Source organism: Papaver somniferum, chromosome 2 (assembly GCF_003573695.1).
Source record: "Papaver somniferum cultivar HN1 chromosome 2, ASM357369v1, whole genome shotgun sequence".
NCBI lineage: Eukaryota > Viridiplantae > Streptophyta > Magnoliopsida > Ranunculales > Papaveraceae > Papaver > Papaver somniferum.
This window is the reverse complement of record NC_039359.1, coordinates 191,930,638-192,002,568: the sequence shown is the minus strand read 5'-3', so window position 1 is coordinate 192,002,568 and position 71,931 is coordinate 191,930,638. Positions and strand designations below refer to the sequence as shown.

The following is a 71,931-nucleotide window of genomic DNA, read 5'->3' as shown; positions in this document are numbered from 1 at the left end:
AAGTTGCAATGGGTATAGCTGGTGGTGCTGGAAGCTGCAGTAAATGGATGAGAAATTAGTTTCCTCTGTAGGTGTCGCTGCTGCAGGACTAGATGTGCCGATGAACAACGAAGTAGTGGTAATAATGCATAGGGAGCTGAGGTTGAACAGGTGGAGGCAGTTGAATTTGATGTTGTTGTCTCAGTTTGTGAAGCTATAATGATGATTGAGTTGAAGTGTCAGTTTCAAGATTGAACTGGGAGAATGGTGGAGTTGATGTTGGTCTGAGTAGGAGGCAGTGATGCTAAGATATTGCAGGTGGTTAGGTGATGCTGCTATGACAGATGAACCGATGCAGATAAGAAGAGGAGCTGGGTTGAGTTTCAGGCATCAGTTGAGAATGAGGTGGAGGTTATGGAGCTGTGAATGATTAATTGAAGATGAGATTTATGATAGTTGCCGATATAGGGAAGGAAACAATAGAGAATGGAGTTCATAAAGTACACATAACTAGTTTCAGAATTGCAACAGAAGCACCAGCTGGTTATGTTGCAGTGATGACATGAGTGAAAATGGTGATGTTGTTGCCATGTTGACTGGACGAGAAGCCGTATCAGATGTGGCCTGGAGCTGTTGGTACATAGATGACAATGGAATGGTGGAATTGAGCAGAGTATATATGTATGTTAAGGGCGATGCAGAGAAGGAGCTGTGTGATGCCTGAGTTGTAGCTGGAATTTGCACTGTCAGTTCCACAAAGTTGACAGGCATGGCAAGTAATGGACCTAATGGGCTGGACTGGAGTTGTGGGCCGAGTTAACACAAGAATGTGGTTGAGTTGTGACCGGTCGAAGCAATTAACAGAAATACACGAAGTATAAAAGGGTCTCACATCTGTCGTCTCTTTTATCTTTGATCTTATCTTTATCTTCTACTTCTGCCTAGGGTTTAGAAACATGAGTTTTCTCTTTATTCTTGTGATGAACTCCTCTGCCATGAGTACTTAATTTTATTATTGGTTAAAGAATCAGTTGGAATTCCAAACATGATTTTTATGCAATGAATTAGTTTTGTATCCATACTTTGTTGCTTATGATTCACCATTAATATTTTTATATGATTTGAATGCATGTTTCGTCGAGTCGCGAATCGGTTGAATTAGTTTTCATCTCTATTGCTAGATTAAGATTATTATACGTAAAAGTGATAATTTCTGATTGCAAGTAGCATAATTGTGAGTATTGCTTGTAGTGATGCATCCTAGTAGTCACAAGTGGATCATAACCTCTGTTAAATCGGATTAGTGCTTTTACACGTTCGATTGATTTGATTAGTCTTATTCTATATAACTCAATGCTTTTAGGGAGTTATACTTAATTGTGCTTTTACACTTTAGGTTGCTTTCTACGAAGAATTCACATATGCATCTTTTAATGTGGTTGTGATGAAATCAGAGAATTAGCGGGATATACTTGCGATCAAGATATCTTAGGATTTTTATTAAAGTTGAGATTAAATATCAATTCTAATTATTGTTGAAAAGCATGTTTTTGGATGAAAACGATATCCTTGACCAATACTTTCACATATTTGAATTGTATGCTTTATTTCTTTGTTTTGATTTTATTTTATTTTAGTATATAAAAATCAGAAAACCTCCCATTGTTATTTATAGGAAACCGAAACAACTTGACAACCTAGTCCTCTCTGTGGGAACGATCCTTTCTTGCCCTTGCTATATTATATATTTTGATTAGTAAGAAAGTGTAATTTATTTTTGACGCATACGACAGCGATCAGTGAGTGTGGACGATGTCGTCTGGTATACTCTCAGTCCCGAGTCTTACTTTGACCAGATCCTTCCTATCCTCTCAACTGTCTTGTCAGAGCATTTAATACTCTCGTACTCAACAGGCATCTCTTCCATCACATTCGATATTTACCTTTACACGTATTGGCTTCACGGACTCTTTTGGTGTCTCTTTTCTCGCGCCCAGCTTGGAAAGAATGATTCGGTACTTCATACTTCACCTGCTATTGACGCAACGTTGCCCAAGATTGCTCCACCTGGATCTGTGGATTATTCACACCTACATTTATGCCCCTTCTTTCGCTCGTGTATTCAACACGAGGGGAAGAAACCGCTTCGCCTCCCACGTCCCTGGACATGCCGTGTTTTAAGCCATGTTGTTTGATCAGATTTTTAATTGTTGTTGTAGTAATATAAGATTCGAACTCTAAGATTTGTGAAGACTAAACTTAAAGGTTTAACGACAATAATAAAAGAGAGCTACTGGGACTAGGATTCCACCAAATTCATATCATAAGGCTCAATTATTCATTCTCAACAATTATCGCTCAATAAAAATAACATCAACTCTTATTTTGCCAAAGTAGATTCTCAAAATATTACTTATAAATCGTAGCATGGGACATCAAACATTTAAGCAAGCATGACCCATCAAATAAAACAATAACTAATTAATTCAAATCATAATTCTATTTTAATTAGTGCAAAAGTCATACAGAAAATAAAATAAATTTACCCATGTATGAAATTCGGATTCCTCCGTCGACCCAGTGTAGGGGTCTATCTCATCATGTTGTACACACTCTTAAAAGATTATTTTATTGCTCGAAAAGTGTTCACAATGGTGAAAATGAAGAAAAATTAAACACAACTATTTTTCTCTTCCAAAACTCCTCCCTCTCCGGATACCTGTTTGGTCTTATTAGCACTCTATTTATACACAACAACCCATTACTCAAACCTCTTTTCAAAATATTCTTCCATAACTCCACCAGATCTTCTCTTTAATGAAAGATATCTCAAGAATAATTTATTTCTCCATTTATCACACATCTTCCTCTATTTGCTAGAATAAAATCCTGGGGATATTATCTTTTTTTATTTATAAATAAAACCACAGATTTTCTTTCTCCTTTTCAATAAAAACAAACTCATCAATATATTATCTCTTTTAACTTCAAGATATGAAAACTTCCTGTATAATAGGCAAGAAGATATCTTTTCCTTCAATCTTTGAGATCACCCATAAATTATGTGAATCTGTTTCAAATTAAGAAGAAGAGGGTGCCTCTATACATTTGTTGGGTGGCCGTATCAGTTCCTCTGGTTGCCTTTAACACTTTTTCGAGCTATTTTTCCAAAAGAGCTTATTTCCTTGAAAAGACTTAAAACAAGATTATTAGTGATTAAATTAGTCATAGCATGGGTGAAAATGCGTCACACTTGCGTGCTCATCAAATTCCCCCACACTTACATTTTGCTAGTCCTCGAGCAAAACAGAAAATTGACCCGCTACACAGCTTGTCATATAATAAGATAGAGAGAAAGAGACCCGCTACACAGCTGGTCATATCAACTTTTTTTTAGACTCGCTAAACAACTGGTCATAACATGCAAGAAAAAAGAAAAAGACCCGCTACACAGTTGGTCATAACCCTAACAATCATAATAATTTTTTATTTTTTTTAGACCCGCTAAACAGCTGATCATAATTATTTATTTATTTTTTTAGACCCGCTACACAGCTGGTCATATAATAAGATAAAGATAAAGATACTCGCTACACAGCTGGTCATGATTTGCAAGGAATTTCCTGAAAAAATAAAGTAAAAAGTTAACCTCTCCCCCACACTTAAACATTACATTGTCCTCAATGTAATTGAGTCATCCAACGCAAATATTAAGATGGAAAATGCAAAAAGTAAACCAAAATAAAAATAAAATAAATATACCTACTGGAATGTACAGAAATGGATCCCCAAAGATTAACAGCCTGAAAATTTGGGGATCAACCCAAAATACAACATTTACAAATGACGGCTTCACACTTATGTTATCACGATGCGGAGACACTGAGACTATAAAAAACAGAGACTTACCTCCAAACCAAGTTTTTGCAACACAAGGAAGTGTGTAAAGAACATAATATGGGGATATTATTGGGACTGGGAAATTTTCAATTGGCTCTTGCACGATATCAGGAATAGGCAAGTCCTCTGGGTACTTAAGTGCAAAGTAATCCAACAACACTTTAGGAGCACACAATTCTAACCCTAAATTAGGCAACTTTTGGAAGTCTAGGGGTCTAGAAACAACCTCTAAGTTGGGTGAATTATCTTGTGGGATGGATTCATCTATGGAATTAGGAAAATCATCCACACAATCATCCACAGGGTCATCTATATGTTCAGTTTGGAACAGAGAGTCACTACAAGATTCATCATCATCAGCATATAATCTTTGACATTCAAGAACTCTCAATCTTTGTTCCAAACTAGCCGGTGTGTGTTTGTAATACTTCTCATATATTGTTAAAGGTGATTTTTCACTTACCACATATGGAGTAGAAACTCCATATTGTTGCCTACGCTTATATTCAGCAAGCGTCATCTCAGATGAGGTTTCCTGATAATTTGACTTTCTACGCTTATATTCCGCCAGCGTCATATTAGGTGACATCTCCTCGGAAGAAGTCATCATCCTCAAAAAGTCCCTGAAAAGAAATACAAAAACAAACACATAAAAAGGAAAAAAGAAAATCTAAAATGAAATGAAAATACTGTACAAAATAAAAATAAACCTAAAAATTAATCTAAAAAAAAATCTGCGTCGGCGGCGCCAAAATGATCAGATTTTTAGTTGTTGTTGTAGTAATATAAGATTCGAACTCTAAGATTTGTGAAGACTAAATTAAAGGTTTAACGAAAATAATAAAAGAGAGCTACTGGGACTAGGATTCCACTGAATTCATATCATAAGGCTCAATTATTCATTCTCAACAATTATCGCTCAATAAAAATAACATCGACTCTTATTTTGCCAAAGTAGATTCTCAAAATATTAGTTATAAATCGTAAGCATGGGACATCAAACATTTAAGCAAGCATGACCCATCAAATAAAATAATAACTAATTAATTCAAATCATAATTCCATTTTAATTAGTGCAAAAGTCATGTAGAAAATAAAATAAATTTACCCATGTATGAAATTGGGATTCCTCCGTCGACCCAGTGTAGGGGTCTAGCTCATCATGTTGTAGACACTCTTAAAAGATTATTTTATTGCTCGAAAAGTGTTTACAATGGTGAAAATGAAGAAAAATTAAACGCAACTATTTTTCTCTTCCAAAACTCCCCCCTCTCCGGATACCTGTTTGGTCCTATTAACACCCTATTTATACACAACAACCCATTACTTAAACATCTTTTCAAAATATTCTTCCATAACTCCACCAGATCTTCTCTTTAATGAAAGATATCTCAGGAATAATCTCTTTCTCCATTTATCACACATCTTCCTCTATTTGCTGGAAAAAAATCATGGGGATATTATCTTTTTTTTATTTATAAATAAAACCACATATTTTCTTTCTCCTTTTCAATAAAAACAAACTCATCAATATATTATCTCTTTTAACTTCAAGATATGAAAACTTCCTGTATAATAGGCAAGAAGATATCTTTTTCTTAAATATTTGAGATCTCCCATAAATTATGTGAATTTGTTTCAAATGAAGAAGAAGAGGGTGCCTCTATCCATTTGTTGGGTGCCGTATCAGTTCCTCTGGTTGCCTTTAACACTTTTTCGAGTTATTTTTCCAAAAGAGCTTATTTCCTTGAAAATACTTAAAACAAGATTATTAGTGATTAAATTAGTCATAGAATGGGTGAAAATGCGTCACACTTGCATGCTCATCACTGTTCCCCATTACTTACGCCTTTATGACCCGTTACCTCTTTCTCCGGTTGCAACTGTTGGGACTATAAGTTCGACGGATAAACCCTTGATCTCTCATTTACTTCTTTCAGAAAATAACATTCTCTTTCCTTGGTTTTTTCCTTCAACTGCTGCTCGAATAACCTTCTGTCTTCCCTTGTCTTTTCTTTTTATTTTCACGAACCCTACTCATCCTTTGATCATATCATTGCTTGTTTCTTGCTGTTGCTGTGATTCTCGCCATTTGTTGCTTTCTTTCACACACTTTATTCCAGGTATCCTTTCCAGTTCTTCAATGGCTTCTTCGACTCCTTCCATGACTGAGAAGAGGTGCGTGAGTTATATTTTTTCTGATGATGATGGTGTTCTTCTTGATTCCTTATTTATTGTTTACATCCCTTCACATCATTATCATCTTGCTCTTAAATTTATCTTTTCTGATGGTTCTCCTTCATTTTCATGTAGGAATGACAAGAGAGTTGCTAAAGATCTGACAGACGAACAGTTCATCAAACAGTTGAAGGATGATTTTGATCTTCATGGTTATGATGTCCGGCTATTGTCGAGCCAGGAAGGTGTTCTAAAGAAGGAGGAAGTTATGAAATTTCCTCACTCGGCCGAGGCGACCGTTATTACCAAGGGTCAATTGGAGCTCGGGCTGCGTTTTCCTTTATATGATCCTAGCCGCCCCTTTATGTACGACGTTCTTTCCCAAATTCGCCCGTCCCGTGCCTTAGCTCAATGGAATGGTAATACTTTTCGCATCATGGCTGAATGGGAAAGGCGAGGGCGAGGAGAGTGTAACTCTACTGCTTGGTCGACCTATGATCCTTCTCAGGCGGGCGACTATACCCCTGCCAGCTTTGTTGCCAATTATCGGAGTGGAACTTCCACTAATGGTGACCTTGCTGGTTTTGCTGCTAGTCCTCATCGCCATAAGACTCTTCCTGAGGGTGTTAAGAAGCTGTTGTTGGACGAGGATCCTGAGGGAGGGTCGACTTCTAACAAGCACGCTCGTCATACTAGTGATGCTGCCTGGGATCGGGACCCTCTCGCTATTTACGGTCCTCTTTTAAGTGGCAAATTTCCACCTCCGGCCGAGCCCTATCCATTCTGGGTGGTTAGTGTTGATCTGGTAGGTTTTTTGATTGGTTGATCTAGTTAGTCGGCCCGGGTGACCAGTAAGATAGTTTTTTTAACTTGTTTTCATTTTACATCCCAAGTCCCAGAGTAACCAGCCTAAGGCTCCCAACATTCTAAAGAGGGATAGAGGTTGATAGACGCATTTATGTGTCTAATATAGCCCAATTATATATAGTGTTAGTACCCATTTTTGTACTTATTATGGTGTTTTATTTATTTGTAGGTGTTTTGGAAAAATAAGGTTTTGCGGCGAAAGTGGCTAAAAATGTGGCGTTTGGACCTCCGTAGACAGTATGACGGAAGCGCCCCAGAAACGTTCCGGAAATCCCCCAGAAATACCCCGGAGGAACCCCGAAAAAGTGTCGAAAACATCCCGGAGAAAGCGATTTTAGCACCCGCGTTTTGGATAAGGGCCACCCCAGGGCACCCAAGTCAGATGCTAAAGGCACCCCTACTCTGGATAGGGGCGCCCCCTTTCTTCTTCACATTTCAAACTTAGAATTTTGGCGGAAAAAAATGAAGTTTCACTGGCAGATTTAGAGTTCGATTCTTTGGGAATTTTAGGGAGAGTAAAACGCTGGAAACCATTGGGCTGGATTTCTCATGACTAAACAGGCCTATTACAATCTATTGGACGCAAACAATTGGGCTGGAATGCCGGAAAAATTGAATCGAAGTTCAAAAGGACACGTGCGCTGCTGATTGAGTTCAAAGATTTTGTGAGGAATTTCTGGGAGATTTTCACGCTAACTATACTTGCACTTGGTGTTCTTCAAGTCATTGGAGAGTTTTGTGGCAAGGGAATAGCTTAGTAGACGCGTAAAAAGAAGAAAGAGAGGAAATATACGTAACTTGCTGTGGAGAGAAAAGGAGAATTTTGGGGAAGATTTAGTGGACCTGTTTAAGTATATATAGATTGTTTCGAGTCATATAGGGGATATCAAGAGTTTGGGGAAGGTTTGGGACGCATAGGAGCGAAGAAGAAGGATTAACAGCAATTCCCACATGCTGCTGCTGCTGCCATTAGAGGACCTTGAAGAACACGAAGAACAGACTGCACATAGCAGTCTTATTTTCCGCAGCGTCAACAGCAGCAGCGGAGTGTCGTTGTTTTACTGCAGTTCCCTGGTATCGTTTCTTTCTGGACGTATTTTGTGGGTCACAGAACCACTGTTTTATAACTTTTGACTCTTTTGATCACACTTTGATCTTTGAATTAATATTTTGAGTGTATGATTAATATGAATAGCTAAACCCCAATACTGGGATGATGGAAGAAACCATTCTTTATGCATGAGTAATTTTTATTTAATTCTTTTATGACTATTTGCACTATTATGAATGGAATTATGATTTTTATTGATTATTTATGATTTTGTCTGATGATGTATGCTTAATCCATGAGATTCTTGATGCATCATGCTTATGATTTACATATAATACTTTACAAAATCTATTTTTGGCAAAGTAAGAGTCGATATTTGTTATCAATATAAGCTTTAATTGTCTAGAATTAATAATTGAATCGCATGAGTATAAGAATTGGTGACATCCTGAGTCCCAGTATCTCTTGATCTTGTGAAAAATGTTTGTATATATTTTTATGTTTTTAATCTTTACAAGTCCGAGCAACGAACTCTTATTTACCTCAATCGAAATACTATAACAGAGGTCCTAGCACATGAGTCGAGGAGGAGACAAGGAAGATAACAAATATACTGCTCTATCCACAGTACATGTACTTCCCCCTATTTGTTGCCTTGAATGGATCTGACAATGACTCATGTGCATAAGTCGAAAGATGATAAGGGAGATGTTGGGAGCACTTTGGAGACTGGTGGTGAGGATCCCGATGATCGGATTCCTTTATCTCATTTCCCGAGGAAGTCGCCTCAGAAATCTTCTGATATTTCATCTACTATTGTAGGTGGTAAGCCTGTTGGAAAGGGTAAAGAGTCTAAGGGTGATGGCTCTGCCCCGAGGAAGGACATGCCCCAGCAACCTGTTGTATCTTCGGCCAGCAAATGCGTTATCATTGCTGATGATGTTGTTCTTGTGATGTCTGATGATGATGACGAGGATCTTTTTGGGGAGGAAGATGATTCCAGTAGCTTGGGCGAAGAAGAGGAGCCGAAGCAGGTGGAGGAGCCTGCTGATGGAAAGAATGTTGTTCACGGGGGTGGGTCACTGGAAAATCTGCCTCATGTCTCCCCTTCCCCGAGCTCGGGTGCAAACACCTTCTTCACCTTTTCGGGCCCAGCGTGTAATTCCCTGGGGGATCTTACTTCTCCCGACTTTGGCTCCCTAACCGACGAGGATATGATCAACGTCGTGTCCCTGTATTCTGCCGGTTTGAAGGACACCTTCAACCAGATGCTGAGTTATCTTTCTTAGCTGCCTACTTGTTATGTGGGATAAGTGTTGATGTCGTGGAATCTAATATCCTCAGTCTGCAAATAGAAAGTTGTTGGAGGATGCTCTTCGGCGAAGGGAGTTAGCGAAACTGGAAGGTCTTCGTGTCCAATTGCAGCAAGAGCAAGAACGAACCCGATGATTGGAGAGGCAGCTGGCCGAGACCCAAGGTATTTACTCATAACCTGAGTATCTATGATTGATTCTGTAGTGCTAATATCCTGAGTTTAGTATTATCTTCCTAGCCGAGATGTCTAGTATAGATGTCGATGCTGCTTCGTAATATCGCCTGTTAAAGAGAAAGTTAGACATTGAGCTGAACCATGTTGATAACCTCCGCCAAAGAATTGTCAATAAGGATGATAATATGGATCGTCAAGAGGCCGAGATTGAGCAGCTTCGAGACGAACTACTTCGACACCAGAAATTTGAGTATGTGCCCGATGAGATGGACAATCTTCGGGCGGCCTCTCTCGAGTTCAAGGAATTTCCGCCGACAAAACATTGTTAGCCGATAACTTAGAAAGTCAGTGTGATAAGTTGAGACTTCAAATTAGAGATTTGCACGTTGATCGCAAGCTGATTTTGAAGGGAAAAAATGTTGCTAAGGGGTCTAATCAAGAGTTAAGAGAGAGTCTTCGCCGATTTGATCAGGTATCCCAAGAGTTGGAGTGGGTTCAAGCTCAGTTATCGGGTCTGCAGTTGGCACATGGTCGGCAGAAAGCTAGTTGGAGCAACCATAAGAAATATTGCCCCACCAATGAATTCAATGAGAAGCGCTATAATGAGTTAACTTCGAAGGTTTGAGCCCTTGAGTGTAGTTTACTTAAATACGAGGAAACCGTTAAAGTAGTTTTACCCTTGCTTGAAGGTGTTTTTTGCTTATGTTGTATTATTCTCGTACTTATTTCGATGTCATGATGTTGTTTCCTTGTCACTATTCGCCTGTTTATATCTGTATTTAAGCAAGGAAAGGTGAAGTCTTTGGAGGAAGAGACTGCTCGATTGAAGACGAGGGAGACCATGTTGCTCGGACAGGTGGCTACTGCTGAAGCGGCGTCGACTCAACTGACTCTTCAACTTGTTGCCGAGAAAGAGAATTTCAGAACCGAGCTTGTTACAAAGGTCAAGGAAGGTGTTAAGGTAGTTGTCGATAAGAAGCGGGTCGATGCTGCTGCTAATAAGGCAAGCTCGGGGTCGATTCCGCCCAAAGAATAGCCAGATCTTTTGTAGTGCTGCGCCACTAGTGTGCCCTTCACTTTGGGCTGTAATTCGCTTGAACACCTTTATTTTTTCAAACATCTATCTTATGGGGTGTTGCGTCTCCAATCGGTTGTTTTATCATTTCTTGACATTTTCACCTGTGTTACTTCGACCGTACCTTGTTATTTGTTTATGGTGGATTCATTATTCCCTGCATCAAAATGTTTAATTAGTTAGTGAAAATTCCATTTCTGTCGAACACACTCAACTTGGAGGGTCATCGGGCCCAATACCGTGTCCTGATTGAGGTATCTCATCACTGTCAATTTGATCTAGTGGTAAGGTATTCGGTCATTCCTAAGTTGTATTGGCTCATCCCCATGGAGTTATCGGTTAACTAGCCTGGGCAAGTGATTTCGGCCACTTGCGATGGGAGAAATGTTTTATGCTCGATTGTCGGGTACTCATGCCCCGACAATCAGTCACTGGTTTCCAACCACCAGGACCCTTAGACTACCTCGGTACTTGCACACACTGTCACTGACCCGAGTTCGAATACCCCGTCGAGTGTAATACACCTCGGCACTTGAACACTGCCATCGCTCCGAGTACGAATGTCCATTCGAGTTTAAGTCACCTCGGCACTTGCACACTGTCGTCCCCCCGAGTACAAATGACCATTAGACGCAATTGTCATATTCCCTACCCCACATGGATTTTTAAGGAAATAGATGACAGAGTATCATACCTGCTCGTACACCTCTCATGGGTGATATAACTTCAAGTGTCAAGCGTTCCAAGGCCGAGGTTCTGGTGTTCCATTCGGTTTCAATATCTTATATGATCCTTCTCCCACTTTCTCCACTATAGTGTATGGTCCACCCCATCTTGCCGCAAACTTTCCTCCTTTTTTGTCACGTTCATAACTGGGTAGTTCCTTTAATACTAACTGTCCTGGATGGAACTCCCTAGGTCGGACTCGTTTTTTGTATTCACGCTGTAGTCGCCTTTGGTAGTTTTCCATTTTTTGGATAACCATTTCTCTAGTTTCTTCCAAGTCATCGAGCTTGGCCAGAATTAGATCTGCCGAAATATTCCGTCTCCATGCCTCAGTCCTTGTGGTAGGTATCATCGCTTCAGTAGGAAGGATGGCCTCGGTTCCATATGTTAACATAAAGGGAGACAAGTCGGTTGCTTCCCTTCGGGTAGTTTTGTAGGCCCATAGAACATTATAGAGCTCCTCGCACAATTCGTCGTATACTCCCCATCCAACTTGTTTTTTAGGTTGTCTACTATTATTTTGTTCGTGATCTCGTCTTGCCCATTACTTTATGGGTAAATGGGCGTTGCCTTGCTCTTTTGAATGTTATAGGTGTTGAATAGTAGGTCGATGTTCTTGCCTTGTAGTTGTTTTCCATTGTCCGTGATGATTGCTGCCGGCACGCCGAAACGACAGATGATGTGTTCCCAAATGAAACGAAAAACATCCTTGTTCCCAATGTGCCTTAGTGGTGCAGCTTCCACACACTTGGTGAAATAATCAGTATCCACGATCAAATACTTTCTTTGTCCCGACTAGACATGCAATGGTCCCACTTTATCGATCCCTCACTTGGCGAAAGGCCAATGGATAATTGCTGAGTTTAAGGTCTGTAGGTGTGTGTATCTTCTTGCCAAAATTTTGGCACTCGTCGCAAATTAACGCCATATGTTTTGCGTCGTCGTTCATGTAGGGACAAAAGTATCCCGTAGTCTTGGCTCAGGCTGCCCGACTTCGGCCCGAGCTGTGATTGCCCGCGACGCCATAATGCAGATCATTCAAGATCGAGTTCCCTTCCTCTTTGCTTAAACACCTCAATAGCGGCCCCAAGTAGGATTTTCTATATAAGACGTTGTATCGTAATTCGTATGTTGCGTCTTTGCTTTTAATTTTGTTGATCTCGGGTCGTCCCTTGGGTAATTCTCCCATTTCCAAATACTGGTGGATGGGTTTGCGTCAATCGTCAGCTTCATATTTATCGTTCGTGGTTACATCTACATACGATTTAATGTCCACTGTCTCAGGTAGAGATGGCATCAAGATTCTCATGACTCTGATGCCTTCGACACTCGAGTATGTTAGCATTGATGCGATGTATGCCAGTGCGTCCGAATGACAATTATCTTTTCTGCAGATGTGTCGGAACTTGATGTTTGGTATCTGGATGATATAAAATTGGGCGAGCTCCCAATACTTCTGTAATACTGGGTCATGTATGGCATATTGCCCGATGATCTGTCTAATGAATAACTGAGAGTCGCTAGTTAATATCACATCGTGGATCCCTATTTCTACTATTAGTCGCAAGGCATGTATTACAGCCTCATATTCAGTGACATTTTTTGTCGCCTTAAATTGAAGCCTGAATGAGTGAGCCATCTTCTTCCCCTTTGGTGTAGTGAAGACTAGCCCTAGGCCCGATCCGTCTTTGTTGGACGACCCATATACAAATACTTCCCATCGTGTCGGGTTACATGTTTCCAGTAGGTCGGATGGATCTTCTCGATCTTCTTCCATACCTGGGATATCTTCAATTTTCTCTTCATCGTCTAGAGGAAAATCCGCCAAAAAGTCGGCCACTGCTTCCGCTTTTACTGTTGTCCTCATCTCATAGAAGATATCGAATTGTTTAATCTGAGCACTCCATTTAGAAATCCGTCCCGACCTTGCTGCGCTGTCGAGAACTGACTCTATATAAGATTTCGTAAGTACTCGGATCTTATGAGTTTGGAAATACGTGCGTAAGTTTTGCGTTGCAAACATTAAAGCTAGTATCAGTTGCTCAATTTTGGTGTAGTTCTTCTCTGCAGGGTTCATGGTCTTGCTTATGAAGTACACAGGTTTTTCGTCCCCTCCAACGTTTCTGACTAAAACTGTGCTTATGGCATAACCAGTCGCCCCAAGATATAGGGTAAGCACCTCATTGGGATCGGGCCTTTGTAATACAGGCAGACTCGCGAGATATTGCTTAATATTTTGGAATGCTCCCTCACACTCCTCGCTCCATTTGAATTTTTCTCATTTTCTTAGTGTCCCAAAGAAGTCTTTACATTTGTCCGACGACCGTGAAATAAATCGCCCTAACGCTGCCAAGTTTCCGCTTAACCGTTGCACATCTTTTATTGTTACCGGAGATGGCATTTCTAAGACAGACCTAATCTTATCTGGATCGGCTTCTATACCTTTATCAGTGATTATGTATCCCGGGAATTTACTCGATGTGACCCAAAAAGTGCACTTAGCTGGGTTTACTCGCATTTTATATCTTCTCATAGTTTGAAAGATTTCCCGAAGGTCATCAATGTAGTTGGATGCCTCCTTGCTCTTTACTAGCATATCATCCACGTAGACTTCGATGGTGTTGTGCATTTTATCCTCAAACATGTCCTCCACCAATCTTTGATAAGTGGCGCCAGCGTTTCTCAATCCGAACGGCATTTTAGTGTAATAATATAGCCCTCTAGGTGTGAAGAAAGATGTATGCTCCTGATCCTCGGGAGCCAGAGGGATTTGATTGTATCCCGAGTACCCGTCCATCAGTGTTATCGCCTTGTATCCCACTATGGACTCTACTAGATGGTCGATGTCGGGAAGAGAAAAATTGTCGTTTGGGAAAGCCTTATTTAAATCGCTGAAGTCGATGCAGATCCTGACTCCTCCATTCCTTTTAGGGACTATCACCATGTTAGATATCCATTGCGGGTATTGGTCCTTTCGAATGATTCCATCCACCTGTAATTTTTTCAACTCGGCCTCTACCGCTGCTTGTAGCTCGGATGCAGTTCGACGCATCTTTTGTCGGATTGGCTTGAAATTGGGATCTATCCTTAGGTGATGTGAGCACACCTCCGAGTCAATTCCATCCATGTAGTGTATCTCCTAGGAGAACACGTCCATGTGTTCCCATAATAGGGTTATCAGTTGCTCTGTCTGTTCGTCCGATAGCAAGGTTCCGATTCTGACTAGCTTTGGTTCTTCCTCGGTTCCTAAGTTGATCTGTCGGGTAGACTCTAGGGCCGAGAAGTTGGGATTTGGTTCTGCGATTTGTGTCGCATCCTTTGATTGCTATAAGATATCCTTCTCGCCTGCTTCATAGGTCGTGATCACTTGTGAGATTACTTTCTCCAGTTCTTCCCCTGCTTTGATTTCCTTAGCTTTGTTCTTTTCTCGGCGCTGTCTTGATCGTCACTCCTTGTTTTGCTGGATATCTAACTGCATGCACTGTAGTGCGGCCTGAGGATCACCTAGTACTTCCACGACTCCCTTGTAAGAAGGGAACCTTAACCTTTGGTGGTAAGCCGATGCCACCCCTTTGATGCCTGCGATCCAGGGCCTTCCGAGGATTGCCTCATAAGGCGATACTACGTCCACAATGCAGAAGGTGGTAAGCATGTCCAAGTATCCCTCCCCATTAGAGACTCTGAGAGTGACTTCCCCCTTTGGTACGGAAACTGTCCCATTGAAGCCATAAATCTGATAAGTTGAAGGAATTAAAATTTTATCATATAGCTCCATTCTTTTGAACGTGTCGTAGAAGAGGACCTCTACTGAAATCCCGATGTCCATCAGTATTCTTTTGACTCCCCACTCTTCTATGAGTAAGTTGATTACTAGTGGATCTCCATGTGCTTGTCCATTCATCGGGACGTGTTTAGTGGAGAAGGTGATCGGCTGCATCATCCAGGCCTCCATAGATAAATTTTTTGCTACGCTGAAGATCTCCTTCCCAGCCCGATCCCTCTTGTGGATTCTTGATGTAATACCGATTCCTAAATCGAACCTTTGTGTTGCAGAGTATGAGATAGTATTGCAGGTGAACTGAGTTCCACGATCGATCCTTACTTGGTGTATAGGAGCGTCGGGTATGGTTGGTGCCGATGTTGTTTGTTTAACAAAGTGTCGCAAGTAGCCATCCCTAATTAGGTGTTGAACGATATCTTTCACCTCCCGATAATTGTTGGTCGAGTGGCCTCGGTACTGATGGTAATGGAAAAACTCGGGGTGGTTCCTTGTCTTGTCAAACCGGATTCCTCTAGTCTTCGGGTACCTAATGTCATTTCTCTTTTCTACTTCCTTAAAGATTTCTTCTAACGGCGCGTTTAGGGGTGTGTAAGTTCTCGGCTCATGACGAGGCCTTTTTCATTTCTCGACCCGTTCCTTCTTGTCCGAGCCTTGTTGTGGCACCATCGGCCTTTTTTTCTGATCGCTTTGAGTCCTCTTGAGGAGTCCCCCGGTTGTTGTACTGGCTTCTTTGACTCATCTATCTTGTGCTCCTTCTTGTATTTCCTCCAACGCAATGTAATGTTCCTGCATCTTTCTCATTTCCTTCAATGTCCGTGGCTTCTCAGTATACATGCTTATCCAGATGGGATCAGATTTCCCTAGAGAATTTTCGAACTCGGAGATCTGTTGGTCGACGGACACCTTCCCGATACCGGTGCACAGTTTTCTCCATCTGTCCGTCAAAGATCTTAAGGTCTCCCTGAACCTTCGTGCCAGCGTGAATAGCTTATTTATCCTCGACCGAGCGATACTGTTATGCATATAGGTTTCAAGAAAAGTTTCCACTAAGGCTCCGTAATTTCCTATGGACTCGTCGGGTAAGGTATATAACCAGTTCTTTGTTTCGCCTTTCAGGCTTGCAGGAAAAAACTTACACATGACCACATCATAGTTCTCCCATTGTAACAACGACATGCTATACATCTTGATGTGTTCTCCTGCATCGCCCATACCGTCGAATCCGGAGGGGAAGGTAGGAAGTGTACATTTCAGAGGAAAGGGTGTTCACTCTAGGTCTTGGGTGAATGGAGTTTTCTGTGCTTCATTAATCACCTCTGCCAACTTAGCGTCCTCCCCATCTCCTGCTAATTTCTTAACCATCTGCTCAAGTTGTTCGATATTAGCCACTGTCGCGGCATCGGGTCCATCATTTTGCACTTCTTCATCGGTCGAGGAATTCTCAGGAGGACCATATCCATTCCTCGCACGGTTGGGGTCGGGTGCTCGTCCTTGACCGAGTGATAGAGTTCTGGTGAGCCTTTATCGGGTATGATTGATGGACGCTCCTTGGCTCGATGATCCTCGCGACCTAGACCTCTGGTTTTGAAGTTGATAGTTCTCGTGCTCTAGTGCTAGGTTTCTTCTTTGCAGTTCCCTCATTATGTCGTCTTTCCTTTCTGATTTTCTAGAATTGCCATCAATGTCGGATTGGTGCTCTCATGGCTGGAGTGTTCATTCACATGATTTCCTGCTGTGGTAGGCGGTGCAGCTGGTGGTGCTGCTGGTGGCGCTGTTGGAGGTATAACAGGGGGTACGTCTCGGGATGTGTTGTCTCGTCCCAAATGCACTCGCCTGAGCCTTTCTTCTTCTTGATCCAGAGCATACTGGTACTCTGCGCGTTGTCGATCTCGCCTACGATCCTCTCGCATCATATACGTCTCCTCATCGTCCTTTGTGTCTGACGCGGTCATTCCATCTACCATATCCTCTGGTCTCATTTGTCTCGGGTTGATGTGCAATCTTCTTGGAGGAAGATCATCGTCTCGGCCCAGATCGACTTCCTCATTGACAGTGTCCATTCCTCCGCCATGTGCTCGGGATTCTTCCGGCTGGTGTTGTCGACTATTCGGCTGTCGTGAATCTGTCATTCCTTCTTGCGTGCTAGTTCCTGCTACCGTCCGATTCCTCAGGATCCTGCCTGTCCCTTAAGTGCTTGCCATCGGCTCGGGTATGGTTTGTATCCTTCGGCTCGCCCATCCCTACCTACGTCAGCAAAACACACAACACCTCACTTTGGTCTGTTTTCGAAAATGTTTAAGAATGAAGTACAAAATTTCTGACACTCAGGAAAGGAAAAATCCAGCCAAGTACGATTCCATTTTACTTTGACACGTCGAGCTCAGCAAATTAGACGGTTTTGACTATGAGGACAATTTTTGAAAAGGTGTTTTGTTACTTCGCTTTTGGTACTTTTCCCATGCATTAATCATCATTTGTCCTTACATTCCTCGTGCCAGAAATCATTAATCGTCTGTATACTTGATCGGAAAGTTTCTCTCTTGGCCAGGGTTTGTAGTGGTAACTTCCGTCAATCGTTTTGCCGGTGTCCCAACTACGCAGGTTGCAAAACGGGGTTTCTCAACTTTTTCCTCGGAACTCCGTAAGGATATTTTACCTTGGGGTTCTTTTGGCCTTCTAACAGTACTATGCGGCTCTTATTATGGGACTAGGATGAGATCGTCACCAGAGTGCTCATCATACCCTCTCTAGCCGTGGTTTTGGTAACCCTTACTCAATGATTTTGAGTCGGTTTTACCATTGCTTCCATCGTGTTTAATTATCATACGACAAGAAATGTCCTACGAGATGAAGTTTCACTTTATCTACTACCAACATCAAAGATGATGTTTTGGGAGCTTTTGAATCTTGCTAACAGCTCGTCTCATCCATTTAAGGAAACATTAATATAATCAACTATATCTCAAATCCGGGGTTTTGCTTGTAAATATGTCAAAGAGTTCGATGTAAGGAACACGTTTCTCGAAATAAAAAGAAAACAACAAATCGCTAGTTTCCCGACTAATAGAAGGAGTAAACACTGCAAGTTTAAATGCAAGATAAAGAGATTTTTTTTAAAAGAAACGAAACAAGAAGACACAGACTCGATTTCAATCGAGCTATTACTAAAGCTACTCGACTCAACAGAGATTCAAACTCAGTGAGTTCAGTAAAGGTTCAATAAACAGTTGTAAAAAACTCGAGTTTAAGATAAAGGTTGATTTCTAAGGATTCATCTACCAACTTATATGCTTAACCACAAGAGTCTTTCAATTAGCATCGACTAACATCAAGAGATGATTTAGGAGCTTTGGAATATCTCTTTAACGGCTTTTATGCAAGGTATCTAAAGATGTTACACGGTCCCCTTAGTCGGCGCCAGAATGTAGATGTGGAAAATCCTACTTCTACATCCAAAAAATCATAAACACACACATATTGAAGCCAACAAACAAGAGATGCTCAAGAACACAAGATATACGTGGTTCAGTATGATTACCTACGTCCATGGGGGTAAAAGGATGATCTTATTTCTTGATTCAAAGTTACAAGGGGTGTATCTCATTAGTAAACTCTCTACTCTCACCATAATGCTCTTAGTTCTCTCTCATTTCTCACTGAATTTCCCCCCTCCTAGCTCTTTACAAGGCTCTTTATTTATAGTTACACATGATGATACATTCAAGTTACGGTGTGAGTCGTGGTACATCTTCCTTGATATCCTTCTCGGGCGATGAATGATGTTTTTCCCGAGATGTTGGGCCGAGCCTAGTGGTATCTTCTCCCGACGTCCTTCTACCCGATGTTGATTGCTTAGTGAGTGATATGTGTCTAAAACACCTTGATATTTATATATTTTTTATGCTTTATTTGCTATGTTTTCTTGTAAATTATGTATCTTATGTTTGTTTTTGAGTGTTTAGGTACTTTGGAGTCATTTGGAACAAAAGAAGAGGAAACAAGGCAAAAGTGTTGGAGGCGGATTATTTCTCATTATTTGCTTTTATTTCTTCATCTCTATTTGAAAAGCATGACAACTTTAGTGATGAAAAGAAATTGAAGAGAAGAAGTGGATTTGAGAAGTAAAAGACGGCTGTTGTCGGTGGAAGAATTCGAAGAAGAGCAAAAGCATCATTTCTCACGTACAAGTGCTATTGGAGCACAATGGAGGAAAATGAGATGTCATTCTTTGGTCGCTCGTACCAACTCTTAGGATGCCTTAAGTCGACTGGGTACACCTTATTTGCTATTCATGGGTGGCTATATCCACTTCCATTCCAACACAAAACCTAAAAATCAGAATTTCTCTTTTCATTTACTTTTGTCTGAAATTGAGAAAAGAGAGGAACTAGGAATGCGGCACAGGAAATTCAGAGGGAGAGATTTAGAAATTGATTGAGAAATTGAAGCAGAAAAGTGAGGGTTTAAATTGTTTAATTGTTCCTGATGATGCTCAAGAAAAGAACACAAAGAAGAGGAGAAATTTAGGGTTCGAACTTATTGAAATGGATTTAGGGTTTGTTCAACTGCGTACAAGGGAGAAAGAATTGAATCTGAGATGGGTTTGCTGTGGTAGATCAAATGGTGACAAAATTTGTGATGTTATAGGTTCTCAGGTTAGGGTTTGGTAAAATTGAATTCACAGAGAAGATATGGTGGTAATTGAGATGAAACTCGAGATAGGTTTGATTCTCTGGTGGAAGTTATGAAGAACCAGAACAAATTGGAGTTCACTGATGTACAAATTGAGATTTGAAATCAAGAGATGAAGAACGATGAAATTGGGGATAGGATTGATATGGGTTTGAGGTTGATACTGCTGTTGTGGTAATGAACAAAGAAATCTGGGGTTATGCTGTTGATGTTGCAGCTGAGAAGAAATGGCTCAACTACTGAGATGTTAATGGAAGTGGATGTTGATGCTGCTGCCAGGGATTGGCAGGATGTAGTGATGCTGAGAAGGCTAGAGCTGGATGATTTCGCAGCTGTGAGATAGGCAGGAGAAGACAAAATCAGTGCCACTGAGGTGCAGGAATGGCTTGAATAAAGAAATGAATGTTTTGCTAGTCATGGGAACTGTGAGCTGAAATGTAGAATGGGCTGGAACCGATGCTTGAGAAGATGTAGGTGGTCCAAACTGGTGAGCTACAGCTGCAACTATAAGTAGATAAGATGCATATGTAGTTGTAGCTGTTGATATGGAATGGCATTGGTCTGGCAATAGTATTGATGGTTCTTGTGGTGTTGAACCCGACTTACAGGAGGTTGGCTTGAGAGCAGAGAACAAGTGAATGAAGCTGATTAAATGTATGCCTGAGATTATGCAAGGATGAACCAAAAGACGTTACGGCTGAGCTGAAAGGGAAGTGGTGTTTGACTTGGTGTAAATGGAATTACAGGTGAAGCAATGTAATGCAGTGGATTTTGCAGGTGAAGCAATGTAATTTTATCACTAAAATTGACAAAGGGGGAGATTGTTAGAGCATTGCTCGGTTGAACCCACCAAGCATTGGTATGTCAAGTTTGGTTGTCATATTTTAGTGAATAAAAACTCATGTTAAGAGTCGCTTGATTATGTACTAGATTCAACTTCGTATAGGTTAGCTTGAAATTATTAGGATATGAGACATTACAAGTATTGCGAAGTCTTGAAGATGTGAAGAAGCAAGGAGCTACAACGACAACAATCACCTTCCACTTGAGGTTAGTGATATTTGACTTGAACTGTTTCATTCCCTAACGTATCTTTCAAGTCGTGCATATTGAAAACATAACTACGAAGCATATTTGAACACTAGATAGACATAGTATTAAGGAATACAATACGAGATTTATTGCTTAACCATTAAACTTTGTAGATAAGACATCGCCATAATCATTTGAATGTTATTGTGATTATGTATCGGTATGAGGTGAGTATTTCATCCTAGGGAACAATGTTTACTTGTGTTCTAAGGCAGTAAGTTCATAAACTTGTTTGTGGACCGAAAAGGAAATTGCCAGGTGTTATTGGTTTTGTTATTCATTGCATATCTTATGAACAACCAATATGTGTGATAGAGTATAACCACTCACAACTTGTTGTGTTCTTGGTAGAACTATTCACAAAGGCCTGACTTATGTATTGGTATAACTTTTATTAGTAAAACCGATTTAAGTAATCACCTGTGGTATGATCGGATTTTGTATGTCTGACCAATTAAAAGGAAATGGGAACAGATCCTTGTAAGGGGTGAAATACATCAAAGGGAACCGATCCTTGTACGGGGTGCAGCGAGGTTTATAGCAGAAAGGGGAACCGATCCTATGGACATGCGCAACACGTTTTTAGGAAAAGGGGAACCGATCTTATGGACATGTGCAACACATATAAGTGAGATACCATATATATGTGGGGAACCGATCCTAGTACCTAGTCAACCGAATTTTTGGAAAGCTAGTGTGACTATGCACAGTACTCACATGGAGGTAGAAGAAAAACTTTTTTTGGTAGAAGCTTAAACCTATGATTGTGATTAAATATTGGTTTGATCAATGACATAGTTCTTGAAAGTCAGATGAACCAATTCTAAACTTGTTTGGAAGTGTGGCAAATCGGTTTCAAGGTTGTAAGTGTGAAAGAGAACTTACAAAGTAAAGATGTCGACAAACTTTAAACACGTGTTGTGAATGTTTATTTCTTTAATTATTCAAAGATATTCCTTAACAGCTAAGGGAAGAGAATCCCAGGATCGAAACATAAGTAAGTTAAGAATCTTTTAATTAAGGTTATTAATTTCATTTTGTAGGGGAAATTACAGAATTAGTAATGTGCATTTACTAATTAGATTTTCCGAGAGATTTCGATCGTTATTTTTGGACAGAGCATTTCCAGGAGTTATGAAAACCGAATCTGTGCTTTAATGAATACAGTTGGTGGGAAACTAAATAATTGCGGTTTATCTTTTGTTTTCGATTGATTTGATTGACTAACGGTGGTTGAAATCTGATTGCACCTAGTTTGTTTATTCTTGAGAATCTTCTCTTCTGATATAAGATTCACTCAAATTAGTTCAGAGTTTCGACAGGGATCTTTAGACTGTTGTTAGTTCTAAAGACGATCTTGTGATAATCCATTTTTAACAGACTCCGTTCTGTGCGTTATTGATTACAAGAGATTCAAGTGATTGTGTGCATGTTTTTATTGAATATTTAAGAAGATTTGAAGACAAAGAAGATATTGAAGATCTGACTTGGGTTTTATAATCTTTGGTATGCACAATACTTGTTTCGGTAAAAGAGGATCCAATTAATAATCGGTTTATCCTTGTGGTAGATTGGATTGATTAATTGAGTAGATCGGCATCAACACGATTCTTCGGATTAAAGATGTTGTTGGCTTAATCATAAACGATTAACTTTGGGTGATTGAATATAACATAGATCTAAGGACCTGACGAAGGAGTTTATGTTGAGATAAACGGAAGAGCCTTTGTCCGACTCATATCACTTGGTTGAATAGAGTTGATACCAAACAGATTTATTGTTTCTTTACTGTTTGGAATACGAACCAAAGGAATTGTTCCAAGTACGTGACTTATTTATAAGTTGGAGGCGTGAGAATACAAAAGGAACTAGGTGAACTATAGGGTTATTTACTTGGTCTCAACTATACGAAGTTAGTGTAATTTTGTGTAGCTGATTGGTGTCTAAAACACCTTAATATTTATCTATTGTTTATGCGTTGTTTGCTTAGTTTTCTTGTAAATTATGTATCTTATGTTTGATTTTGAGTATTTAGGTACTTTGGAGTCATTTGGAACAAAAGAAGAAGAAACATGAAAAAAGTGTCATTTCAAGTGCAACTGTTGTTGGAGACGAACTATTTCTCATTATTTGCTTATATTTCTTAATTTCTGTCTGAAAAGCATGCCAGCTTTAGTGATGCGAATTTTGTCTGAAAAGCATGACAGCTTTAGTGATGAAGAGAAATTAGAGAGAAAAAGTAAATCTGAGAAGTAAGGAATGACCGTTGTTGGTGGAAGAATTCAAGAGAAGAAAAAGAGCGTTCATTTGGAGCAAGGAGGACATTATCGTCGTTGCATAGGCAAGTGCCATGGGAAGCACAATGGAGAAAAGGAGTCATCATTCTATGGCGGCTCGTATCAATTATTTGGGTGCCTAGAGTCATCTGGGTTCCCCTTATCTACTCTTCTGGGGTGGCTGTATCCACTGCCATTCCAACACAAGACCTAAAAATCAGAGAAAATTCATTTCTCTCATTAGTTTTAGTTTTCTTTCTCGGTCGGAACAATGGAGGCATCACTACAGAGAGGAGGATTTTGAGCTGCGGTGTTTGAAGAAGACGTATCTGGGACTTTGTGCAGTATAAAGAGGAGAGCTTCACAGATATGGGTTGTCTTATCTTTATTTTGGGTTTGATTGTGAACTGCAGATAGTAATGGAATTGATGAAAAATCAATAAGAATTACAGATTCGTTGTGGTTGAATTTGAATTCAAGTGAACAAGGAAGATGAGTTTTCAGCCGAATCGATACTGGATATGAAGGATAGAAGGAATTTGTTAATTTTTGCTCGCTATTGATATTTGTGACGAATTTAGGGTTTGTGGTTGTTCAAAGGGTTTCTGAATTTGAGATTTAGAATCAAGGAAGAAGAAGATGGTGACGAGAAACAACCAAATTCAGGTGGTATGTGCTGTTGAGGGTGATTGCCAATGGTTTATGGAGTTGAGATGGGTTTGTTTTAGATTCTGTGAAATTACAGTGAGAAAATGGGTTTCAATGCTGAACAGGGTGAAGAAATGGGTTTCTGATGTAGCTGGAGATGGAATTCTGGAACTCAAAGGCATTGAAGCAGATATGATGTGCAGAATATGATGGTGATGTGAGCTGGTGTTGAGCTGAACTGGCAAGAGTTGAGCTGCAGTTTGAGGTGGAATAGTACCGGTGGTAAATGGAGTGTAGATGCTGCATAAGCAGATGGATTATTGCAATGGATGAATACATGGTTTTAATGTTAGTGGATCGAGTATGAGGACCAGGAGTTGACGCATATGAACAAGAAGGGTTAGAGCTCATTCTTGAGCTGAGACATTTGTTGCAGGTCAGAAGCTACAGTTGTGCACTGGCTGAGAGTATACGCAATGGAAGATGGCAGGGATTGAAATGCAGATATGGTGTTGGCTGAGATGCTGATGCTATTGGTGTTGTGTATGAAAGTTACAGGAAAGATGAAATTGAAGATTTGGAGAGTCTGTAAAGAAACTTAGTAGAGTAATTGTGGTTGTAAGTCAAGATAACAAGAAGCTGCTAGTGCTAGTTGCTGAGAACTTGATGGTTTCTGAGGAGAGAATATGGAGCTCAGGTAAATGTGATGGTTGCAGCTGGCGAAGCAATGGAAGAAATGGTGCTGCTAAGATGGTGCTGGTTATATGCGAGACTGCAGGTGGTGGTTGAAATGGAATGACTGAGATATGAGAATGGATGCAATTACAGGTTATGGTTGAGTTTGAGCTGCTGATCTTGTTCATGAATGTTAGCTATTGTTGTCGCAATAGATTACAGTAGGATTTTGATTTCAAGGCTGGTGTTATTACATGATGTACAAGGAAGATATTGGTTGTGCAGTTAAAAGTGATTCTGTGCCAGTGAACAATGTAGAATTAAAGGGTTTGTTTGAGTCTGAATTTGCAGGAACTGAAATGGCAGCTGTTAGTGGTGTTGAAAGGAGGTGCAAGAAGAAGCAGGCAGTGTATTATAATTGAAGCTGAAGTATGTGGGGATAGTGAAATTGCAAAGAAGGAATTTGTGCTGTTGTAGATAAAGCATGGTTGGTGTTAATGAGTTTACGGTGAACTGAACTACAAACTAGTTGCACTGGTGTGGAAATGGAAATGAACTGAATTGCAGGGTGTTGATATGTAGATGGAAAGGTTGTGCAGATTTGCGGCATTGCAGGGAATGGAGCTGAGTATGTATTGCCAGGGATGTGGTGGCTGAAGCAGTGGTGATGCTGCAATAGGGTGGAAACCCCAGGTGTTATGCATTTGCAGTTGTGCAGAAGTTGGAAGAAATAATTGAGTAAGGGTTGTGCTGGTGTTGTGTTTGAAACTCTGGCTGCGAAGAATGACCATCCATCATGTACGGGTTTGAGTAGTGTTGCACCATGATGGTGCAACCCAGGAGTAGGCCGTGGCAAAATGGATTTGGCCTGGCAACCTAGCCTACTCAGCTGAGTTAGCTTCTGTCTCAGGTCTGACTAAATGTAGCTGACATCACTGAGTTAACTCGATGATTCATCCTGACTCAGCTGAGCTTTGACCGAGTTGACTGACTATGACCGGTGACCGATGGACTTTGCCGGTCTCCTGAGCTACTTTCCGGCAACTTTGAGGCCAACTTCCGGCTTCCTTGTGGGACCTCCGGTGATAACTTTTGGGTACAATTTATACATGGGTTATTCCCACACATGGGCTTGGAGAACTTCTATCAAATGGACTTTTGAGAATATGACCTAGTTTTGGACACAAGAAAGCTACAAAAGGAGAGAGGCTTCTACAACTTTGGGTATCACGTATTATTTTCTACTTGGATCTTTGGAGAGAACTTCTTCTAGGGTTTTCTTTCGTTTGTTTTCATCTTCTTTATTTTATTGATTATGATTATGATGAACTCCATTATTATGAGTAACTAAATACAATTATTGGTTATGGGATAAAAGTTGATTTCTCAAATATGTTATTTGAATCTATGGATTAGTTTTGTCTCAATATTTTATTGTTTATGATTCATGGTCTATATTGTTATAGGATTTGATTGTTTGACTGGTTGAGTCCGGAATCAATCCGATTTGCATTTATCTCTAAAGCTATATTAGAGTTTTCAATACGAAAAAGTTGTTTGTCCCTGATTTTAAGTAGCATAATTGTGGGTAGTGCTTGTAGCGATATATCCTACTAGTCACATATGAATCATAACCTTGGTTAAACCGAGTTAGTGCTTTTACACGTTTGATTGCTTTGATTAGTCTTATTCCATAAATCTTAAAGCTTTTAGGGAATTAAACTTAATTGTGCTTTTACACTTTGGGTTACTTTCTAGTAAGAATTCCCATATGCATATTTTAATGTGGTTGTGATGAAATTAGGTAATTAGCGGGATATTATTGCGATCAAGGTATCCTAGGGATTTTAATAGATGAGAGATTAAAATATCAATTCTAGTCATTGATGAAAAAACATGTTTGTGAATGATACTATCCCGGGAACAATATCTTCTCCTTATTGATTATTCCAACTATTTGTTTTACTTTACTTTATTTTATTTTATTTGCTAAAACAAAAATCCCCCTTGGTTATCTTAGAAACTGAAAATTACATAACAACAAAAGCCTCTCTGTGGATACGAACTCTTTCCTACCAATTACTATATTATTGTAGTTAAGTAAGAAAGTGAAATGGGTCCCTAAGTCCTCCATAGCCAAGAAGGGACCAAAAGTTAGTCACAAGAATGACTCTCAGCTGTTAATTGTTGGTGACAATAATTACAAGAGCCTTCTTGAAAGGCTAAAGAAAGACATTATGTCTGAAATCTCTTGTACTAGTAAAGGTTGTGATAATGACACTCTACATCACAAGTCAAAGAATAAAAACAAGAGATGGAACAAGAGAAAACAAACCAAACAAGAGGTCAAGAATGATGATTCCGTCTTAGTCACTCGTGACGAACAAGACAAGGATCAACTCCACACAACCTAGTTGTGTTAGAATGTGCATACTCACCTTGTTGCTCAATTTTTAAAGGTGATGAGGCACATGATCTCTAGATTTTTATATGACCAATTAACATCTTTAGGAGATTTCTTTTCTTCTATACTCATACTTTCTCTATCTATTTTTGGGTTTTGAAATAAACGGTAATTTGAGTTTATGATGTTGATATCTACTGATTATATATGTGTAGCTCTTGTTTTTACGGTTAAAACGAGCAAAAAATCACTGAATTCGGACATCGTATGCAAAAGTTATGTCGAAAACAGTTTAGTGTTGTGATCTGTCACAAGTAACTCTTGGGAACCGATACTAGTACCCTATCATAGTGAGGGAACCGATCCTAGTACCATGTCATGGTGAGGGAACCTATCCTAGTAAGAGGTCCCCTTACGAAGAAGTATAAAAACTGTTTTGCACATAACTTCTTCGTCCGAACTCGGAATGACCTCATTCTTTTTGCATCGGTTTCGTAATTAATTTTCCTAAAAGAGTTAGGTAATTTCAATAGTTGATTTTATGTTGAATATTTATGGTGTATTTCAAATTGATTTATGGGATGTTTGATTTCGGTTTTACTACCTTAATATTCAATCTCATATATTGTGAACCCTTATGGTTTGGTTGACTTTTTGATTTAGCGGGATTAAGTTCTAGCCCTAGTAGGTAGGATTTATCAAAGTATCATGAGGGGTTCTGATAGAAACAATATGTGAAAAAGTCACAATATGTTGAATCGATTTTGTTTTAGCATAAAAGAATATGTGTTTCGATGGTTTTCAACTTTTGCTTGCAATTGTTAAAACCGGTTTTCAACCTTTCTCTGGTAAAGATTGAGGTGTGTTATTATTCTTTTGTTTATGCATAAGGATGACAACGTGGTGATATTTCGATATCAATTCTCCCTGGACGAAGATGCTATCATATTGGAGAAGTGGATGCGAAATATGAGGTAACAATCTTGTTAGTTAATTGTTTTCCTGTTTAAGAAAAGCCCGAGTTTATATTATATATATTTGTTGCTTTTGCTTAACAAAATTTCGGTTTAATTGATATTTATGTCATGATGTGTGTGTGGATGTGTGTTTCAATTGGTTCCGGTTAATAAAAACTATTGTTATCTTGCTTTATTGTGTGATATCAATTGTTTAGGCTTACAAAATTTCGGTACAATTGATGTCTGTGTGATTCAATTGGTTCCCGTTAAGAAAAACTATTGTTATCTTGCCTTTGTATGGTATCAATTGCTTAGGCTTAAAAAATTATGATGCAATTGCGGTGCTTTTAATGTCTATGTTGTTTCAATTTCTTCCGGTTGAGGTGAATAATTATGCAAGTTGATTTATTTTGGTTTGTATGAATTATTTATGGCTTAACGAAATAATTTGTGTACGGGATGAGTTGTTTAGTCCAATTCGATTCCGGATAAGAAACTAAGTTAATTCTGATCTTAGTTTGTCTTATCAAAGTGAGGTTTCGGTTATTCAAGTCTAATCGATTGCCTAAACAAGGAATGCTAGTTAACTAACCTAGTACTTGTCTTGTTTAAAATTGAAAGGTCTAAGTTTATGGATAATTAGAACCTGATGAGAAAAATGGAGTTTATCTTTATTTTGGTCTTATCAAATTAAGCGGTTGTTTTTGAACAATCGGTTTAGCAAAGGGAAACTAGTGGAGAATAGGCTTTTCTTGACCCACAACCGTGACCCTCAATGTCGGCCAATGGACCGTGGACCAGTCAAGACGGTCATACATATAATAAATTTTCGGAGCACAAAATAGAGCATTAATAACGGTCGTTCTACAATTTTTTTAATTACAATCATATCCCCGAGTCATCAACCCACACCGTGACCGCTGGACTTAGTTGAATCAGTGATACTTTTCTTGGGCGGGTCCCTCAATTTCCCACCTCGTTATCATAGATACATAACTCCTTCACCTTATCTCTTCATCCCCTCCTTTTCTCTTCTATTCGAGAGAGAGAGACAGCATGTAAAGACCCGCCAGCTTGTCAACACTATTAGACTAGTCAAGAGACGTATTAGCCGAGAATAACTCGATTAGTTTAACACGAACGTTAATTAATAGAAATTTATCTAACAACGATCTAGATACGAAATTGGTATCGCTGGATAGATCTCGGGAAGTTACACGGAATGGACTACTCGAACGTGTCAATCGGATATTGGATGAAGAAGATATCATCATTTTTATTTGAAGGGCAAAATAGTATTTTGCAGTAACCGACCTGGATTCCCTTAAAATTTGAGTGGGTACCTTTATCATTCTTATCTGACCAAATCGAACAGATAAACTCTCATTTTCTTTTCTTCTTTCTCTTTCTTCTTCTTCTTCTGTTCGTGCGTCAGGCGATTCTGTGGGAAGTTTTGAGATGGTGAGATCAGAAATTAGAGGAAACATTAAAAGTTGAGTGTTGGTGATACTATTCATGTTGATTGGTTATGAGAAGAAGAGGAGATGACGATCTGTATAGAAACCAGATAGTTAGGATTTGAGTTTGGGTTCAAGACATAGAATAATTGAGTAATTAACGATGGTTCTGAGTGATTGGTGATGAAGAAGAATAAGGGTTGGTGTTAATTGAAGAGATGAAGCAGTTCTGCTGAAGAATCAATAAAAGGTAATTAGGGTTTCTCAGAAGATTGTTTAGGAATTTGGGTTTATGATGAACTGATGAATTGGGAATTGAAGATTGAGAAGTAAGATTAGAGATGGGTTTTATCTGAATTGGAGATTGAGGTTGAATATTAGCTTGAAACTGGCAGTTAAGGTTTGGATCTCTTTTATGGAAGATTTGGGATTTGAATTGGATTAATTGAGAACCGATGGTGATGATGGGTGCGTTTTGATGTTGAATTAACTGAATTGAAGAGTTGTAGTTGTTCTTGAGATGAATTGCAAAATCAAGACTAGTTTAAGATGAAGAACCTGATTTCAGTTGCTTGTGAATAATCATTTAGAGGTAATTGTTCTTTTCAGCTAACTTTGTAATGTTATCTACTTTCATTAATGAAGTTTTGAGTTATGAGTTGTTATTGGAGATGTAATGAAATTGAGGTTGAGATACTTATAGAATGAAACTGTGAGTATGATGAGAAGATGTAGTAATCTGAAGTAGAGATTATGTTTGCGTTGCTGGTGTTATTGCACATATGTGGAAGTGTTAGTGTTAGTATACACAAGTGCAGGGATAGCTGGAAGTTTATTGTGCATGTGAAATGGAAATGGAATTGAGTTTGTTACAGGGGTGTGTTGGTTGTTGCTGAGTTGTAGATATATGAATCAGTTATGAGATGAATGTGTAATGGAATTGAGTAACTGTGGTGTTGTGAAGTGAACGGAATTAGAACTTCTTAGTGTTGCAGAGTTATAATAGTATGTTGAAGTTGCAGGGGATATGAGTGATCTGCTGAAGTTGTGGAGTACAACTTGTGGTTCTAGTGATGCTGCACAGTTGGTGGTGTTGGAGTGATCTGGTTTGAGATAGATCATAGGTTGGTTCAATTGTGGAGTTTGAAGGTGAATTTTGGAGAATGAATTGTGCAGGTGAGATATAAATGATAGTGGTTTGAAGTTCTGGTAGAATTAGGTTGAGATGGTGTTATGTAGTCGTAGGGAAGTTCTTGTTTTCCAAGACTGGAAGGTGTGTTGAACTGCAAGAGGTAATGGATATGCAGTGTTGTTTGCTGTCGCAACTGAAGTGTAGACTAGAAGTTAGTAGTGTTATAGTTATTGGAACTTGAGTGTACTTGGGGGATGTTTGAGAAGAAGTTGATTGAAATGTTGTTAGCAGTGGCCTTAGTGAAAAGCTTAAAGCTGCAATTGCTGGTAAGCGGAATTTTTATTTGAGAATAAGTTATAAAGTTTCTTTTAAATGAATGAATTGATATTGTGTTATCTTGGTAGAATTGAAGTAGGAAGGAAGATGTTATAAACTTATGTTCTTGTATTTAGACCTATGAGTCATCCCAGTCAGATTATCTCACTGTTTCTGATTTGGCCTAGTACTTCTGACTCTGTCAATCTGACTGAGTTAACTCACTGAGTTTCCTTATATTGAGATGAGTCGGATCATTGACCGATTCCTGTTTGACTTATTTGACCACTGACCCTGGACTTTGACCTGACGTTGATTGTTAGTTGACCCTTGACCGTTAATGACTGTTAGTTGATTTTAGTGGACTTGGGCTTATGGTAGTTTTCTTAATTAGATGTTTTTGGACCTCTTATGGTCTGAATTAGCCTTTGGCTTCTTCTACAAAGTTGTATATATATTCTTAAGACTTAACTATGGACTATAGAATCAATCTAATTGGATTAGTTAAACCTTTAGATATGCAAGAGATGGATAATGAAGAAGTGTAGAACCATAAATGGGCTTAGAGAAATTATATAGACTTGTATGATTCTTGTATGAGCCATTTTGGATAGCTTCTTAGAATTCTTGTGTGATTAACAGTTAGTCCATATTAACAACGGTCGATCCAAAGGATGAACCAGTGGATTGTGGATCTCGAGGTAGGCGTGGCTTGTCATTAAAAGAGGTGGGAATACTTTTGACTCTCTTGTAACCATTGATGTTTTCTTTTTAAAAAGTTTATGTTTATCAAATTCATGCATTGTCTAGTTGTGCATTCCATGCTTTGTTTAAATTGCATTACGATAATTCTGTTGTTTATGTTAATCTTTCCATGGTTTGGAAAGGACTTGTAATGTGTTGTTGTCATATGAATTTTTATGGGAAATACGAATTTCCACTTGTGGTATATAAGATACGCTCCTTCACATTTATATCTACATGAATTCAGCTTTTATTGCTTAGAGTGGGTCATCATGGTCTTGATGATATCAATAGCTAATGAGTGTGGTTATCACGAATATTATACATTGTTTGAAGAAGGAGTTTGTCCATATACATGTTTGTTTATCTCAGTGACTTGGTCAATTTTTAATGTTTTGGGAAAACATTATTGTTTTCCAAATCTTGCCATGATTACTTGAAAGTTAAATGTTATTCCTACTAGGCACCCCTTTAGGGATGATGTGCTCACCCATTCCCACTTTCAATTTCAGAGACGGATCAGAGTTGCGCAGCGGAAGCTTCAAGGGTTGTTTTCGTTAGTTGGTTAACTTCTATTATGTTTATTATATTACATATTTTATTTGTAAACCAAATGACTATTGTATATGTATTATTTGAGAGGACTTCTTGTATATATATATATATGTTTCAGAGCGGGTTAGTTTTGGGTTAAGTTTTGTACCGCATTTCTTAATTGAATGCTTAAGTACATGTTTTAGATTCTTAGAACCTCTTTATTTAGTTAATCTCTTGGATTAGTCAGCTTCTAGCTTAGGGGATGCTACAGACTTGGTATCGGATCTCACTATTAGATCTTATATGGGAAACAATAGGAATAGTGAATGCCAGTTAGTGAACTAGATTAATTTAGAACTGGGTTGGTATGTGAGATAAATCTTAATCATTAAAAGCTATTAATAATTAAAATATTTATTTGATTGATTGATTTGTTTGGTTGGTTGTTTGTTTATGTAATGAAGTAAAAATTGTAGGATACACCAATAACTATAGATAATACAGGTTAGGGAATAATCAGTCTAAAAAGTATGAACACGTACACGATTCAATATTAGAAAATTTGTGAGATTAGTATATTGATGAATCTTGAAAGTCACATAGAAATTTATTGAGTACCTTGACTTATATGTAGAGTCAACAATTTATAATTACATAAATGTTAATAATATTTTTGGACTCAATAATATTAGCAAGAGCCATTAGAATAATAGTTTCGACCATCAATGTTAATATTAAAAATATTATAATGATAATTATAGACGATAATAATAGTAATAATAATTTAAATAAAGTAATGTTGGCATTTCTCAATTAGCATTATATTGAACTTAATTTAACTTAAATTTCAATAAGGATATAAAACGATTAAAATAATAATTACGATTAGATAGTTATGCAAAAATTAATAACATTGATCTACGGTTAAAATTTGTAAATTAAACTAATGGAAAATTAGAAATATATCTTGTGTTTAAAGTAGACAGCTGATATAATAGGCTTTAGACGTACAAGGTGAAGATAAAATGCATAAAATAAAAGACTCAACTTGTTAGTAACCTTGTACCAAAATTATCTATAATCTAACAAATGATCCAGTAAATCTTTACAACGAAACAAATATACATGAAGTAGATAATAGTATTTGGATGATTAGTGTAATATTAGAATTAAAAGAAAATGAATTGTATATTAATAGGATGCTTCACACTTCACACTAATAGCCAAATCTAAAGACTATTAGGATATATTATAATTTTGTGCAGTCTCAAATTTAAATTACCAACGCCAATACTTAACAAGTTATAGAATACAGATTTAAAATGAATAAATAAAACCTATTATATCAATCTTTACGTGAACGTAAAATTAGATTAAGGCTTAGTGTACCAACTAGACTATCAATTTAAGAACAATGAGAATAATAACACATTTGATAATATTATTTGAGTAATTAAACTAGTATCAAACTTATAATAGATAATATTTGGAAATTTTATATATGGTATTACAGTAAAGTTAAAATAATCAAATATCATAAATTAGCGTAAAATCAATTTGGGATTACTTATGTTGGTAAAAGAAAGAAAGAAATAAATTCAGATAACTAAATTGTTTAAAATGATGTGAACTATTTATATATTGTACGAAGTAAATTTATAAGACTTACACCAATTATGATAAAAGTTTAGAGACTAATTAATCTTAAAAAAAAAATAAAAATAAATAATTATTACTTAGTTAATCCCCGGCGCTGAATAGCGAGGTTGGTAATTCAAATGTGTTCGGGTAATATTTGTTACGTAGGTAGGCATTGTCAGGCGTCGCGAACCTAGACAACAACTGCATTCTTGTATCACTAGGCATTGAAGGGGAACTTGCTTCTATTAATGAACTGATATATACCAAATTATACTTAGAAACTTTATTGTAGAGTATTTTCTCTCGTAATTAGAACCGTTATCTTTTTGAAATAAAAATTAGTGTAAGAAAAATTAGACTTCCTTATTGGGTAGATGCTAAAATATGCATAGTTGAACCTAGAGCTACAAATTTTAAATTTTAGTTGTAGAAGGCCATATAGGTTTGTGCTTTGTTTTATGTTGTTTGCGCTTAGACAAGAGATGGGATTATTCTATAAGGTGGGGAGTTTCTGAAGACTAGAAGGATGGTTAGATTTTCGAGGACGAAAATGAATAAGGTGGGGAGAATGTAAAGACTCGCCAGCTTGTCAACACTATTAGACTAGTCAAGAGACGTATTAGCCGAGAATAACTCGATTAGTTTAACACGAACATTAATTAATAAAAATTTATCTAACAACGATCTAGATACGAAATTGGTATCGCTGGATAGATCTCGGGAAGTTACACGGAATGGACTACTCGAACGTGTCAATCGGATATTGGATGAAGAAGATATCATCATTTTTATTTGAAGGGCAAAATAGTATTTTGCAGTAACCGACCTGGATTCCCTTAAAATTTGAGTGGGTACCTTTACCATTCTTATCTGACCAAATCGAACAGATAAACTCTCATTTTCTTTTCTTCTTTCTCTTTCTTCTTCTTCTTCTGTTCGTGCGTCAGGCGATTCTGTGGGAAGTTTTGAGATGGTGAGATCAGAAATTAGAGGAACATTAAAAGGAGTTGGTGAGTGAACGTATGAGTGAGTGTGTGATACTATTCATGTTGATGGTTATGAGAAGAGAGGAGAGAAGAAGAGGAGATGACGATCTGTATAGAAACCAGATAGTTAGGATTTGAGTTTGGGTTCAAGACATAGAATAATTGAGTAATTAACGATGGTTCTGAGTGATTGGTGATGAAGAAGAATAAGGGTTGGGTTAATTGAAGAGATGAAGCAGTTCTGCTGAAGAATCAATAAAAGGTAATTAGGGTTTCTCAGAAGATTGTTTAGGAATTTGGGTTTATGATGAACTGATGAATTGGGAATTGAAGATTGAGAAGTAAGATTAGAGATGGGTTTTATCTGAATTGGAGATTGAGGTTGAATATTAGCTTGAAACTGGCAGTTAAGGTTTGGATCTCTTTTATGGAAGATTTGGGATTTGAATTGGATTAATTGAGAACCGATGGTGATGATGGGTGCGTTTTGATGTTGAATTAACTGAATTGAAGGGTTGTAGTTGTTCTTGAGATGAATTGCAAAATCAAGACAAGTTTAAGATGAAGAACCTGATTTCAGTTGCTTGTGAATAATCATTTAGAGGTAATTGTTCTTTTCAGCTAACTTTGTAATGTTATCTACTTTCATTAATGAAGTTTTGAGTTATGAGTTGTTATTGGAGATGTAATGAAATTGAGATTGAGATACTTATAGAATGAAACTGTGAGTATGATGAGAAGATGTAGTAATCTGAAGTAGAGATTATGTTTGCGTTGCTGGTGTTATTGCACATATATGGAAGTGTTAGTGTTAGTATACACAAGTGCAGGTCTAGCTGGAGGTTTATTGTGCATGTGAAATGGAAATGGAATTGAGTTTGTTACAGAGGTGTGTTGGTTGTTGCAGAACTAGAGTTACAGTTGCAGAGTTGTGTTGCTGCTGAGTTTTAGATGTATGAATCAGTTATGAGATGAATGTGTAATGGAATTGGGTAACCGTGGTGTTGTGAAGTGAACGGAATTATAACTGCTTAGTGTTCCGGAGTTATAATAGTATGTTGATGTTGTAGGGGATATGAGTGATCTGCTGAAGTTGTGGAGTACAACTTGTGGTTCTTGTGATGCTGCACAGTTGGTGGTGTTGGAGTGATCTGGTTTGAGATAGATCATAGCTTGGTTCAGTTGTGGAGTTTGAAGGTGAATTTTGGAGAATGAATTGTGCAGGTGAGATATAAATGATAGTGGTTTGAAGTTCTGGTAGAATTAGATTGAGATGGTGTTATGTAGTTGTAAGGAAGTTCTTGTTTTCCAAGACTGGAAGGTGTGTTGAACTGCAAGAGGTAATGGATATGCAGTGTTGTTTGCTGTCGCAACTGAAGTGTAGACTAGAAGTTAGTAGTGTTATAGTTATTGGAACTTGAGTGTACTTGGGGGATGTTTGAGAAGAAGTTGATTGAAATGTTGTTAGCAGTGGCCTTAGTGACAAGCTTAAAGCTGCAATTGCTGGTAAGCGGAATTTGTATTTGAGAATAAGTTATAAAGTTTCTTTTAAATGGATGAATTGATATTGTGTTTATCTTGGTAGAATTGAAGCAGGAAGGAAGATGTTATAAACTTATGTTCTTGTATTTAGGCCTATGAGTCATCCCAGTCGGATTATCTGACTGTTTCTAATTTGACCTAGTACTTCTGACTCTGTCAATCTGACAGAGTTAACTCACTAAGTTTCCTTATCTTGACCTGAGTCGGATCATTGACCGATTCCTGTTAGACTTATTTGACCACTGACCCTGGAATTTGACCCGACGTTGACTGTTAGTAGACCCTTGACCGTTAGTGACTGTTAGTTGATTTTAGTGACTTGGGCTTATGGTAGTTTTCTTAATTAGATGTTTTGTACCTCTTATGATATGAATTAGCCTTTGGCTTCTTCTACAAAGTTGTATATATTCTTAAGACTTAACTATGGACTATAAAATCAATCTAATAGGATTAGTTAAACCTTTAGATATGCAAGAGATGGATAATGAAGAAGTGTAGAACCATGAATGGGCTTAGAGAAATTAGATAGACTTGTATGATTCTTATATGAGCCATTTTGGCTAGCTTCTTAGACTTCTTGTGCGATTAACAGTTAGTCTTATTAACAACGATCGATTTAAAGGATGAACTAGTGGATCGTGGATCTCGAGGTAGGCGTGGCTTGTCATCAAAAGAGGTGGGAATACTTTTGACTCTCTTGTAATCGTTGATGTTTTCTTTTACAATATGTTTATCAAATTCATGCATTGTCTTGTTGTGCATTCCATGCTTTGTTTAAATTGCATTACGATAATTCTGTTGTTTATGTTAATCTTTCCATGGTTTGGAAAGGACTTGTAATGTGTTGTTGTCATATGAATTTTTATGGGAAATACGAATTTCCACTTGTGGTATATAGGATACGCTCCTTCACATTTATATCTACATGAATTCAGCTTTTATTGCTTAGAGTGGGTCATCATGGTCTTGATGATATCAATAGCTAATGAGTGTGGTTATCACGAATATTATACATTGTTTGAAGAAGGAGTTTGTCCATATACATGTTTGTTTATCTCAGTGACTTGGTCAATTTTTAATGTTTTGGGAAAACATTATTGTTTTCCAAATCTTGCCATGATTACTTGAAAGTTAAATGTTATTCCTACTAGGCACCCCTTTAGGGATGATGTGCTCACCCATTCCCACTTTCAATTTCAGAGACGGATCAGAGTTGCGCAGCGAAAGCTTCAAGGGTTGTTTTCGTTAGTTGGTTAACTTCTATTATGTTTATTATATTACATATTGTATCTGTAAACCAAATGACTATTGTATATGTATTATTTGAGAGGACTTCTTGTATAGATATATATGTTTCAGAGCGGGTTAGTTTTGGGTTAAGTTTTGTACCGCATTTGTTAATTGAATGCTTAAGTAAATGTTTTAGATTCTTAGTGCCTCTTTATTTAGTTAATCTCTTGGATTAGTCAGCTGCTAGCTTAGGGGGCGCTACACAGCAGCTCATTTTTTTCCCTTCATCAACACCACACCACTTCCATTACCACCACCATCCACTACTTCCATCACCACAAGAAGACCTTTTTCATCTTCTTTTTCTCCATTGACATGTCTAAGTTTTATGTATGTTGGGAATCTAAACTCTAATGTTGAAACGCTAAAAATTATCTCGATCGAGCTCTAATTCTACCACCACTACCAACACCTTCTTATTAGGTTTACTGAAACCCTAAAAATAGTCACTAGTTGATTCACACACAACTCATTCAACAATCAACATCAGGAGAACATTTGTTCTTAATCTGCCTGTATTTGATTTTTGTAGCTTGGATTTCCTAAACGATGTAATGTGATCCATGTTTCTTTTGCAGTCATTCTTTGATTTGAAGAACACAAACAATGAACTCAAAAGTGAATTTAAAGGACCTTTACGTTAACCCAACAGTGTAAGGAAACACACATTCGCTATGATTTTACCATGTTTATCAATCTTCATCAATACAACTTTTGTTAATGTAAATGTCTACTTGCAAACGAAACAGCAAAGAAGAGAAGCTTGCTTCCGGTCAAAAGTGTGGGTTGGATGGATGGATGTAATGATGAAGACTTAAGAATTTAGGAATGAGTAGGAGCCTTGGTTTGTCTCAAACAGAAACTCTTAACAAGAAATCAGTGAAGATTCGAAACAAGAAAACAACGAGAAATGTAAGTTGTTGTTGTTGGTTAGAATGGATGAGTGACTTTGATTTTGAGTGATTTTGATTCGGTATATAACTCTAACTGTTGGGTCCCTATGCTATTCATGTTTGCAGGGTACGATCGGCTATAAAAGGGGTTGTAAACAATCTTAAGAATCATATAAAAATGATTGGCTTTTCATGTTTGCTATTCATGGATGCAATACAATAGATGTTTCGTTACTGCTGGTAACATTTCTTCTCGTACTTTATTAAATCGTTTAGATCTTTCTTTTGTATCTTGGTATAAAAATCATATATGTGAATTCTTCTGTACTGCTAGATCGACACTGTCTCTACTGTTTTATAGTCAATCATCATGGCATTATCTCATTCAAAACTAACATTGCTTTTATGCATTTATCCTCATAGAAAATATGATGAAAACACGAAAAAGAGAGAAATTTATACAGAAATGTAAACACCATATGTTATTAAAATGTGGAAGACCAAAGCGTCAAACTAGTGAACAATGTGTTAGTTAAATCTACATACAACACTGAATTCCATCTTCTTGTCCCTGCCCAATACTGAGTTAATACATCCTTTAACTTGCGATAAAGTGCAATGAGGGAGAGTAATTTCCCATTAAAGCAGGCAATTCATTTTTCTCTTTGGGTTCTGCCTTTATGTTGTGTAGTCCTCCATGGATTCCCCAAGCTATCTCACACTTGACAGATAGTGTGCCTGCATCTATGATGGGCTGATAACTTTGCACCTTGTCTCATCATCTTGCAGGAAAGCATTTCTAAATTGGCATGGTTCACCAAGACTTTGAACAAAGAACACAGGAAGAAAGGTGAACCAAGGTATGTATTCATATTTGCTTGATTGACGCCACACTTGAAACAGAAAGCATGTTATATTTTCACTAATATGCTTCAAAAACAAAATGTTTTCACTAATTATGGGTGCCATGCTAAGTATAGAATTTGATAACTCAGGTATAGGACTTGACCCTAGCCTTGAGTTGAATCTTATATAGGTGTTGAATGTTAGGGATTAAGGATTGTGGTTTTATTTGACCGAGTTAATGCATACAAGTGATATTGGCAGCTCATGGCCTTGCTTCATTTTCAGTTTAAACTGATTGATTAGTCAAGAAGACTGCAATCCTGAAATGTTCCCATGTTAAGTGTATTTGTGTTTGAACGTTTAGAAGCTCAACCGTAAAATTGTACTTTATTAATCCATTTTACTAAATAAATATCTACTACCAATGTTAATGTGACATAGTGTTAAAATTTGAGAATTCATACGGCAATTAGCTGTGGATAACCCAACCCCACAGATGGAGGCGGCTATGTTGCAGTAGGTTGTTCCGAGGAAGGACAACTACTCTCAAAGCCGGAAAGTTGCTCTTCAGAATGTGGAATCCACTATTTCCTAACTAAGTGGAATATTTACAAAGTTGGCAACAATGGTTTCACATCAAGGAGAACTGGATATCAGGTCTCTTCTTCCTTCTGAAAGGAGAACAATTCATATCCCCCTTGTAATGTAAATCCGTTTTACCAATTTATTGTATTTGTTTTGAGGTTATCAAATACTTAGGGTGAGGGTTACCCTCTTAGTAGATTATACATGAGATTATCTAATATTGTCCCCCTTCCTCATGTATTCATTTTTGATGTTTACTTGGATTTTGGTTTTAATGGAAGATTTTTATCTTCGTAGGCTCCATTCAGTGTGTCAAGATACGAGTTATACCAACACTACTATTTGTATCTGGCATAAACACATTTCTTCAAGTTTTGTTTGGAACCAGGTTACCGGCAGTCATTGGTGGTTCTTATGCCTATATTGTACTTATCCTTTGCATTATCGGAGACTCATCTCTACAACGAATCACTGAACCTCATGAAGTAAGTTCTGCAGAAAAACTTTGATTATCTCTCTACCTCTTTCCATTTCTGCTGCTTAACTTTGACGATTCAGTTAGATTTATGCACATGTATTCTCTACTTGCAGAGATTTTTACACAGTATGATGGAAACTCAAGGAGTCCTGATTGTAGCTGCAAGCTTACAGATCATAGTATCATATTAGGATATAGTCAAGTATGGTGGCTTTTTTCGCAGTACGCATCGATTCGTTTCTAAATATTGTGCTGGCATATGTTCTAATTGCAGCTTACTTAGTTCTTCGTGATTGAATCACAGGTTTTTTAGCCCTCTCGGTATGGCACCTGTAGTTGGATTGGTTGGTTTGGGGTTATTTGAGCGTGCTAACATGGGTTAATATGCCGTGAGTACTCTTCTTCTCCACAACTTCTATAATTTTTCATATGAATTGTATTCATAGAAAGTTGGTTACAAAATTTATTGGCATGGTTTATCTCTTTTATAGGCATGGGGTATGAATTATCTTCGTCATTGTAACCCGCCAATTGTTCATTGTGATTTGTCATCGAATCTGCTGGTTAACAAGAACTGGACTGTGAAGGTGAGCAACATTTTTCTCCCTTTTTGTTACAAAGTGAAAAACACAACCGAGCTTGAGCAGTTAGAAAAGATTCCAAAATTCAAGGCTAGGCCACTGAATGAAAAGGTCAGTTTAGCTTTCTTAGTTTTTGACGCCAGCATGTGAGGTTCAGATAACATTTACTCTTAGTATTAACGAGTTTTAGTATTCACTGTTACTCAAAATGTCAGGTGACGAAGCCTCAGGAGTTCCACTTTTCAATTGATGAATGGATTCCTCCTTGCAAGAATAGTTTTTGAGTTGTTTGACAAGGTACAGACAACATAATCACTTTTCTCTTACAACTTTCATTAAACTCAGAACGCCATCACAATGAGCAGCTATATTTTGGGGATATATGAACTGGTCCCTCTATTTTGTAAGGTGAAGCTATGTAAAAGAATTTGATGTTCAATAATGAACTTAGTCCAAGTTTTCATACTTTGAACTAATAATTTTAGTCCAGATTGTAAATTGAATTTGAGCTCCATTTGAGATAATCCTTTGTGTAATTTGAAACCAACGAATCAATGAATGTTAAATTGAATGATTATTTATGTGCAGGCTTAATTTGATTTGAATTTGATTCTCATTTGAATTCTAATTTGATTCTCATTTGAATTCTAATTGGAGTTTCATTTGATTCTCATTTGAATTTGGTTTTCATTTGATTCTCATTTGAGTTTCAAATCTGTTTGATTTCAGATTTAGTTAGATTCAGTCAGGCCAGTCATCTAATCTGAATCTATTTTTTTTATATTAAGATTTATATCTATGACGGATTGAAGACAGTCATAAAGTTTTGACCGTTAAAATCGGTCGTTGATATAATATTTTCAACGACCCCCAAAGGCACGTCATAATTGAAAAAGACGCTCAAACATCGACCCTTTCTTCGACCGACAAAGCAAGTCATAGATACGAGCTAAATGACTTGCTTTGTCGGTCGCGAAACTGCTGATTTCCACTAGTGGGACTAATGTGCTTAGTTGTTTTTAGTTTGCTAAACTAAATTGGAAAAATTGTTTCGGACAATTGTTTCCTTGGTAACATATCAAAATAAGACTACTTGTAGTTTCGGTTTTGATATTGGTTATCAGAATGTGATGTGTGGAACCCTCGTGCCTAACTCTACATGTTTGCAAGTCTATTCTGAGATTTGTAAGATTCTTTTTGTGTCGTCCTTTATTTTTTCCTTTATTTGTCATTTTTTGTGACAAAAAGGGGAAGAAATATATGGAGTAAACAGGTGATGCTGGCATTGATTTTATATTGATTGGCATAGCTAGGGAAAAGAACATTGATACTTGAATGTTTTATCTAACGAAAGAGTGAAAGCACGGACTAAGGGGGAGTAACATATCATATAAATTGGTATAAAAAAGACGTGCGGATTGAATATATACCTATCTTCCTTAGGGGAAGTATTAGCTTTGTTATTATAATGTCAACATCGGCATTTTCAAGGATTGAATGTAAGCAGTTTTACTGTGCTACTGAATCGGGAATCAAGCGGATTGTAATGAATTCTTTTAATTTGTTTATCCATATGATGTAAAAGTTTTGTCACTAAAATTGACAAAGGGGGAGATTTTTAGAGCATTGCTCGGTTGAACCAACCAAGCGTTGGTATGTCAAGTTTGGTTGTCATATTTTAGTGAATCAAAACTCATGTTAAGAGTCGCTTGATTATGTACTAGAGTCAACTTCGTATAGGTTAGCTTGAAAGTATTAGGATATGAGACATTACAAGTATTGCGAAGTCTTTAAGATGTGAAGAAGCAAGGAGCTACAACGACAAAAATCATCATTCCACTTGAAGTTAGTGATATTTGACTTGAACTGTTTCATTCCCTAACGTATCTTTCAAGTCGTGCATATTGAAAACACAACTGCGAAGCACATTTGAACTCTAGATAGACATAGTATTAAGGAATACAATACGAGGTTTATTGCTTAACCATTAAAATTTGTAGATAAGACATCGCCATAATCATTTGAATGCTATTGTGATTATGTATGGGTATGAGGTGAGGATTTCATCCTAGGGAACAATGTTTACAAGTGTTCTAAGGAAGTAAGTTCATAAACTTGTTGGTGGACCGAAAAGGAAATTTCCAGGTGTTATTGGTCTTGTTATTCATTGCATATCTTATGAACAACCAATATGTGTGAAAAAGTATAACCGCTTACAACTTGTTGTGTTCTTGGTAGAACTATTCACAAAGGCCTGACTTATGTATTGGTATAACTTTTATTAGTAAAACCGATCTTAAATAATCACCTGTGGTATGATCAGATTTTTTATGTCTAACCAATTAAAATGAAAGGGGAACCAATCCTTGTAAGGGATGCAGTACATCAAAGGTAACCTATCCTTGTATGGTGTGCAGCAAGGTTTATAGCAGAAAGGGGAACCGATCCTATGGACATGTGCAACACGTTTTTAGGCAAAGGGGAACAGATCCTATGGACATGTGAAACACATATAAGTTAGATACCATATATATGTGGGGAACCGATCCTAGTACCTAGTCAACCGAATTTTTGGAAAGCTAGTGTGACTATGCACAATACTCATATGGAGGTAGAACCAAAACTTGTTTTGGTAGAACCGTAAACCCATGATTGTGATTGAATGTTGGTTTGAATCAATCAAATAGTTCTTGAAAGTCAGATGAACCAATTCTAAACTTGTTTGGAAGTGTGGCAAATCGGTTTTAAGGTTGTAAGTGTGAAAGAGAACTTACAAAGTAAAGATGTCGACAAACTTTGAACACGTGCTGTGAATGTTTATTTCTTTAATTGTTCAAAGATATTCCTTAACGGCTAAGGGAAGAGAATCCCAGGATCGAAACATAAGTAAGTTAAGAATCTTTTAATTAAGGTTATCAATTTTATTTTGTAGGGAAATTACAGAATTAGTAATGTGCATTTACTAATTAGATTTTCCGAGAGATTTCGATCGTTATTTTTGGACAGAGCATATCCAAGAATTATGAAAACCGAATCTGTGTTTTAATGAATATCTTGAGAGTATTTTCGGTTTTGGAAATTCCTTGGTGTCCAAACTTCCTTGTCTATAAATACTCGAAGTTTTCCTTTCTAGCAAACTAATCCTTCGTAACAACAGATTTACTCTTTTGTTGTTGTTACTGGTGTAGCCGCCTATTCGGAGAGGAGAGTAACCTAATTAGGCGAAATGTCTTACGGCCACGCAGTTTAAAGTCTTCTTTGGGATTGAGAAGCTCTAGCGTGTACCGTTGGTGGGAAACTAGATAATTGCGGTTTCTTTTTTTTTTGATTGATTTTATTGACTAACAGTGGTTGGAATCTGATTGCACCTAGTTTGTTTATTCTTGAGAATCTTCTCTTCTGATATAAGATTCAATCAAACTAGTTCAGAGTTTCGACAGGGATCTTTAGACTGTTGTTAGTTCTAAAGACGATCTTGTGGTAATCCATTTTTAACGGACTCCGTTTTGTGCGTGATTGATCACAAGAGATTCAAGTGATTGTGTGCAGGTTTTTATTGAAGACTTAAGAAGATTTGAAGACAAAGAAGATATTGAAGATATGACTTAGGTTTTATAATCTTTGGTGTGCACAATACTTGTTTCGGTAAAAGAGGATCCAATTAATAATCGGTTTATCCTTGTGGTAGATTGGATTGATTAATTGAGTAGATCGACATCAACACGATTCTTCGGATTAAAGGTGTTGTTGACTTAATCTTAAACGATTACCTTTGGGTGATTGAATATAAGATAGATCTAAGGACCTGTCGAAGGAGTTTATGTTGAGATAAACGGAAGAGCCTTTGTCCGACTCATATCACTTGGTTGGATAGAGTTGATACCAAAAAGATTTGTTGTTCCTTTACTGTTTGGAATACGAAGCAAAGGAATTGTTCCAAGTACGTGACTTATTTATAAGTTGGAGGCGTGGGAATACAGAAGGAACTAGGTGAACTATAGGGTTAGTTACTTGGTCTCAACTATACGAAGTTAGTGTAATTTTGTGTAGCGGCTTAATCCTGAGAGTATTCAATTCTGGACTAGGTCCCGGGGTTTTTCTGCATTTGCGGTTTCCTCGTTAACAAAATCTTGCTGTGTCATTTACTTTTATATTCCGCATTATAATTGTTTTATTATAATTAAAGTAAATTACACAAACGTTAATTCATATTTACTTGATAAGCAATCCTATTGTGTTTGGTTAAGTGCGAACCTTTGTATCAAGTAAACATACTTCGCTGTTGTATTGTCTCGATCTCATATCCATAGACGATCACACGAAATGTGAACCGATTAGTTGTATTGTCTCGACTCAGTTCATAGACAACCATTTTCGGAGAAAGAACTTATAGGTAGGAAAAGTTTTAGCTTGAAATATATTTGAGTACCCTCGACTTTTCAAAGAAGATTACTAATGATGTTATTGACGACGGACTGATCAACAAGGTAGATTTGTTCCGGTGTTTAGAATTTTTCTGTTTAATTTCGGGTCTTCCTAAACTGAGAAATCTCCAATCGCTGTTACGATGGAAACACAAAGCACACATGTATTAGATTATTTGTTTGTTAATTAAATTCTAGTGATTCATATAAAGTCTTGTCGACATATGTTGGATTTCCAATCTAACTCTAACAAACTAGTGATTAGCTTTTAGCAAATAGAGAGATTAGCATAGGGGATATAAATCCATCCCAGATTCAGCTTTCCCCCTGATAAAAACGGCTTTCCCCAATTGAGAGACATTAATAAATTCGCATTTTTGGGGTAGCATTCTGCCCTTGCCGCCAATTGAGACCTGATGTTCGTATAACACTAACCAGCAAGAACTGTAGTCTGTATAACTGCAAGACTATTTTGTTCCCTCCTATATGCATATGAATTCTCTCCCGTTTCTTTCTTTATCCATGCGCCAAACATCTAAACAGGCGCCATGACCTTTACTGGAAGCAATGTCCTCCTCCTTCCTCACTCCAAAAGCGCTTGGCTCGTTAATCGAATCATCCGTCTTAGTTCGGCCTCTTCGTCACGGTCGAGCAACTCATGCTCTGATAATCAAAACCTTTACTATCTCGTTACCTTCTTTCTTATCCAATCACCTTGTCAACATGTATTCCAAACTTGATCATCAAAACTCAGCTCAGCTTGTACTTTCGCTAACTGTAGACCGTTCTGTCGTTACTTGGACTGCTCTAATTGCTGGTTCTGTTCAAAATGGCCACTTCATTCCAGCTTTAGAATGTTTCATTAATATGCGCCGCGAATCAATACGACCTAATGACTTCACTTTCCCTTGTGCTTTTAAAGCTTCGTCAGGTATTCGAGCTCCGTTAGTTGGGAAACAACTTCATGGGCTTGCTGTGAAAGTTGGGTTAATATCTGATGTGTTTGTAGGGTGTAGTGCTTCTGACATGTACTGTAAAACTGAAATTAGAAAAGACGCTAACAAATTGTTCGATGAAATGCCCATACGGAATCTTGCTACGTGGAATGCTTATATTTCAAATTCAGTGCTTGATGGTTATACTCACGATGCAATCAGTAAATTTCTTGAATTTCGCCGTGTGGGCGGGAGTCCAGATTCGATTACTTTTTGTGCGTTTCTTAATGCTTGTGCTGATAGTTCTGATATCTTGCTTGGGCGTCAGTTACATGGGTTTTTGATCCGAAGTGGGTCGAATAATGATGTTTCAGTTGGTAACGGTCTTATTGATTTTTACGGGAAGTGTCGGGAGGTTGAGTTTTCTGAAATTGTTTTTAGTGGAATCTATAAACCAAACAATGTTTCATACGGTTCATTGATTTCTGCCTATGTACAAAACTATGAGGAAGAAAAGGCCTGTGAGACATTTTTGAAAGCTCGAAAAGAAGGTTTTGAGCCTACGGATTTTATGGTTTCAAGTGTTTTAAGTGCTTGTGCTAGTCTTGCTGGACTTGAACTAGGGAGATCTATGCATGGTCTAGCTGTGAAGTCTTGTGTGGAAGGGAATGTGTATGTTGGAAGTGCTCTGGTAGATATATATGGAAAATGTGGAAGCGTAGAGGATTCTGAACGAGCTTTCTTTGAATTGCCAGAGAGGAATTTGTTAACTTGGAATGCTATGATTGGCGGGTATTCTCACCAAGGTAATGCTGAAATGGCTCTAGCAGTGTTTGAGGAGATGTCTGAAGGTGAAAATGGTGTATTGCCGAATCATGTGACATTTGTGTGCGTACTATCAGCATGTAGTCGGGCTGGATACGTGAAGGAGGGGAAAAAGATCTTTGATATGATGCCGGAAAGGTATCAAATTGAGCCAGGGGTCGAACATTATGCTTGTGTGGTGGATTTGCTAGGGAAAGCTGGAATGGTGGAGGACGCATATGAATTCATAAAATCAATGTCGATTCGTCCAAATGTCTCAGTTTGGGGAGCTTTGTTGGGGGCATGTAGAGTTCACGGAAAGCCATTGTTGGGGAAATTAGTAGCTGAGAACTTGTTTCAACTCGATCCCTTAGACTCGGGCAACCATGTCGTGCTCTCAAATACATTTGCAGCGGCTGGCAGGTAAACTCCAAAACTCATAAATTCAACAGGAGGACTCGGAGCCTACTATGATTTAAACCGTTGGTTAGAATTGATCTTTAAAAATATGCTTACAAGAGCTGCCCAACCCTTAATGTGAAATGGACATAAACCGTGTCAGAAACTGAAAACAGGTGACCTTTTCTCTGAATTGCACATTTGCAGCAAGTGGTTTTTCCCTGTAATAATGACTGCCTGACTCGTTTTTCAAGGCCTGTGTGTGACGATAACCCTGGAGCTGTAGTCCATAGCCGATCCTAAACTCTATTTGGTACTGACCTGTAATACCAAATGATTTGAAACTTTAACCTTAGGTTTGAGCTCACCTGAAAGCCAGCTTACAAGGGAAATATGCCTACGAGTTGACTTGCGAACTTTAATATCCTTACCGGGATTAACTATAGTTCTGTTTTTCTTCATCATAACTTCTCTTGAACAAATTAGTTTTTCTTGTGAAAAAAAATGTGTGTAGCTTTTTCCAATTGTCTGATTATTTCAAAGCATCTGATTTAGGTGGGACGAAGCTACATATGTGAGGAAGGAAATGAAGAATGTAGGAATTAAGAAAGGCCCTGGTTGCAGTTGGATTCAAATGAAAAATTCTATGCATGTTTTCCAAGCAAAAGATACCTCCCATGAAAGAAACTCCGAAATCCAGATAATGTTATCCAAACTAAGACGCGACATGAAATCAGCTGGATTCATCCCAGACACCAATTTCGCTCTTTACGATTTGGAAGAGGAAGAAAAAGAATCTGAAGTTTGGTACCATAGCGAAAAACTCGCGTTAGCGTTCGGGCTCATTTCCACATCTCCTGGAATACCTATAAGAATCAATAAGAACCTTAGAGTCTGTGGAGATTGTCATAGTGCAATTAAGTTTATATCAGGTATAGTTGGTAGAGAAATTATTGTTAGAGATAATAGCCGGTTTCATCGGTTTAAAGATAACCTATGCTCTTGTAACGATTATTGGTAATCATTCTTTTTCAGATATCTAGAAACTTGTCCCTCCAGATTAACAGAAGCATTTTTCATGCTGTGGCAGTTATATAATTTTCTAACTGACAAATTGACTAACAGTTTACTGAATGAATCACCCTTCCCAGCTTAGTAATTTTTAACCACAGGATGAAAAACTTGCGTGAAAAAGAGCCGTTTGATTCAATGGACATAAATGTGATTTTGAAATTAGTTTGGCTGGTAACCACTATAAGATGTTGTTTGTATTCGGTTGAAGATCAGTACAAGCAGAGAAACTGAAAACCTAACAAAAATGGCAGCAGCAGGAGTTTATCTTCATCACATAGCAAGAGAAACCCCAGATGTAGAACGTCTTACTAAATTCTATCAAGAGGTAACCTTTTCTTCATTAATAATGTAAATATTTTTATAAAGTTTATTGAAATTGTAAAATGATGTTATTTTTATTGCAGATATTTGGGTTTGAAAGGATTGAAACCCCTGATTTCGGACCAATGAAAGTGGTCTGGTTTAAAATTTCTCCCGTTTCTTCACTTCATCTCATTGAGAAAAACCCAGAAGCCAAGCTTCCAGAAAGTCCATGGAGTACTACTGGAGGTGTTACTGATCCAAAATATCTTCCAAGAGGACATCATCTTTGTTTTGCTGTTTCAAATTATGATACTGTCCTTCAAACCCTAAAGGTAACTCCTTTCTGTCTCTTTGGTCATTTGTCCTTAGTTAACTAGAAAAGCCCTGAAGGTAACCCTTAAAGCTAAAATATCTAAAGACCAAATCAAATAACAAATCCTTACACAAAATTGTATGACACATTTCAAAGTTTAACACTTTACTCCATAGTAGAATATTAGGAGAGGAGAGTGTTTGAAGTTTCAATATTGTCATTCTTTTAGCAGATTTAGTCTATGTTCTGAAAATGAGAATTGGTGGAGGTTTTTGATTGTTGTCGATAATTAGAAGTTCCTCTCTAACTTTTCTGGAAAGTTTTGCTAAACTATGATATGATATTTACAGGACAAAGGTATTGAGACGTTTGAGAAGACGCAGCCTGATGGAAAGACTAAGCAAGTCTTTTTCTTCGACCCAGACGGTAAGCATGTCCTTTGTTTTGCGTGGTATTAAAAAAGAATCAGATTTTAGGGAGGGTTATCTGGAAAAAAGAATCAGAACTAAGGTGGCACAAGGCTGAAGTTACTTAGTATGGAATCTATAGCAATAGCATGTCTTAGAAGGGACATTTATAGGAAAGCTAATACACGGGTGATTTGAATAACATTTTTCTATGACTATAATCGTTTCCATTGCAATGCTCTTCTTTCCATTCCAGTTTGTCTTCTTCTTTTAGGTCAATTGTCAAAAGTTGAACTTTAGTTTAATCGTCAGAGTCGGTAAGTTTGAACCCACTTCAACCTTTCTCATCTGTGTCCCACTTCAACCTTTCTCATATGTGTTGCTGCAAGTTTTTGGGTGAAAATGCTGTTTTTAACTCTCTTCATCTCCTTATGGTATGCATCAGTTTGTACACTCTAGTAATCTTTATTCTCAACTTCACGATTCATGTGGTGCATACTACTTGTGCTGGGTTTGCTGTTGTTCATAGTTGGGAGTACGTTCATCTTGCATCTTTACGGCTCTTCAATCTTTGTGGGAATAAGCTATTACAAACATTGATAGCGGGAATAAATTGATGCTCTAAGGGTCAATGCTGATAACAGCCACCTAGTAATTTATGTCCTTCATCTATCTACCAATCCAGATTCACACAATATGCTGTTTCTGTAAAGTTGATAATACCAATGAAGATAGTTTGCTTGCACAGGCTAATGTTGTTTTGTGTTACAAGTGCCTTTAAACATTTTTCTGTCAAGGCATGTTAACTAGTTAATGTTCATAGTTGTACTATATCGTGTAAACTTCACTGCAAAGTTTTTAACGTATTGTAATGTGCAGGCAATGGTTTAGAGTTTGGAGACTGGGAAGCTCCAAAACTCTGAAACTTTGGTTAGTGCCATCAGTGAGGAAACATTACGTCATGTCAATATTGAGTAAAACGTGCATCACCATCAACTTTGTAATGCAGTTCTAACAATTGATAAGAAGACATGTTTCTATGTTTCTCTCATTGGTCATATGTTGGAACTACTGCTACCAATACTACCAACACTACCAACACCATGGCAGCTAGCTATATCTACTGAAGCTGTAATATAAAAGGAATGTAAATTAGTTCTATGTAGTGCCTAGTTAGTAAGTTCGCGAATGATTCGCGAATCATTCGCGAATTTTTCCGTATCACGAATTTTACCGTTTTATTCGCGTACGTTTGCAATTCCGAACCCAAGTCGCGTATTATGTGGCATTCCCGGATTATTCGCGAATCGTTCACGAATTTTACGTATCCCGAATGATACGTCCGCTTAATTCGCCATAAATTCTTTAGCTTTTACTTTTCAAAGACTCCATTTTTTGGGATTTACTGCCTCCCGAGCATACACGACCGAATATTAGACGTGTTGTAATTTTTATGAAACAAAAACGACTGAAGAGATTTGAAGGTGAGGTGAGAGAGATCTCAAACTCACTAACCAAGCATCTAAACCACCATACGACGTCCTCTTAGATAACTAATGTTGTATCTATTATTAATATCATCATATTAAGTTTATTTTTCCTTTAAGTAACTCACACATATGCATAAAAATTGGTCTATGACCTTATAAATACAAATTATTTGTTATATATAGATACCGAATTTTCAGAGCCGAACTCACATTTATAAATCGAATTATACACGTACGTATGCTGTTCCGAATTACTGACGAATCACGTCCCGTTGACCGAATTTTGGACCGAATCTGGATTTTACAAAACCGTATAATACTCGTACGTTTGCCGTTCCGTACGTTTGCCGAATCCCGAATTGCTAACTAGGATGTAGTGTGAAGAACAAGCTGGCGAATAAATAGTGTTTTTTTTTTTTTAATCCGTTGAAGTAGTAGTATCTTACAATTGCTTGAACTCTAGACAATCTCGTGAGATTTATTGGTGAAAAGTTTACGAGTTCTCCTTTATATTCGTGTTCTAACTTAATGCTGATCTGTAGGTAACGCTAGGGCTGCATGTTTGACAAAAACTGTCGTTGTGTCAAAACAAAGAAAAAATAAAAAAAATCTACAAATTTGCCAAGATAACAAGAAGACAACATGAGCTATCTTGTGAAAACAAAGTTTCAGATTTACAACATGATATGCCTTACAAGTTACGAGAGCGACATGAAGACGAGTTTGGGAGACTATAAAGTGCTAATCATGAGGTTCTAATTCCGTCTTCGAATGTTTCAGTGAAACTTTTTTTTTTTTTTTTTGAAATGGTAGAGAATTATATATGCTCCTTCAAAATTGAAATGGTAGAGAATTACGAGGGTTGGGCAATTGGGTTTGGTAGATTTTTTGTTTAAGAGATTTTGGGTGAGTTTAGAGATTTTGAGAGACTCTCTGAATGATTTTCAAGGAGTTATGGTGGTTCATTGAGACAATAAAACACATATGAATTTCAGCTTACACACATGAGAAAAACAATATATTTATTTATTTTACAAAATTAATATATAAATATTTCAATTTCTATTATTATTATTATTATACAAAGCTTTTGGTTGGTAACCTAGCAACAAGCTGGGCTCCAACACCTTTTTGAATAGCAACGCCTAATCTATGAAAAATAGAGTTACCAAAACCAATACTAGCGTCGTTACTAACTAAACAATTCTTCAGACGCTTGAAAAATCACAAAGTATCCTCACCCAACTCTCCTAGAGTAGAGAAAGCCAAAACACTCAATCCATGGCCATGTGAAATACACTTGTCCAAGTACTTAGAGTGTTTACGTGAAATCGCATTAGATATAGCTTTCCCTGGGACGAAAGAGCGAATTCCATCACCTGTGAAGGGCGAAACACCTGTGACATCCATACAAACATCCTTTCCGTCTTCCCAGTTAAGCACAAGAATATCAGCAGGTTTCAGCTCAATGAAATATATATATTATTATTATTATTATTATTTATTTTTTTAGATAAAGGCCTCAAAAAGGCTAATGATCCCCCTCAACTGTTGGTAGTAACCAAACATGAGGCACAAACCAGTACATAGAGGCATTTTTTGTTTTTGCCCATTGAGTTATACAGAATTACAAACACGCGGTTGAAAGTTAAAGATACGAGCTACTAATTTAGAAGAAAAGAACTGAATGTCTTTGAAAATTGCATCCGTACGCAATTCTCCATCAAACTGGCCAGCTGAAAACTGGTTGATGAGAGTCTTAGCATCACTTTCGACGATGATATGAGTTAACTGTTGCTCCAAGGCTTTCTTCAAGACTTCCCAAATAGCTCTGGCTTCAGCTTCTTCAACAGACTTTACCTCAAAAACTAGGGATGCACAAAAAGAGGCTTTGCTTGAGAAGTCCCTCATCGCAAAACCTGCACCATTTGCTCCAGAAATGTCATCATAGGCATCATCGGTATTACATTTTATCCAACCAACAGAGGGGGGAATCCATTTGTCACATAGGTTAACAGGATAGTAGGAGAGATAGTAAGACAGGTTTTTCTAGTTAAAAGCACGGCAAGATAGAGATAGTAATCCATTTGTCATATATCTTACTAAGACAGATATATGGGTTTCCTGCATGTTTTGGAAGATTAAATTATTCCTACTAGTCCACAGAGACCACAAGATAGTAAGAAAAACACACTGAGCTTCATCAGGGAGTCCAGACAAAGGTTCAATTAACCAAAACAGTCAGTAAAAGATTTTTTTTGAAAAATCTGAGTATTGATGCAAAAATCAGAGAAAAACCAAACTCGACTAGTAAAGGGACAAAGGCCAGAGCATGCATTATGGATTTTGTATGGAATCCTGATTTTCCAGATGCGCATCCAAAGGTTTTTACATGGGGAGAGCCTAAGACCTCTAACCCCAAATAGCCAGATTTTGAAGAAAACTTTCCATTCTTTGAAAGATCCCAAGCCCTCCTGTCAGGAGTGCAAAACTGGCTTAAGGGAATGGTGACAATCTTCTTAACAGAAGCATTATCAAAGTGGGTGTTGAGTTTTGACAGATTCCAGGTTCTGGTATGAGAGTCAATGAAATAAGAAACTTTAATACTAGGATCAGGTGAGACTAGAGGGTTGGGTGTAGCAGTACCTAATGATGGGATCCATTTATCACATCAGGGGTCAATAAATTGACCATCCCCAACAATCCAGGAGATAAAAGGCCTGATAAGTTCTTTTATAACATGCAAACACTTCCAAGTCCAAGAGCACTTACGAGTACACTCGGCATTCGAGAAATCAGTTCTAAGAATGTATTTGGCTTTGAGAACAGTAGCTAGCATACAGGTAGGATTTTCAATAATTCTCCAGGCATTCCTAGCCAGCATAGCCAGGTTGTTTAACTCAGCATTTCTAAAGCCTAGACCACCTTCAGCCTTAGGGGAACATAGGATGTCCCATCCTAAAAGATGCAGTTTCCTGTCTTTAGGAACTAAAATCTCTCCCCATCAGAATTTACAAAGATGGGAGCCCATTTTTTTATACAGATGTTTTAGAATAAGAAAGGCTCCCATTTGAAAAAGAGGGATAGCTTGACCAATATGTTTAATCAAAGTAGTTCTAGCAGATTGAGACATGAGCTTATGTAGCCAAATAGAGATTCTGGCATCCACAACTTGGAGAATACCCATATGGGTTTGAATTTTAGAAGCTCGGAACACAATAGGAGTGCCAAGATATTTTTCTCCCAAATCTCTGCTATTAATCTCTAGAATGTTAGCCAGAAGAGCTTTCCTATGTTCAGGAATTTTCCTACTAAATAAAATACCAGATTTATCAAAGTTTATTTCTTGACAGAGGCCAAGAAGTATTTTTGAAGATAATCTTTGATAATTTGAAAGTTTTGAATAGTATCTTTAGAAAACAAAAGAGAACCATCAGCAAACAACAAATGTGTCATTTCTGGAGCATCTTTACAAACCTTGATGCCTTCTAAAATTCTCTTTTTTTGTGAAGGCTATCAATGTAAGAAGAAAAGGCTTCAGAGAAGATGATGTAAAGATAGGGGGATAGTGGGTCTCCATGTCTGAGGCCTCTTTCAGGTTGAAAATAACTTGTGGGGCTACCATTGAGAATGACAGAGTAGGAAACTGTAGAAACACACTGGTTAATGAGTCTAATCCAGTGGTTTGAGAAACCCATTATATTCAAAACACTCTCAAGAAAGGACCATTATAGCTTATCATAAGCTTTGGACATGTCAAGTTTAATGGCAGCTATGCCTTCAATTTTGTCACAATGATTGACAGCAAATATAGCCTCATTAGCTAGCAGAATATTATCAGAAATACTCCTGTTAGGAATAAAGGCACTTTGATTTTGAGAAATTATGTTATTCATGAAGGGTTTAATTCTATTAGCAAGAGTTTTTGAAAGAATTTTGTAAATAAAATTGCAAAGCCCTATTGGTCTATACTGGAATACAAGTTCAGCAAGAGGAACTTTAGGAATGAGAGCTATATTGGTGTGATTAAAAACTTTAGCAATGTGCTCTGTCCTGAAACAGGTTTGAGTCATGTCAATGACAGCCTCACCTACTATATCCCAATTTTTTTGATAAAACAAGCCTGTAAAACTATCAGGACCTGGAGCCTTCCCCCCACCCCAATTTGAAAGACTGCATTCTATAGTCTTTATTTCTATCCTTGATTAGAATAGCTCAACTACACAATCAAGTACAATCATTAATAGGAAACTAAAATCAACCCATAACCAAGAGTTTATACGATCCAAAGTCGAAGACTTGATAAACAAATTTGTCTCACACAGAAAAGTCTATAGGATTGAATAAATCTGTCTCCCACAGAAATACCCAAGAGTTTTTGTTCCGTCTTTTGATAAATCAAGGTGAACAGGAACTAATTGATAAACCATACTTATATTCCCGAAGAACAGCTCAGTATTATCAATCACCTCACAATAATCTAAATTATATGATGGCGAAACTAGATATTGTGGAATCACAAATGATGAGACGAAGATGTTACTGCTCACGTTTTATCTTGCCTATCGGAGAAATTAATCTCGAGCAAATCTTAGAGAAGATAATATTCAAACGATAGAATCGGGCAAGATTAGAATACGCAACTACAAGAGAAATAGTTGGGTCTGGCTTCACAATCCCAATGAAGTCTTTCAAGTCATTAACCAACAAGGTTTAGGAAAACCTAAGGTTAAAGGAGAATCAACTCTATCTTATGAAACTAGTAAGACAGAGAACTGTGGGGATTAGGTTTCCCAGTTGCTAGAGTTATCCTTTATATAGTTTTCAAATCAGGGTTTGCAATCCAAGTTACCTTGGTAACAAAGCATTCATTATTCATCGTTAGATGAAAAACCTGATTCAACCAAGCTAATATCTTTCAACCGTTAGATCGAACTTAGCTTGTTACACACAAATGAAATGTACCCTCATTTAGGTTTATGTAACCGTACCCAAACGTGTACACCCATGTTGGCTCAACAATGGTCAACCGAAGTTAGCCATATGATAACTCTCATATCAACCATATTCATCTTATCCATAACTAGTTCAAATGAAACTAGTTAAAGAGTCGTTCAATTGTTATATTCTCATAGAAGTATAAAAGAACACAGTCGAAACAAAATCAGATTGATTCACTCGAATCAATTCATGAACATTATATAAATGTTCATTCCTTATTATATAAATGTTTATGTTCATGTCGATTTTAGAAAGTAACCCACTCAAGTACGCAAAAGGGTACGCATACTTGAGTAGCCGGACTTGAGTTTGGTTACGCGAGTACGCGTAAGGGTGCGCGTACTTCAACACATTCCAAACTCTTGCAGATTTTCACGGAAGTGAACTCTCCGCCGGTATGCGTACGAGTACGCATACTTTCCCAGACATCTGTAACCACCAGTACGCGTATGGGTACACATATTTCAGGTTCCCGGTTTTGGACTTGTACAATAATGTGATTAACACACTATGTTTATATCCAAACATGGTTACAAGATTCTAAACTCTTTATTTCAATCATTAAAACTTTCTTAGAGGACGTTATATAGTGTTGTTCACAAACTATTTATCGTCAAAGCGATTTTCAAGTTATTGAAATTATCATAATGAAACATTCTAAGGCAACACCAAATGATTGTATCACACAAACCATGTAAGATGTAACTCGGCAATTTTCATATGATCTTATTCGGACTTTCATCACGAATGTAAGATGAATTCAGCCGAAGCGAAAGCTTGCCAACACATATTCTGAGAAATATATAAGCGAGATAAACTCAGCTTGAAATCTCAAATGTGTATAATAAAAACTATATCGTAACGACATATGTCTCAATATAGGAGATATGGTAGAAATATTCTTTCCAAGTGATAGATAAGTTTCAGTATCCACATTCCTTTTGTCGATGAAGTTCCACAAGCTCCCCTTAGTAGTTCTTCATCTTCAAGAGATGAACGCCGTGAAGTCTAAACCTCAACTACACAATTTATGTCCTAGTCCGAGACATCTAAATAGGCTATAAATCAAGACTCATAGTTTTGATCACTAACATTGACAAACGTGCTTGAGATAGCAACGCATGCGAGTTCGACTGAGAAATGCTCTAACAAATCTTGTTCCTAGTCGGTAATAATAACCTTTGGAGTTTATCCCTCTACGTAGAATAACTTCACTTGGTTTAGTGCCCACACATAGCTCTCTTCAAGCTCATTTTTCAAGAAACAAAAACCAACACTAAAAGGATAATTTGTAGAAGTTTTCCCGACAATGTTCAACAACGGCATCACAAACTTGTTGGTTTTGTATGTGCAATCCATTAGAAACACTTGATAAGAGCACCGTTCCAACTTTAAAAACTCGGGGTGATTCAATAAAAGATGTTTGATTTGTTGCTTCTCATCTTCGTCGTGTAAAACCGAGTAATTATTCTGCTCACCCAAATGCCTTAATTGTTGCATTTTGTTCCTTTGATCCCATTTCTTATTCTTCAATTTTTTTCATACGTTGTAGATGTTAGGCAAAGTATAAGCATTTTGTGGGTTTTTTTGCTTTATGTAAGCGAGGATATCAATGGGTTTCATACGATTTTGAGTTATTGAATCTACAATCATCTCTTCTTCTTCTTCAGTAAGGCGTCCAACATAAGAGTGTGTTAGGAAACCCTGTAGTATAGGGTGGTTATGACTACCGCATATAACTTTCTCCAAAAACCAATATTCTTCCGCATTCCTTCCAAATTGAAGCTTAAAGGGGCATAGGGACTTCTTAGTGAAAGTATTATTCTTCCTCTTTGTCTTTGCTTCATATACGGTACCCTTTTTTTACATGGCTTTTATGATTTCCACTACACTCACAAACCATTTGAAATCTGCTATCATTAGTGTAACTACTACAAACTATGATACACATAATCAACTTGCCTCGTTCTCTAGCCCATTCCTTCACATCCTATTTCTCCTTGCATGTCTACAAAATAGGTTCAAAATGGTTCGGTTAGAAAATAAATTTAGCAATATGAAATTTATAGTAATGTTTTCCAATGATGAAAGACGTATTTATTCATTATTAACCTACCAAGTCGGTTACATAGTGAGAGGTAGAATCTTCGGTGAGAACTTCATTTGCTAAAGGTTGGTCATCCATTAGGGGAGGTACATCCATGACCTGGGAACAAAGATATACTACATTAGTTTAAACGAGTCAGCATATATCCTTTTACGTTTAATAAAAAAAGCCGCGAGACAAACCGTAAACGAGTTACAGTTCAAAAAGATAATCAACTACGAACCATAGGAGGCATACGGTTAGTAACTAAATAGTCAAGACCAACCGTAGCAATTATTTGAAATACACAGAGTAAATTACGGTTCGTAACTAAAATCAACAATGCACCGTAACATAACTGTTGATGGTGGTTTTTAGCTTAGGGTTAAAATCTTAAAACCTTACATCTGACATGACGTCACTATAACCACCAGCACATTTGTTGAATCATTCAACATGCCTACGTAAAAATTACTGGGGTACCTTTTTCTTATACGCTATATTCCACGGCAGAACCCTCAATACTGACTGGAAACATCTCCGCGCCAAGGAATGCCAACCATGCCAGCCGCACCATAGTGCCAACGGCATACCATGCCAGCCACATCTCCGCGCCAAGGCATGCCAACCAGGCCAGCCGCACCACAGTGCCAATGGCATGCCGTGCCAGCCACATCTCCGCGCCAAGGCATGCCAGCCGCACCATGGTGCCAATGGCATACCATGCCAGCCACATCTCCGCGCCAAGGCATGCCAACCATGCCAGCCGCAACACAGTCATATGAGATGCAGATCTCAGCCGTCCAAGTTCGCCACCAAACGCATGGCAACTTCCGGCCCAAGGCCAAACATCACAGTTTTGCCAAAACCCTAATTTTGTCCACGCCTAAAATATGCCAAACGAAAGGTTGCAACAATCAACGGCTACCCTTCCATCTAAGATGCAGATCTCAGCCGTCCAAGTTCGCAACCTAATGCATGGAAACTTTCGGCCCAAGGCCAAACATCACGGTTTTGCCAAAACCCTAATTTTGTCCGCGCCTAAAATATGCCAAAGCCATGCCGGCCCTATCACATGTCGTTGGCTGCAAAACGAAGGGTTGCAACAATCAACGACTACCCTTCCATATGAGATGCAAATCTCATCCGTCCAAGTTTTCCACCTAACGCATGGCAACTTCCATCCCAAGGCCAAACATCACGGTTTTGCCAAAACCCTAATTTTGGCCGCGCTTAAAATATGCGAAAGCCATGCCTGCCCCACCATATGCCGCTGACTGCCAAACGAGGAGTTGCAACAATCAACGGCTACCCTTCCATCTGAGATGCAGATCTCAGCCGTCCAAGTTCGCCACCTAACGCATGGCAACTTCCGGCCCAAGGCCAAACATCACGGTTTTGCCAAAACCCTAATTTTGGCCGTGCCTAAAATATGCCAAAGTCATGCCGGCCCTACCACATGCCGCTAGCTTCCAAACGAAGGGTCGCAACAATCAACGGCTACCCTTCCATCTGAGATGCAGATCTCAGCTGTCCAAGTTCGCCACCTAACGCATGGACACTTCCGGCCCAAGGACAAACATCACGGTTTTTCCAATACCCTAATTTTGTCCGCGCCTAAAATATACCAAAGTCATGCCGGCCCTACCACATGCCGCTGGCTGCCAAACGAAGGGTTGCAACAATCAACGGCTACCCTTCCATCTGAGATGCAGATCTCAGTTGTCCAAGTTCGACACCTAACGCATGGAAACTTCCGGCCCAAGGCCAAACATCACGGTTTTTCCAAAACCCTAATTTTTCCCGCGCCTAAAATATGCCAAAGTCATGCCGGCCCTACCACATGCCGTTGGATGCCAAACGAAGGGTTGCAACAATCAACGGCTAGCCTTCCATCTGATACGCAGATCTCAGCCGTCCAAGTTCGCCACCAAACGCATGGCAACTTCCGGCCCAAGGTCAAACATCACGGTTTTGCCAAAACCTTAATTTTGTCCACGCCTAAAATATGCCAAACGAAGGGTTGCAACAATAAACGGCTACCCTTCCATCTGAGATGCAGATCTCAGCCGTCCAAGTTCGCCACCTAACGCATGGCAACTTTCGGTCTAAGGCCAAACATCACGGTTCTGCCAAAACCCTAATTTTGGACGCGCCTAAAATATGCCAAAGCCATGCCGGCTCTACCACATGTCGCTGGCTGCAAAACGAAGGGTTACAACAATCAACGGCTACCCTTCCATCTGAGATGAAGATCTCAGCCGTACAAGCTCGCCACCTAACGCATGGAAACTTCCGGCCCAAGGCCAAACATCACGATTTTGCCAAAACCCTAATTTTGGCCGCGCCTAAAATATGCCAAAGCCATGCCTGCCCTACCACATGCCGCTGGTTTCCAAACGAAGGGTTGCAACAATCAACGGCTACCATTCCATCTGAGATGCGGATCTCAGCCATCCAAGTTCGCCACCTAACGCATGGCAACTTCCGTCCCAAGGACAAACATCACGGTTTTGCCAAAACCCAAATTTTGGTCGCGCCTAAAATATGCCAAAGCCATGTCGGCCCTACAACATGCCGCTGGCTGCCAAACGAAAGGTTGTAACAATCAACGGCTACCCTTCCATCTGAGATGAAGATCTCAGCTGTCCAAGTTCGCCACCTAAAGCATGGCAACTTCCGGCCCAAGGCCAAACATCACGGTTTTGCCAAAACCCTAATTTTGCCCGCGCCTAAAATATGCCAAAGCCATGCCGACCCTACCACATGCCGCTGGCTTCCAAACGAAGGGTTGCAACAATCAACGGCTACCCTTCCATCTGAGATGCAGATCTCCGTCGTCCAAGTTCGCCACCAAACGCATGGCAACTTCCGGACCAAGGCCAAACATCACAGTTTTGCCAAAACCCTAATTTTGTCCACGCCTAAAATATGCCAAACGAAGGGTTGCAACAATCAACGGCTACCCTTCCATCTAAGATGCAGATCTCAGCCGTCCAAGTTCGCAACCTAATGCATGGCAACTTTCGGCCCAAGGCCAAACATCACGGTTTTGCCAAAACCCTAATTTTGTTCGCGCCTAAAATATTCCAAAGCCATGCCGGCCCTACCACATGTCGTTGGCTGCAAAACGAAGGGTTGCAACAATCAACGGCTACCCTTCCATATGAGATGCAAATCTCAGCCGTCCAAGTTTGCCACCTAACGCATGGCAACTTCCAGCCCAAGGCCAAACATCACGGTTTTGTCAAAACCCTAATTTTGGCCGCGCTTAAAATATGCGAAAGCCATGCCAGCCCCACCATATGCCGCTGACTGCCAAACGAAGGGTTGCAACAATCAACGGCTACCCTTCCATCTGAGATGCAGATCTCAGCCATCCAAGTTCGCCACCTAACGCATGGCAACTTCCGGCCCAAGGCCAAACATCATGGTTTTGCCAAAAACCTAATTTTGGCCGCGCCTAAAATATGCCAAAGTCATGCCGGCCCTACCACATGTCGCTGGCTTCCAAACGAAGGGTCGCAACTATCAACAGCTACCCTTCCATCTGAGATGCAGATCTCAGCTGTCCAAGTTCGCCACCTAACGCATGGACACTTCCGGCCCAAGAACAAACATCACGGTTTTTCCAATACCCTAATTTTGTCCGCGCCTAAAATATACCAAAGCCATGCCGGCCCTACCACATGCCGCTGGCTGCCAAACGAAGAGTTGCAACAATCAACGGCTACCCTTCCATCTGAGATGCAGATCTCAGTTGTCCAAGTTCGACACCTAACGCATGGCAACTTCCGGCCCAAGGCCAAACATCACGGTTTTTCCAAAACCCTAATTTTTCCCGCGCCTAAAATATGCCAAAGTCATGCCGGCCCTACCACATGTCGTTGGCTGCCAAACGAAGGGTTGCAACAATCAACGGCTACCATTCCATCTGAGATGCAGATATCAGCCGTCCAAGTTCGCCACCAAACGCATGGCAACTTCCGGCCCAAGGTCAAACATCACGGTTTTGCCAAAACCTTAATTTTGTCCACGCCTAAAATATGCCAAACGAAGGGTTGCAACAATCAACGGCTACCCTTCCATCTGAGATGCAGATCTCAGCCGTCAAAGTTCGCCACCTAACGCATGGCAACTTTCGGCCTAAGGACAAACATCACGGTTCTGCCAAAACCCTAATTTTGGACGCTCCTAAAATATGCCAAAGCCATGTCGGCTCTACCACATGTCGCTGGCTGCAAAACGAAGGGTTACAACAATCAACGGCTACCCCTTCCATCTGAGATGAAGATCTCAGCCATACAATCTCGCCACCTAACGCATGGAAACTTCCGGCCCAAGGCCAAACATCACGATTTTGCCAAAACCCTAATTTTGGCCGCGCCTAAAATATGCCAAAGCATGCCTGCCCTACCACATGCCGCTGGTTTCCAAACGAAGGGTTGCAACAATCAACGACTACCATTCCATCTGAGATGCGGATCTCAGCCATCCAAGTTCTCCACCTAACGCATGGCAACTTCCGTCCCAAGGACAAACATCAAGGTTTTGCCAACACCCAAATTTTGGTCGCGCCTAAAATATGCCAAAGCCATGTCGGCCCTACCACATGTCGCTGGCTGCCAAACGAAAGGTTGTTACAATCAACGGCTACCCTTCCATCTGAGATACAGATCTCAGCTGTCCAAGTTCGCCACCTAACGCATGGTAACTTCCGGCCCAAGGCCAAACATCACGGTTTTGCCAAAACCCTAATTTTGCCCGCGCCTAAAATATGCCAAAGCCATGCCGACCCTACCACATGTCGCTGGCTTCCAAACGAAGGGTTGCAACAATCAACGGCTACCCTTCCATCTGAGATGCAGATCTCAGCCGTCCAAGTTCGCCACCTAACGCATGGAAACTTCCGTCCCAAGGCCGTACATCACGGTTTTTCCAAAACCCTAATTTTGGCCGCGCCTAAAAGATGCCAAAGCCATGTCGGCCCTACTACATGCCGCTGGCTTCCAAAAGAAGGGTTGCAACAATCAACGACCACCCTTCCTCCTGAGATGCAAATATCAGCTGTACAAGCTTTCCACCGAACGCATGGCAACTTTTGGCCCAATGCCATGCCCTAATTTTGGCCGCACCTAAACTATGCCAAATCCCTTGCTCGAACGCGCCTAAACTATGCCAAAATCCTAGCTCGGTCGCGCCTAAACCATGCCACTATCTGCAAATGAAGGGTTGCAACAATCAACGGCCACCCTTCCTCCTGAGATACGAATCTCAGCCATACAAACTTGCCACCAAACGATTTGTGGTAATCTCTTGGCCACGACGTCAAAACCCTAATTTGGCCGTGCCAAGGGCATGAAAGCGCTGCAACCATGCCGCTGGTTGCCAAACGAAAGGTTGCAACAATCTAAGCCTACCCTTCCTCCTGAGATGCAGATCTCGTCCGTACAAAACTGCCACCAAACGACTCGTGGCAATGTCTTGGCTGCGATGCTAACTCTTGGTCACGGCACCAACCTGGCTACGATGCCTATTCTTTGGTCACGACACCAACTTGGATACAAACGCCAAATTCTTTGGCCACGCCACACGTAGCAACATGCTACACGTTTCCCATGAAAAGACTCGAGACATAAATACATGTCACAAACTGGGGGATGCTCATCAGGGTATTGGTCTGGCGGTTTACAACATGCGGCGTACACTACGCCCGTTACAGTAAAGTGTCATAAGGGTGAAGCGGTTAGTAAATACAAGAATTAATGGTGAAATGTTTCCTTCATTATGGAAACATCAATTCCAGGCGTTACCCGTTACCATTTTCTTCCATTTACTCAACCGTTTCCACTTCTTACGAGACCAGGGTACATTTCATTGCGACTTGTATAAATAGGTATCACTTACTTCCACCAAGGAAAAGTTTTGGTCAGGAGAATACAACACTCAGAAATCACTTGTTAGCTTTCCCATATGTTAGCTTTCCACTTTCTGATACAAGTCGTCGAACAACTACTCTTCCCGAATCAACTATTCTGGTCTCAACACTATCTTCGCTTCCCTCCCTAGACCAACCCTTCTCCTTCACTTTGTGACCGAAGCAAGTCTGGAACGGCCATTTCTTGGTTTAGGCCGGATTTGTACAGATTGATCTCTCGAATCAAAGTACTCCCTTGCAGTACATTGTTTATGGTTTAGACTTGTTTCTCACCCACACACTCGAAATTACGAAAATCAGCGGAAACTATTTTCACCCTCAAACAATTGGCGACCACAGTGGGAGATTAATGTATCAGTCACAATATCAATTCTCGATTTCCGATTCCATATTTTCAACCTCGCTATCGAGATGATGGAAGCAGACTAGCCGCCGCCTCGGTTATCAGAAGACTCTGGAAAGACTGGGGACTTACGAATGATTGGGGATTTTTCACAGTCACGGCGCCGCCGCCCACAAAAACTCAGATTTATATCCAGGAGACCCATTTTGTTGGGAGACTCTAAAAATCAAGTAAGTCTCGTCAGACGAGTTGCATGTTCTAGTACCTAGAATTTTCACATAGATAGTAGAAACCGACAGCCATGTTATCCCCATGTTTCATCCCATACTTTCTACTGAAAACAAAACATTCACAACTCCATGACTCTCCTGGGGTATTTATGCCACATATAGTCATAACCAAAAACAACATTATTCTAAAAAATAAAAATAAAAAATCATTCCAAAAGAATAATCCAAAACCCTCATAGGAGACGATTATCTATCAATTCAAATCGAACCATAAACTAGGCATTTCGTTTGCCTTTAAAAAAAAAACCTAAGCAAAAGAAGTTCAGAAGACAGAAGTACATTCAAGGGAAGTCATTCAACAATGGCCTGCTCTTCTTAGAGAAATCCTCCTTCGTGCTTTGGAAAGCCGCCGCATTTCAGCTTCAACTTTTTGGACAACCTTTCGATTTCTGCTTCCTGTTGTTTGATCACATCCGCGGAAAGGCCTTTGATCGCCTCGGCCCGCAACTTTTGGATCTCGGTAAAACCCTCAACAAACCAGGGAGCGTTGAACTTGTAGTCTACGCACATGTCACGATGGAACTTCCACCTTGAGATTACATCCTCGGAGACGGTGTGGCCAGTCACATTGCACATGTCGTCAATCGAAGATAAGGAGCCTCTTCAACGTTATCTCCAGAAGTCGCTCCGCTTCAACGCCCTCCAGCAGCGGCTCCGCTTCAATGTCATCCAGCAATGGCTACGCTTCAACATTCTCTCCAGAAGTCGTTCCACTTCAACGTCCTCCAACAGCGGCTCCGCTTCAACGTTCTCTCCAGGATCCGAAGCCGAAGCTTCAGCGTTTTTCTCCATAAGTTTCAACGTCCTCTCCAAGAGCTGAAGCCGCTTCAACGCCTCATTCCTTCCAAGGTTCATGCTCGTCGTCGCCGCTCCTCCTGTCAAGGATCACGATCACAGCCATCCAATTTTTGTAGTCGTATCCACCTTTTGATCTACCCCGTCAAAGCTCGTGGTCATGGACGGTTTGTCCTCTTACGCATCCATCCAACTTACTTTGTTCCCACGACGATGTAGTGCCTTCTGGTCACATCTGCTTCCAAGTATTGTTGTTGCTCGTGATACCAGCCAGAGCTTCACTATGGAAACAATCACTACAAAGATAGAAACATGTAAACCACACTTGGGGACTGAGGATCTACACGGAATCCCTTCACTGTCAAAGATTAGAAGACACGGTCAATCAAAAGTTCATATCCACGACAAGGTCATCTACTCTTCAAGGATATAGCATAAGAGTACCATCACCTCTCTGTCTAGAAACGCCTGCAACACTTTACGAGTCCGCGGTGGATCCCAAGCCTACTTAAGAGGAAACAACTTCAGAAATTGAAGAAAAGTGCGACTGGGGACTGCTCATCGCATTTCATCCCGACGACCATCAAAGATTCATGAGATAACTCCAGAGACGCGGCTGAAACATTTTCTTGAAGAAACAGAGGGAGCCACGATAAACATCATAACTCTCTCATTTCTACCTCTTCGCTATCGAGAATATTTCGTCCATATGATATTCTGAGCATCCCATATTCACATCCAAAAGAGTACAATAAGCTTGTATCGAATCCCGTGGACATGGATTCAAGGCGATGCAATGAAAGTAGGCTACACATAGGGACTACCAGCATGGGACGCTTTCACTCCCCTCAACCAGGTTATTTCTGATTTCAACATCATCATTGTTGAAGTTTTACAAGACGCGGGAATTTCTCAACATGAAACCGTACATGTGCATTGAAGACTCCAAAAACATGCCACAAAGATACATTCACATATTCGGCCGTTCCATCAGATCTAATGGAAGTATAACTAGGGACTGCTCACTGCATCCCATTCCATACGATAGCCCAAGATTCAGAAGATGGTTTGAAGGATGACACTTGGAACAAAGTCCTTGAAGACTTGATAGCAGAACATTGGCAACAGAACGCCTCCCAACTCGTCTATTTCATCCAGTGGCTCCGAAAGATTTCGACCATAAAAAGCATCCGCAACATATTGTCATCGCGATCAGAAGGTCCAAGCACCGAACAACCTAAAGTCAAGGATGGACCGACAACGCAACCACGATCTCCAAGATTAGCCCTGACATGATCGTTTCCGAGCATATGTTTCAGACATCCGTCCCAAGAATGCAATGGAGTTTGGTAAATTTTGGAGCCCACTGGAGAGACACTACAGACGAAAGCAAGGATACAGACGGGCAAAAGAAAACAGAAGAGGGTCGATACCTCTTTTCATGTGGACGGAGTTTCTAGAGTTTGCAAAAAATAAAGATTCCTTCTTGGTCCATGAACTTGAATATATGAATGGGCGCGACTATGCTACCTCGGGCCCGCAACATCCCTCCTGAATTCTTCCTGAGTTTTTACCGTCGGGCTGTTTTCACCTCCTAAATGAGATCAAAACCTAAATATTCCTGAATAAAGAGATAGAAAATTCTTTTCCGATCATAATGGAGGGGCAGACCATCAAAATCTGAGTTCGTACGAGAAATCTACAACGATTTTAGAAAAGGGCACTAATTAGGGTTTCGGCATGCCAGACCCTAAGTTGGACAAAGTTTCCAGGCGCCATCACTACCGTTTGATAGCCAAAGTTCTGGCAACCTCACCACCATTTGGTAGCCGAAGTTCCAGCACCAGAAACCTGCGTTCTTTTTAGCGCCAACAGCCTACATCCTTCCAGCGCCAGCAACTTGCATCTTTCCAGCGCCAACAACTTGCATCTCTCCAGCGCCAGCAGCTTGCGTCCTTCCAGCGCCAACATCTTGCCTCCTTTCCAGCGCTAACAACTTGCGTCCTTCCAGCGCCAGCAGCTTGCCTCCTTTCCAGCGCTAGCAGCTTGCGTCCTTCCAATGCCAGTAACTTGCATCCTTTCCAGCGCTAGCAGCTTGCGCCTTTCCAGCGCCAGCAGCTTGCATCCTTTCCAGCGCTAACAGCTTGCGTCCTTCCAGCTACATTAGCTTGCATCCTTTCCAACACTAGCAGCTTGCGTCCTTCCAGCGCTAGCAGCTTGCGTCCTTATAACGCAACTTTTCCACCCATAGACGATTGCACCAACAATCCGCATACCGAGTGGGAGCCAACAAAAGCCCATGCCAAGCCTACACCAGCGGCTCCATATCACTCTAAGCCTACGCCAGTGGCCCCATTCCGTACCAAGCCAAGAGAGCGGCTCCATATTACACCGCGCCTATGCCAATGACTCTGTTTTAAGAAAATCCAACGCCAACGGCTCCATTCCAAGCCAATACAACGCTAGACGCTCATTCCAAGCCAATCCGACACCAGCGAATCCATTCCAAGCCAAGAAACACCAGTGGCTCACTTTACACCAAGCACTGCAAGCGGCTCCACTCCGAGCCAAATTTGCGTAAACTGCCAACACGAGAGTCACGGGTTTTCCTTACCTCCGAAAAAAGGTTATGTGACGGACCGATGAGTATTACACCCTTAGATGTAATCTCCCCGGTGCGCCATCATGAAGCTACGGGCTGGGCCTTAAGTCTAGACAAATGCACGTCCATTTTCCCTTGCAAGCATGCTCGTGGAGCATGATTGCGGATGACTTAGCTTCCACACCGTTCCAAACTTACCCTTGTCCTCTAAAGGGTCTAGAGTCATAGGCCAAGGCCAATGCATTTTGCATGTATTGCTGGCTCTGCCTGTACGTAGGAAGTTCATCACTGAATTTCCTATCTAGCTGACCAACCATCATACCGACAAGTCTTGTCCAGGCCTAATCCTTGGACTTTGGCATAGGCTACCCCATTCCCTTGCCATTCCCTACCGTATCTTGCTTACCAACTCTTCGTAGCTTGATAGGAAGTATGAGCATCCCACTTGCTGGCATGCAACTAAGCCTCATCAAGCATGGACGCAATCATCTTTTGTATCGAGCTACCGAGCTTAGATTTGTTTCTCACCCACACACTCGGAATTACGAAAATCGGCGGAAACTGTTTTCACTCTCAAACAATAAGTTATTGTTTGTATTCGATTTGATCTTACCAACCGTAACAAGTGCAGTAAATACAGCCGTGCACATGATATGTTACGGTTGGTAACAGTTGAACATCATGGCCAACCGTAACCTGGTTACGGTTCATATCGATAAACTGTTTACCAACCGTAACTGGTTCTACGATTGGGTTTTCCTCATATTTAACCAGTTACGGTTGGTAGTTCATCAGTTACGAACCGTAACTAACATTTACGGTTGGGGATTTGGAAACTTACCAAACCGTAAGTCACTGTGAAAATGTAAAAGCTTGGATATTTTGATGTATTTTAGATAATTTTGAGCAACAAAAAGCTTATTGGAACTAAGTTAGAGGTATACCTGGTCATTTTCAGCCACGAGTTCTTCATTTTCTTGGTTTATTTCTTCAATTGATTGAGATTGAACATCACTTTGGGTTAAAGCCTCTCTACCATCTAACAAATACTCCATTTTCGGATCTCCATCAATATGTACGTAAAATTTGTTTTCTCTATCATATACAGATTCACCCATCTCAAATTTATCATTGGAATAACTCATTTTGGTTAAGTGAATCAAAATCTTGGGTTTCACAAATATCACAAAAGTTTTTCTTTTTTCTCCTCTACGCTTGTTTTTTTTAACTCTTCAAATAATCTGATTTTAGTTTGTTTTAGAGTTAATATAATTGAAACTTGATTATAAACACTGAACTAGATTATCACTACTAGACTAGATTATCAACACTAAACTATGTAAGGGTTAATTAATCATTATAAAAAATAAATTGATAAAGGGCACTTGAAATTACTATGGTAATGACCCTTTTTGTGCTATTATCCCCGCCCCTCTAATAAAATGCCCTGCCCCTGTAACAAGTTACTTTTTTTAAGAGATACTTTGCTTATATATTATAGACGTTATAATTATTACATATGCTTTCGTTATTTTCGTTATTCATATAAAAAAAAATTGTTCACTATTAGGTATTAGTTGACCTTTTTACCTTTTAATAGATAAAATAGGGCTCACCTTGGAGTTACAGGCCATTTAGTCTAGAATCATGCATTAGTTGACCATGTTACTAATCTTGTCTGCCAACTTCCTTGGTCAATATTTCTTCAAGTAACCTATCCGGCGCTTCGAGCCCTTCCTGACGCTTAACGCCATAGTGAAGAAGTCTACATTCTGGAGAACAACATGAGCGGCTCCTGCAAAACATAGATAAACATGAGTGATGTGGAAACAAAGATAAACAATCAATAGCAGAGCACCACATCCACATGAGATGTACTTACATCCACATGCATATGAGCCTCCCAACCGGGACACGCATCCCACAACCAAGGCACTGTGGGTTAGGAATAGGAATGTAACCTGTTATAGGGGCAGGGCATTTTATTAGAGGGGCGGGGATAATAGGACAAAAATGGTTATTACTATAGTAATTTCAAGTGTCCCTTATCAATCTATTTTTTATAATGACTAATTAACATTTACATAGTTTAGTATTGATAATCTAGTTTAGTGTTTATAATTAAGTTTCAATTATATTAATTCTAAAACAAACTAAAATTAGATTATTTGAAGAGGAGAAAAAAAAGTGTAGAGGAGAAAAAAAAGAAAAAAAATTGTGATATTCGTGAAACCCTAGATTTTGATTCACTCAACCAAAATGAGTGATTCCAAAGATAAATTTGAGATGGGTGAATCTTTATATGATAGAGAAAACAAATTTTACGCACCTATTGATGGAGATACGAAAATGGAGTATTTGTTAGATGGTAGAGAGGTTTTAAACCAAAGTGATGTTGAATCTCAATCGATTGAAGAAATAAACCAAGAAAGTGAAGAACCCGTGGCTGAAAATAACAGGGTATACCTCTAACTTAGTTCCAATTAGCTTTTTGTTGCTCAAAATTATCTAAAGTACGTAAAAATATCCAAGCTTTTACATTTTCAGAGTGACTTACGGTTGGTAAGTTTCCAAATCCCCAACCGTAAATGTTAGTTACGGTTCGTAACTGATGAACTACCAACCGTAACTGGTTAAATTTTGGAAAAACCCAATCGTAAAGCCAGTTATGGTTGGTAAACATTTTATCGATATGAAACGTAACCAGGTTACGGTTGGCCATGACGTTCATTTGTTACCAACCGTAACATATCATGTGCATGGCTGTATTTACTGCACTTGTTACGGTTGGTAAGATCAAATCGGATACAAACCGTAACTTATGTTACAGTGCATTGTTGATTTTAGTTACGAACCGTAATTTACTTTGTGTAATTCAAATAATTGCTACGGTTTGTCTCGACTATTTAGTTACTAACCGTATGCCTCATACGGTTCGTAATTGATTATCTTTTTGAACCGTAACTTGTTTACGGTTTATCTCGCACCTTTTTTTATTAACCGTAAAAGGATATATGCTAACTCGTTTAAACTAATGTAGTATATCTTTGTTTCCAGGTCGTGGATGTACCTCCCCTAATGGATGGCCAACCTTTAGAAAATGAAGTTCTCACCGAAGATTCTACCTCTCACTATTTAACAAACTTGGTAGGTTAATAATTAATAAGTACGTCTCTCATCATTGCAAAACATTACTAGAAATTTCATATTGCTAAATTTGTTTTCTAACCAAACCATTTTGAACCTATTTTGTAGACATGGAAGAAGAAAGGGGATGCAAAGGAATGGGCTAGAAAACGAGGAAAGTTGATTATGTGTATCATAGTTTTTAATGGTTACACTGATGATAGCAGATTTCAAATGGTTTGCGAGTGTAGTGGAAAGCATAAAAGCCACGCAAAAAAGGGTACTGTGTATGAAGCAAAGACAAAGAGGAAGAATAGTACTTTCACTAAGAAGACCCTATGCCCCTTTAAGCTTCAATTTGGAAGGAACGCGGAAGAATATTGGTTTTTGGAGAAAAATATATGCGGTAGTCATAACCACCCTATACCAGAGGGTTTGCTAACACACTCTTATGCTGGAAGCCTTGTTGAAGTAGAAGAGATGATCTTAGATTCAATGACTCAAAATCGTATAAAACCCATTGATATCCTCGCTCACATAAAGAAAAAAAATCCACAAAATGCTTCTACTTTGCCTAACATCTACAACGCAAGAACAAAAATGAAGAATAAGAAATGGGAACGAAGGAACGAAATGCAACAATTAAGGCATTTGGGTGGGAAGTATAATTACTCGGTTTTCCATGACGAAGATGAGAAGCAACAAATCAAACATATTTTATTGGCTCATCCCAAGTTTGTAAAGTTGGCACGGTGCTCTCATCAAGTGCTTCTAATGGGTTG

The 71,931-nt window shown here is 39.0% G+C and overlaps 3 protein-coding genes and 2 long non-coding RNA genes across 9 annotated transcripts; 4 read left to right on the top strand and 1 right to left on the bottom strand.

Moving 5' to 3' along the window:
- Positions 1 to 14,710: 14,710 nt before the first annotated feature.
- Positions 14,711 to 15,166, bottom strand: LOC113352531. The gene has a single exon (XM_026596344.1). The coding sequence runs from the start codon at positions 15,164 to 15,166 to the stop codon at positions 14,711 to 14,713; it is 456 nt and encodes a 151-aa protein (XP_026452129.1).
- Positions 15,167 to 29,164: 13,998 nt separating this feature from the next.
- On the top strand, positions 29,165 to 31,978 carry LOC113350076. Its single transcript, XR_003360591.1, has 3 exons — positions 29,165 to 30,707; positions 31,339 to 31,423; positions 31,953 to 31,978. It is a non-coding gene; the product is annotated as an uncharacterized LOC113350076 (long non-coding RNA).
- Positions 31,979 to 38,012: 6,034 nt separating this feature from the next.
- On the top strand, positions 38,013 to 41,400 carry LOC113350077. 5 transcript variants are annotated; one of them, XR_003360595.1, is made up of 10 exons: positions 38,013 to 38,089; positions 38,186 to 38,348; positions 38,456 to 38,569; positions 39,119 to 39,189; positions 39,617 to 39,832; positions 40,069 to 40,245; positions 40,352 to 40,460; positions 40,543 to 40,627; positions 40,730 to 40,930; positions 41,035 to 41,400. It is a non-coding gene; the product is annotated as an uncharacterized LOC113350077 (long non-coding RNA). The 5 variants fall into 5 exon arrangements; XR_003360596.1 differs by lacking the exon at positions 39,617 to 39,832 and having other exon boundaries at positions 40,149 to 40,245; XR_003360594.1 differs by lacking the exon at positions 39,617 to 39,832 and having other exon boundaries at positions 40,058 to 40,245.
- Positions 41,401 to 45,547: 4,147 nt separating this feature from the next.
- LOC113354331 (pentatricopeptide repeat-containing protein At4g14850-like) lies at positions 45,548 to 48,429 on the top strand. The gene is made up of 2 exons (XM_026597688.1): positions 45,548 to 47,405; positions 47,937 to 48,429. Exons 1-2 carry the CDS (start codon positions 45,811 to 45,813, stop codon positions 48,400 to 48,402), a joined length of 2,061 nt encoding a protein of 686 aa, XP_026453473.1. The 5' UTR covers positions 45,548 to 45,810; the 3' UTR covers positions 48,403 to 48,429.
- Positions 48,430 to 48,636: 207 nt separating this feature from the next.
- LOC113354330 (lactoylglutathione lyase-like) lies at positions 48,637 to 50,723 on the top strand. The gene is made up of 4 exons (XM_026597686.1): positions 48,637 to 48,780; positions 48,860 to 49,090; positions 49,422 to 49,497; positions 50,358 to 50,723. The coding sequence occupies exons 1-4, from the start codon at positions 48,700 to 48,702 to the stop codon at positions 50,399 to 50,401; spliced, it is 432 nt and encodes a 143-aa protein (XP_026453471.1). The 5' UTR covers positions 48,637 to 48,699; the 3' UTR covers positions 50,402 to 50,723.
- The last annotated feature ends 21,208 nt before the right edge of the window (positions 50,724 to 71,931 follow it).

Bases quoted from the DNA above. Each gene is read 5' to 3' on its own strand.
- LOC113352531 (XM_026596344.1), bottom strand. From the start codon at position 15,166: ATGAATGGACAAGCACATGGAGATCCACTAGTAATCAACTTACTCATA.
- LOC113354331 (XM_026597688.1), top strand. From the start codon at position 45,811: ATGTCCTCCTCCTTCCTCACTCCAAAAGCGCTTGGCTCGTTAATCGAA. The intron at 47,406-47,936 runs GTAAACTCCAAA...CATCTGATTTAG, and splicing joins ACATTTGCAGCGGCTGGCAG to GTGGGACGAAGCTACATATG.
- LOC113354330 (XM_026597686.1), top strand. From the start codon at position 48,700: ATGGCAGCAGCAGGAGTTTATCTTCATCACATAGCAAGAGAAACCCCA. The intron at 48,781-48,859 runs GTAACCTTTTCT...TTTTTATTGCAG, and splicing joins TTACTAAATTCTATCAAGAG to ATATTTGGGTTTGAAAGGAT. The intron at 49,091-49,421 runs GTAACTCCTTTC...TGATATTTACAG, and splicing joins CTGTCCTTCAAACCCTAAAG to GACAAAGGTATTGAGACGTT.